The 68855-nt window shown below is 38.3% G+C and overlaps 1 protein-coding gene across 7 annotated transcripts; it reads left to right on the top strand.

Annotated features, from left to right (window-relative positions):
• Positions 1-26888: 26888 nt before the first annotated feature.
• AZIN1 (antizyme inhibitor 1) lies at positions 26889-58525 on the top strand. Of its 7 annotated transcripts, XM_037802545.1 has the most exons (14): positions 26890-27262; positions 31286-31423; positions 38589-38734; positions 39762-39872; positions 43627-43824; positions 46371-46544; positions 47062-47234; positions 48805-48939; positions 51026-51107; positions 51551-51625; positions 52298-52460; positions 54300-54415; positions 55760-55974; positions 56218-58525. In XM_037802545.1, the coding sequence occupies exons 5-14, from the start codon at positions 43723-43725 to the stop codon at positions 56327-56329; spliced, it is 1347 nt and encodes a 448-aa protein (XP_037658473.1). In that variant the 5' UTR covers positions 26890-27262; positions 31286-31423; positions 38589-38734; positions 39762-39872; positions 43627-43722; the 3' UTR covers positions 56330-58525. The 7 variants fall into 7 exon arrangements, with proteins under 7 accessions (XP_037658475.1, XP_037658473.1, XP_037658471.1 ...); XM_037802543.1 differs by lacking the exon at positions 39762-39872; XM_037802544.1 differs by lacking the exon at positions 39762-39872 and having other exon boundaries at positions 38589-38746.
• The last annotated feature ends 10330 nt before the right edge of the window (positions 58526-68855 follow it).

The following is a 68855-nucleotide window of genomic DNA, read 5'->3' as shown; positions in this document are numbered from 1 at the left end:
CTTTTCCATGAACAATTCAATGGGCTCTTTCTTCAGCTCAGCCATGCATCAGCGAGGTGTGACATGGGCTTGGCTCGCCAACCCCATCAGTGGGATGCTGGACTCCAATTCCCAGTGCGGGTAGATCCCCAGCTCCACTGAGGGCTGCTCTTTCTTGCTATTCTCTTGGCTGGTACAGTCACCCTGGTGACTTTTCCTGAGGGGCTTCTGTAACTGTTACTAATCACCACCCCTTCCACCCACTGTTGGGCAGTGCCTCCCTGAGCTTGGGGAAAGTAAGCCATATTGCTTAGGGGACACCCCACTGATCAGCCTTTCGGCCTAAGATCCTTATCCTTATAGGCATTCCTTCAGGTTATATTTAGCCTAAACCTGTGTTCCAGGTTGCCAGGACACACCTAATGTCTTAGTTTGTCAGGCTGCTGTGACAAATGTCACACAATGGGTTGGCTTAACAGGAATCTATTGTCTTCTGGTTTTGGAAGTTAGCATCCAATATCAAGACATCAGTAAGGTGATGCTTTCTCCCAGAAAGTTTGTGGCATTCTGGTTCCTGCTTGCTGCAATCTTTGGGGTACTTGGCGTGCACTGCTGCTTCCATCACATGGCAATGTCTCTGCTTTCCACCTTGGCCTTCTCTGACTTCTCTTTATAAGGCCTGCAGTAATATGGATTAAGGCCCACCCTGATTCTGTTGGGCCACACCTTAACTAAAAATAGCATCCTCAAAAGGTCCTATTTACAATGGGTCCACCTCTGCGGACTGAGAATTAAGATTAAGAACATGTCTTTTGAGGGGGTACATAAATCAATACAGCACACCTGGTTTATTTCTGTCGTCCTGACATACTTGTTAACAGGGCCCCTTTTACTCTCAAAAGTATCTTGATTTGTGCAAGAAACTATCGAGTTATCCCACTTTTATCCCACATTTTGCCTCTGGGAGACTCCTGTTAAGATGCACATGATCACATCCCAGAGTAATCTGGGCAGAGAATAAAAAGTATTTGCTAAGCCCCTTTGAGAGACTAGGGAAAAAATGTGGAAATAGTAAACTTCCCCACCTGGAGATTTCCTGATTTTCTCACAAGCACTGGGGACTACCAATTTAGTAGGCCAAGTCCTTGATCTTGGGGCATGCCCTTATGAAGCTTGTTACTGCAAAGGAGAGGCTAAGCCTCCTTATAATTGTGCCTAGGAGTCATCCACAGAGAACCTCTTTTGTTACTCAGATGTGGACTCTCTAAGACAACTTGGCAGGTGGACTTGCTGCCTTCCCCCCAACATGGGACATTGACTCCCAGGGGTGTAAATTTCCCTGGCAACGTGGGACATGACTCCTGGGGATGAGCCTGGACCTGGCCTTGTGGGTTTGAGAAAGTCTTGACCAAAAGGGGGAAGTGAAATGAAACAAGGTAAAGTTTCAGTGATGGAGAGATTTCAAATGGAGTTGAGAGGTCATTTTGGAGGTTATTCTTATGCATTGAATAGACATTCCTTTTTAGTTTTTAAGGTATTAGAATAGCTAGAAGGAAATGCCTGAAATTGTTGAAATGCAATCCAGTATCCTTGATTCTTGAAGATGATTGTATGACTATATAGCTTACATTGTGTGACTGTGTGATTGTGAAAAACTTGTGGCTCACACTCCCTTTATCCAGTGTATGGACAGATGAGGAGAAAAATGGGGACAAAAAGTAAATGAATAATAGAGGGGTAGAGGGATATGGGATGTTTTTGGTGTTCTTTTTGACTTTTATTTTTATTCTTATTTTTTGGAGTAATGAAGATGTTCAAAAATTGATTGTGGTGATGAATGCACAGGTATACGATGATACTGTGAACAACTGATTGTACACGTCAGATGACTGTATGGTATGTGAATGTATTTCAATAAAATTGAATTAAAAATAAAAGATGCATATGATCCATGGACATTTGTATTTGCTAGTTTTAAAAACCGGGAACAGAAAAGTACTTATGGGTACTTGAAGGAATTGCTTTGGGTTTACTCATCCAGCAGGAAGGTAGAGGATGAGGGGGTGGAGAGAGTAGAGACTTCAGGTCAACTGGAATTAAGAAAACACCTGAAGCTTCTAGCTTCACCTCCCTGCCAACCCCGGTCTGGCCTGAAGTCCATCTTCTGTGTTTTCTCACCTCTCTGGGTTAACTCAAGGATTGTAATTCTTGATCAGCTGGATTCCCCACAAGACCATGAATTTCCTAAGGGCAATTGTTGATTATATGTTATTCAGTGTTCTGTCCAAGTGTCTAATCTAGTGTTTGTACATAGTAAACACTCATTAAAATTTTTTTTCCTGAATGAATGAATAAATGAATCTAAGACTCTATTTCTTCATCTGTAAAAGGGAAAACCTAGCCTTTCAGAGTTGTGAGGCTTAGAGACAATTTATGTAAACTGCTTAGCACATGCTGGCAAAATTACAGACTTTCATTAAATAGTAATTTAGATGCTATTGTTATGAGGCTGTCGGACTGGAACTACCCTTTCCAGAGAATGTTGTGACTTATGTTTCCCTCTCTGCTGCCTCTGACGTTTGACATCAGTTGGGTTCACCTGCACTTACTTGTTGGTATGAGAGGAGAACACACAAGGTGATTTGTCCCACAACTTCCTTAGGATCATCCTTCTTAGAAAATAAAGCAAATAAACCAAATGGGTTTGGGGAAGCACTCGGTGTTTGGGAAGGGTCTGTAACATTGCTGGCTGCAGGAAGAGGGGATGGCAGTGGAGAGGGGCAGAGCAAATATGAAAAATGGGAAGAAAGTTCCAAGGGCAACTTACAGTACTGCCCAGGACCCAAATGACAGCTACATTCCCTATTTAATCCTAGAGAGTTCTATGACGTGGGGTATTATTACCCCATTTTCAGATGAGCACACTGGGATTAGGGAGGGATGGTCAGATAACTTACCTAGGATTCAACAGTTGTTGAGAAGCAGAACTGGATTCACTTCAGGTCTGCCTAAAGCCAGAGCTAATACATACTCTTCCTGCCATGCTGCCTCTCCCATAATGATCTTGGGACAGCGAAGGCAAGAAAGATCTGGGATGCAGTCACCTGATTTCCATTTACTGACCCAAGCTACAAGAGCTCTGGCCCATGACAGTCTCCTAGCAAACATCCAACAGAGTCAAAGAGAACTAAGTTCAGATAGATTCTGGCCAGACCATGGCAGCAGGGCACACAAATTTCCAAGCTAAAAGTATCATTTGTATCATCTGTAGATGTTCTTTATTTTGCTTCATCCACAGGATCATGAATCAGCAACCTAGAGAGAAATGTAATTTATATGTTTTGCTTGAGAACATTTAATTTTACTCATCTATTTTAAATAGAAGAGAGAAAGTCAGAATGTCAATTAGATGCATATAAAAATAAGGTTGGCCTGAATAAAGTATATATAATTTACAATTCATGTTTAATGACTTTCCTTTCATTCTAAGAAATTTTAAAATTAGAATTTATATTTATAGGTATAGTATTTTGGAGCTAGAAAGCATCTTTACATTTTTCTGATCAAATACCCCTCTTTGCAGATGAGAAAGTTGACACATGATAATATTATGTGCTTGCTGAAGGACGGGCACTAGGGAGTGGCAACTAAAAGCCCAGTGCACTCCCTCTAGGCTACCTGTGTTCAAATTGTGGAAAGTGAACCATTTATGGGTAGTAAAATTAATTTTGGCCAGTTTGGATATATTATGTCCTCCAAAAAGCCATATTCTTTAATGCAATCTTATGGGGGCTGACGTACTAGTCTTCATTAGGTTGGCACTTTTAACTAAGTGTTTCCATGGAGATGTGACTCAATCAACTGTGGGCAACAACTCTGATCCAATTATTTCCATGCATTTGTGGCCTCGCCCATTCTGGGTGGGTCTTAATTAGATCACTGGAGTCCTTTAAGAGACACTTGGGAGGACAGAGATGCTAATAGCTCACCCAGATGCATGCTGATGCTTAGAGATGCTTGGAGATGTGGACAGAAGGACATTTGGACATACTAAGCTAAGAGATGAACCCCAGAGTTTGCTCTGGTGAAGATAAGAGAGGATCCCAGATGCTTAGATGCACAGGAGCTGAAGAAGCTAACAGAGACAAGCTCAGAGACATTTTGGAGAAAGCCTTTTTGAAACACAACCCAGGAATAAAGGACCAGCAAACGCCAGCCCTTGCGCCTTCCCAGCTGATAGAGATGTTCCGGATGCCATTGACCTCCCTTCAGTGAAGGTATCATCTTGTTGATGCCTTAGCTTGGACACTTTTATGGCCTTAGGGCTGTGAATTTGTAACCAAATAAAACCCCTTTATAAAAGCCAATCCATTTCTGGTATTTTGCATGATGGCAGCATTAGCAAACTGGAACAGTAGGTTACACCCAACTTTTTAAAAATGCTATAGGATAGCATAACAACTATCTGAGCGCATCTCATATAATAAGGGCATTATATCATGAAACTTTTATTTCAGATGTATTTGCAAATATATGTGTATTTGGGGTAAAATATGTAAAATATATTTTTACTGGGTTGGAGTAAATAAAAGAAAAAGTCTGAGAAACACTGCTCTAAATTGTCTCTTGCTTAAAATTGTAAGGAGTAAATTCAGAAGCACAGATTGGAACATTTCATATATGAAACCAAACTGAGAAAAAACCTAACCAAGAGATGTTAAGAAAATAAACAAGCATACAAAAATTCTCTGAAGGGTGAGTACAAAGAGATCAGAAAGTTAACTGTTTTTCCCCAAATCAATTTTTATTTTAGCTTCTTAGTTAGGACTGCAAATCATTCAGATTAAAGGACTTCAAAGTTCTCAGAGTACCAGATATGGAAAACTGGGTGAGGGGAGGAACTATGCATTCATCCTTGCAAACTGAAATCTGCTGAAACATTCCAAAAATTTTACCTCTAGATGATAATCAGGAAAGAAAAATTTATTTTCTGGAGGATATTTTGAAGTTTCTTTGGCTCTATGGCTTAGTCCACTGAAGCTTTGCATTTCTTACTTCCTCATCAGAGACATCAAGGAACCTACAGGGAAGGTGTTGTATTTTATCTCAGGTAATGTCAAGTGTCTGAAGATTTCGAAAGGATTTGAGTTTATGCTTGAGTTAGATTCCTCTTTTTTTTTAACTCTTCCTTCCATGCATGGCAATGCTGCATCTGTCAGGAGAGATGTGGAATACAGATTCACTAGAGTTCTCAGAGACTTTCTGATTTCCCACATTGAATCTTATCGCCTAACCATATGGCAGTCTCCACTTTAGTACAGCAGAAAGCAGCCAGTAGGCAAGGATTTGAATCCCAGGTTCTACTACTGAGCACTGTGTAGCTTTGGAAAAGGATTCTTCATGTCCCTTTTCACAAATGTTATATGAAAATTCTGCATTAAACGGAACTAAGATTATATCAGAGGCTTCTTGTATGAGCAATGTACTGGGCTATGCACTTTGCATGTGTTTCTGTGTTTCTAATCCAATTAACAGCCCTACGGCATATAAATTATCATCCTCAGTTAACAGTTAAATAAATTTAGGCTCTGAAAGCTTAAGCATACCCAAGATCTCGCCACAAGATAGTGGCTAAGCTGGGATTGGAACCCAGGTCTGAAAGAGCACAGGCCTATTCTTCTGTGTGTCCCCAGGGCCTGACATGGTGCTTAGTAGATGCGCAATAAATGTTTCCTGAAGGAATGACTGACAAAGAGCAAGGACTTAGCAAAGGCTTTGTGACAGTTGTAAGGATAAAAAAGATAATAATTAAAAATATTTATTGTTCATTGAGAACTTACTTGTGCCAGGTATGATACATTATTTTACATATAAAACATTCATAAAGGATTTAACAACGTTTGGCATATAGCAAAGACTGCAGTGTTACTAACATGATCAATATATATCACTATAATGGCAGCTATCACCATCATAATAAAAGAGTTTTGTGTTATGACCTCTTGCAACCCACACACCACAAGACTTATTGAAGGGGTCTATGAGGGTCAGCCCTTCAGCAGTGAACCAGTCCCAACCTGGTTTCTTTTGTCACACAGGACAATTACAGCTTGCTGTGTTGCTTAATCCCTAAATAATATAAGGAGGGCACTCACTGGTATGACGGAGGAAGGCGGTAATGTTCTTGTGTTTGTACCTAGTTTGCATAAGTGAACATCTCTTTAGGGGTGAGTTGAGAAAGATGTGGTCTGGCAGACGCAAACCCTAGAGGAAGAGTAGTGATTCAGCAGAGCTCTGCAAGGAACAGTGCAGGGCAGTGCTGAGGAACAGCAAAGATCACCCTGCCCTACCCCAACCCTATACCTTCCCCCACTCCCATGCCATGAGGGAGCTCTATGCTCTGAGCAGAATCAGCCAGAGAGGCAGCCCTGGCTGGGAAAAAGGAGAGGAGGAAAGCTGCCTGCAGTGGGCCTGGTCAGGCTGTGAGTAGTCTTGGGAACATCAGGAAGAAGTTCTGGGGTACTGGACTGTGAGGTCCCAGCCTAGCACTGAACATTCTTTGTGACCTGAGCTAACATATCTTAAAATGGGGAAGTACCAGTTATTGCCTAAGAGTTTAGGTACAGTCTGGAGTCCAAAGCCATGAAACTAAACTTCCAGATGGTAACTGGAATCGTTCATGAAGCATATGCCTTAGGCAGGAGTGTGTTGCATATTTTAAAAGAAATACAGCACTTTCTCACAACCACAGATCTTCAGGCTACCAGTTATACCATCAAACTCGGTACCAAAATATTTTTGAAATGGGACTTCTGAGAAAATGTTGTGAAAAGAATGTTAAATTTACACCTATAAATATAATTGTGAAGTGAATTTTGGCTCAAGCTGTATTACGTGTATAACCTGGAAATAATGGGAATCAGTGGACAACAGTGACATGAAGTCTCCGTTACCGCTGAGGACTTGAAAATCTTTGATCAAAAAGTCTCAGGTAAGGGATCTTAGAGTTTATTCATTGTTTGTTTATCCATTCATTTATTCAATTAATATGCAAATTTTATCACTTTTTATTATCATTTATATTCTTGGAGGTAGAGTTGAGACTACCTGAGTAGAGAGAAGTCAGAGCATCAGTACTTGAGATCTAGTTTCACCAGTACTTCATTGTGCGATCTTGGGAAAGTTCCTTTGTTTCGTAAAATGTGGATAAAAATTCTTAGCCTGTATTCCAAGAAAATTTTTTTTTTTAATTCACAGGAGAAAATGTATGAAAAGTGCTTGGTAAATGGTACACCACCATATGAAATTATTGTGTTTTACCTACTAAAGAAGCCGAGACACAGAGTGAACAAAAGACTTTCCCAAAGTCATAATTAGCTAATAACCAAGGGTCAAAGACGAGATATAATTTCAGGTGACTGGATATGTTCCAGGCTGGAGGTGATTTAGCAAAACAATTTGAAGTATTGCAGCTAGGATACATTGATCATAAGACACAGTAGTCTGCTAGGTAAAAAGGGGAGCTTATTGGGAGTATACAGAGAGCTCACAGAATCCAAGGACAGAAAACAAAGTGGACCAGAGAGTAGGGGAAGCCCTCAGGAACAGCCCTCAGTGACAATCATCTATGCTCCTGAGCCAGCCTTGTCATCTCCTCCATTTTGCAGGCCTTCCTCTGCACATTCATCCTGTGTGAGGTAAAACATGACTGCTCACCCTACACCCACACTGTGACTACTAAGCTCCAGCACCCACCACCAAGGGGCAACACACTGAAATTCTTCAGGGAAGAACTGACTAGCCTGGCTTCCCTGAGAGGACCTAGGTTTCACAAGTCATTTCTGAGCAAGTGATCAGCTCTGCCTGGGTCAGGGGTCCATTCACTGTTGGTCGAAACAGCTATGAGCTTCCCCACCACCATCACCACTACCTGTGCCTAGAAGTCACATTATCTCACATTGTTCTGTATAGCTTTATTTTTCAGAGAGCTGTGGGTGGCAAGGGTGCTAAATTGCCAGGCCAAGTGTTATCACATAAAGAGAGGAACTATTTATAATGATATTGTGCTTAAGAATGATTTTATGATGTGTTTTCATTATGAAATTTAAGACTCAAAATTCCTGGTCAAAAAATAAATTCAATTTAATAGTGTGTTGGGCTGTTGACATATGTCCACAAATAACTGAAATATCAGACCATCTATGAAAAGTGTCTTAGAAATGGATAAACAAATTACATGGAAGAAGAAAAAGGTATTGAATCTATTGGGAAAATAAGAAAGGTTTCATGGGTTAAGCATAATTTGAGATATGCCTCGAAGAATTCATTTAATTTCAGTAGAGAGAGGTGGGAGATGGGAGGCACACACATCAAGCAGGGAGAAAGCATGAGGAAAAAATGGGAGGCATGAAATTGCCTGTGTAAACTCCAAGAGGACTAAAACGATAGTGCAGCTGAAGAGCAGGGTGCAGGAGGGAGAAAGAGAAACCAGTATTAATTGACTGGTCTCAACCATATGCTAGACATTTCCAAATGTCACTCCTTTTAGTCCTTTCAACAATCCTGGAGCAAGTGTGTGTTGTCCTTATTTTACAAAGATGCACAGAGGCTCAAGCCATTCCCTCCATTTCACCACTAAGGGAATGAGGTGGGGAGGATGGCAGAGAGCAAAAGGAGGGAGGTCCACCCACTGGGGAAGAAGCTGATGCTCGATCCTGAAGACACTGGGAAATCATTCAAGGTTTCTGGGCAAAGAACGGCATGATCAGATCTGTATTTTAGAAAAATGATGCTGGTGGTAATGTGGGAGATTAAATAGAGTATTCTTGCTCTCTCCTTCATTCATTTAATTTAAAAGATACATTGAAAACTTACTTTTGGCCAAGGCCTTGTATCAGGCACTGGGGAAAAAAATGCTATACACGCTAGACATGGCCCCTAACCTCATGAGCTTACAGTCTGTCTTTGTGTGTGTGCATACAATACAGAGCTTATATATGCCTCTCTCATATATAATTTATAAAATATACATATGCACAGAAACATACATATGTACACATGCATATATATAAACACTCATGTATATAGAGAATAAATTGTTATATTTTAATTTCTCTTAGCTCACAAAAATAGTATGATAATATTTTTGTTTTTAAAAATCTAAATGCTTAGAAAATACAAGGAAATTTTAACATTAAAACAATACACTCCTAAACAACCAGTGGGTCAAAGAAGAAATTGCTAGAGAAATTAGTAAATATCTAGTGACAAATGAAAATAAGAACACAATATATCAAAACCTGTGGGATGCCGCAAAGGTGGTGCTGAGAGGGAAATTTATACCTATAAATGCATATATCAAAAAGCAAGAAAAAGCTAAAACCAAAGACCTAACTAAACAACTGAAGAGGCTAGAGAATGATCAGAAAACTAACCCTAAAGCAAGTAGAAGAAAAGAAATAACAAAGATTAAAGCAGAAATAAATGAGCTGGAGAAAAAACAAACAAACAAACAAACAATAGAGAGAATAAATAAAACCAAAAGTTGGTTCTTTGAGAAGATCAACAAGATTGACAGACCCATAGCTAGACTGACAAAGACAAAAAGAGATAAGACCTAAATAAACAGAATCAGAAATGAGAAGGGGATAATTACTACGGATCCTGAAGAAATATAAAAAAAAAAATCATAGGAGGATACCATGGACAACTGTATGCCAACAAACTAGACAATTTAGAGGAAATGGACAATTTCCTAGAAACACATGAACAACCTAGACTAACCCAAGAAGAAATAGAAGACCTCAACAAACCAATCACAAGCAAAGAGATCCAATCAGTCATCAAAAATCCACCCACAAGTAAAAGCACACAGCCAGATGGCTTCACAGGGGAATTTTATCAAACTTTCCAAAAAGAATCGACACCATTCTTGCTCAAACTTTTTTAAAAAATTGAAGAAAAAGGACCACTACCTAACTCATTTTATGAAGCTAATATCACTCTGATACCAAAACCAGATAAAGACACTACAGAAAAGGAAAACTATACACCAATCTCCCTAATGAATATAGATGCAAAAATCCTAAACAAAATACTTGCAAATTGAATCCAAAGGCATATTAAAAGAATTATACACTACAACCAAGTGGGGTTCATTCCCAGCATGCAAGGTTGGTTCCCCATAAGAAAAACAATTAATGTACTCCAACACATCAACAAAACAAAAGGGAAAAATCAAATGATAATCTCAATAGATGCTGAAAAAGCATTTGACAAAATTCAACATCCCTTTTTGATAAAAACACTTCAAAAGGTTGGCATTGAAGGACACTTTCTCAGTATGATAAAGGGCATATATGAGAAACCCACCACCAGCATAATACTCAACAGTGTAAGGCTGAAAGCCTTCCCCCTAAGATTGGAAATGAAACAAAGATACCCACTGTTACCTGTATTATTCAACATTGTGCTACAAGTTCTAGCCAGAGCAATTCACCAAGATAAAGATATAAAAGGTGTCCAAATTGGAAAGGAAGAAGTAAAACTATCATTATTTGCAGATGATATGGTCTTATATTTGAAAAATCCTGAGATTTCGACCACAAAGCTACTTGAGCTAATAAACAAATTCAGCAGAGTGGCAGGATATAAGATTAATGCACAAATGTTAGTAATGTTTCTACATACTAGTAATGATCTAACAGAAGAGCCTGTCAAAAAAAAAAATTTTCCATTCACAATAGCAACTAAAAATATCAAGTACCTAGGAATAAACTTAACCAAAGATGTAAAAGACCTCTACACAGAAAATTGCAAAATTTTACTAAAAGAAATAAAAAAAGGACCTAAATAGGTGGGAAAATACTCCATGCTCATGGATAGGAAGACTAAATATTGTTAAAATGCCAATTCTACCCAAACTGATCTACAGATTCAACCCAATCCCAATCCAAATTCCAACAACCTACTTGGCAGACTTGGAAAAGCTAGTTATCAAATTTATTTGGAAGGGAAAGGGGCCTTGAATTGCCGAAAACATCTTTAAAAAGAAGAACAAAGTGGGAGGAATTACACTTCCAGACTTTGAAGGCTACTATAAAACTATAGTGGTCAAAAGAGCATGGTATTGGAATAAAGATAGACATATTCATCAATGGAATTCAATCAAGAGTTTGGAAATAGAGCCCCAGACATATGGTTGACTTATTTTTGATAAGTCCCCCAAATCCACTGAACTGGGACACAACAGTCTCTTCAACACATGGGGCTGAGAGATCTGGATAGCCATAACAAAAAGAATGAAAGAAGACCCCTATCTCACGCCCTGAATAGAAATTAACTCAAAGTGGATCGAAGATCTCAATATGAGAGACAATACCATAAAACTCCTAGAAGATAAAGTAGGAAAACTTCTTCAAGACCTAGTATTAGGAGGTAACTTCTTAGACCTTACACTCAAAGCACAAATAATGAAAGAAAAAATAAATAGGAACTCCTCAAAATCAAAAGCTTCTGTATCTCAAAGGTATTTGTCAAAAAAGGTGAAGAGGCAGCCAACTCAATGAGAGAAAATATTTGGAAATCTTGTATCTGATAAGAGACTAATATCTTGCATATATAAAGAAATCCTACAACTAAACAACAATACTACAAACAGTTCAATTATAAAATGGACAAAAGATATGAGAAGACATTTCTCAGAAGAGGAATTACAAATGGCTAAAAAGCACGCGAAAAAATGTTCATCTTCACTAGCTATTAGAGAGATGCAAATCAAGACCACAATGAGATATCATCTCACACAAATAAGAATGGCTGCCATCAAACAAACAGGAAACTACAAATACTGGAGAGGATGTGGAGAAATTGGAACTCTTATTCATTGCTGGTGGGACTGTATAATGGTAAAGCCACTCTGGAAGACGGTTTGGTGGTTTCTCAGAAAACTACATAATGAATTACCCTATGATCCATCAATTCCACTTCTTGGTATATACCCAGAAGATCTGAAAGCAGTGACATGAACAGACATTTGTACACAGATGTTCATAGCAGCATTGTTCACAATTGCCAAGAGATGGAAAGAATCTAAGTGTCCTTCAACAGATAAGCAGATAAACAAAATGTGGTATATTCATACGATGGAATACTATGCAGCAGTAAGAAGGAACCAGGTCTTGAAACACAAGGCTACACGTATGAACCTTGCAGATACAATGCTGAGTGAAATAAGTCAGACACACAAGGAGAGATATTGTATGTTACCACTCCTATGAACTTTTTGAACAATGTAAAATCAATGTCTTATAATGTAGAATATTGGGGACCTGATGATAGACAGAAGTTAGTGAGGGGGAATGATAATCTAATACGTTCAGATATATTAATGATGGTGTGCCGGTTTGAATGTATTATGTCCCCCAGAAAAAGCCATATTCTTTGACACAATCTTGTGGGGCAGACCTATTGGTAGGGATTAAGTTGGAATGTTTGGACTGGGTTGTTTGCATGGAGATGCGCCCCTCCCAACTGTGGGTGATGACTCTGATTGGATAATTTCCATGGAGGTGTTGGCCCGCTCATTCAGGGTGGGTCTGAATTAAATTACTGGAGCACTATGTAAGAGCTCAGACAGAAGGAGCAGTTTGCCACAGCCAAGAGGGACACCTTGAAGATGCACAGAAGCTGAGAGCGGGGAGCTGCAGATAAGAGATGGTTTGAAGACAGCCATTGAGAGCAGACTCTGGCTCCAGAGAAGCTAACAGAGGATGCCCCAAGAGCAACCGAGAGTGACATTTTGAAGAGGCACTGTGGCCTAAAGAGGAACATCCTGGGAGAAAGCCATCTTGAAAACAGAACTTGGAGCAGACACCAGCCACATGCCTTCCCAGCTAACAGAGGTCTTCCAGACACCATTGGCCATCCTCCAGTGAAGGTACCCAATTGTTGATGCGTTACCTTGGACACTTTATGGCCTTAAGACTGTAACTTTGTAACCAAATAAACCCCCTTTTATAAAAGCCAATCCATCTCCAGTGTTTTGCATTCTGGCAACGTTAGCAAACAAGAACAGATGGTGAATTCAAAGGTATGGGAATGGATACTGGTGATGTTTGTTTGTTAATGGGAGCATAAGTATCAGAGCTGTATTGAAGGTGAATAGGATTGAAAGGGGTCATTTAAAAAAAATGATTCCATGGCTAATAAGCACATTAAAAAGATGATCAAAGTCATTAGTCATTAGGGAAATGCAAATTAAAACCACTTAAGAATAACTAAAATTAAAAAGACCGACAAAACTTGGTGTTGGGAACGATGTGGAGCAACTGGAACTCTCTCATACACTGCAGGTGGTTCAACCAAGATAAATGAAAACATGTTCACATGAAGACTTGTGCACAAATATTCATAGCATCTTTATTCATAATAGCCCCAAACTAGAAACAACTCAATGTCCATTTACAGGTGAACTAACAAATTGTAGTATGTCCATACAATGAAATACTGCAATATTGCTGTAATACGACAATAAAAAGGAATGGATTACTGATACATACAATACCACAAATGAATCCCCAAAACATTATGCCAAGTGAAAGAAGCTAGACACAAATGAGTAGATACTGCATGATTGTATTTACATGAAATTATCTATATAGCATAGATAACAGATCCGTAGTCACCTGGGAGACGGAGGTAGAGGATGAATTGATTGCTGTGCTGGTTTGAAGCTGTTATGAACCCCAGAAGAGCCATGATCTTTTAATCCAATCTTGTGGGGTGGAACATTTTTATTAGATTACTTCCATGGAGATGTGACCCCTGTCCATTCTGGGTGGGTCTTATTTAGATCACTGGAGTCCTGAAGAGAGCTCATTGAGAGAAAAAGCTCAGAGAAACTGAGAGAGAGACATTTTGGAGAGAAGCTAAAATATGTTATCCAGAGTTTGCCTCTGGGAGAAGCTAAGAGCTGACACAGACCCAGACGCTTGAAGATGCAGACAGAAAGACATGTGGAGATGCAGACAGAAAGACATTTGGAGATGCTAAGAGATGAAGCCCAGAGTTTGCCCCGGAGAAGCTAAGAGATGCTTAGAGAGAAACACCCTGGGAGAATAAGCAAGGATGCACAGATGCTGAGAGAGAGAAGCTAAGAGAGACAGAAGCCCAGAGACATATTGGAGAAAGCCATTTTGAAACCAGAACCCAGAAGCAAAGGATCAGCGGATGCCAGCCACATGCCTTCCCAGCTGACAGAGGTGTTCTGGACACCATCGGCCATTCTTCAGTGAAGGTATCCTCTTGTTGATGCCTTAGTTTGGACACTTTTATAGCCTGAAAACTGTGAATTTATAACCTAACAAATCTCCTTTATAAAAGCCAATCCATTTCTGGTATTTTGCATACTAGCAGCTTTAGCAGACTGGAACAATTGCAAAGGAGCATGATGGTGGTGGGGATTTGGGAAGTGATGGCAGTGGTGGTTTCAAGGGTATATACACATATATCAAAACTCATCAAATTGTATACTTTAAATGGGTGGTATGTAAATTATACCTTATTAAAATTTATTTTTTAAAGGGTTAAAATATATATTTATAAATGATTCAATTTGGATGGCAAGATTATGGGTCATTTTTATCTTCTTTTTTGCTTATATTTACTTTCCAAAATGAATGTGTGATATATGCAATAAAAACACAATAAAAATTTTTAAGGGCTAGGAAAAGATATATCTACTTTTTCCTTTTTTTTTAAAGTAATAAATGTATTACTGATTAAGATTTAGAAGAAACCAGTATTAGAAATATTTAATACAAGTTGTCACATTGCCACGTGTAACTATCATAACTATGCTTATGATGATCATGAATTCCAACTCTGCCATTGGAGTTTTGCAGTTACATGTTTGGATCACTGAGCTCAGATTTTGGCTTTCCGGTTAAAGAAAGGTAAAGAGAGTAATAAAAAAAATGTTAAATGTTACGAAGATGAAATGAAAAAAAGTTCAGATGATTAAGATGATTTAATTGAAGAAGAAACTTAAAAAAAAATTAATAACTTGACAGGAGTATATGGTCGGGTTCCTCTCATTAAGACTGAAAAGACAGTCTTGTCTCTAGATCAGTATTTCCTAAACTGTGTACATAGACTAAGGCAGCGTTTCTCCACCTTGGCACTATGGGCATTTTGGTAAGGAAGAGTCTTTGTTGGTGGAGGGTGTGTGTGTGTGTGTGTGCCGTCCTGTGCATGGGAAGATATTTAGCAGCATTCCTGGCCCTACCCATTAGATGCCAGCAGCACCCCCTCAGCTGTAGACACCAAGTATGTCTCCAGACATTGCCAGTTGTCCACTAGGCAGGGGGAGGCAAAGTCACCTCTGGTAAAGAACTAGTAGGTGCTCCATGAAATAAGGGTTCCTTGATCAAATATGTTTGGGAAATTCTGTGTTCAACAAGTTTATACAGGTTTCTTTACTTCTCAGAGTCTTTAATGTGCTATTATGTAATATGAACCACTAAGAGGGGAGTTTTTAGTATGCAATTTCCAAATATTTATTCCACCATGGCAGAAAAACCCATTAAAAACTTAAAAATTAATGTTCCACAGAACATAGCTTGGGAAACACTGCTCTAGGCCATGGAAACCAATCTAGACTATTCTTAAGAAACATACATTATTTTTTCAAGTTCTGGAACTGGTGCAAAACTACTACGTCAACTACTCTCTTCTCATTACTTACACATACACACAGTGAGACAGAGAAACAGACTCATGTTCTGCCAAGAGTTGTCAGTTTCTTTTAGGAGATTTATGTATTTTCTGGGATTTGCTTAGACCGTGAAAGCAGAGATCCAAACCTTTGTCCTACTCTTAATTAAACAACAACCTCAACAACTAAAATCTGAGGGAAGTTGGCCTTTCTCTTCTCCTTCCTCCTCACTTAGAAATAACTAGATATACAGGCTACAGCAAACTGGCACCTTCTTGATGACTATTGGCCAGATACCCAGGATACTCTCTACCCAAGACATTAGGTAATCACCATTTCAGTGTAGTACAAAAAGAATAAGAGCTAACATTTGTTGGGAACTTACTATGTGCCAAGGCATTGTTCTCAGTGCTTTATGTGCATGAACTCATTTGTTCTTCCCAACAATTGCAAATGAAGTAGATGTCATTAGTCTCCAATATCCTTTTACAGATGAAGAACACAGAGAAGCTAAGTAACTCACCCAAGGTCCTGGAGCCAGTGAGTGGGAGCGAGCCAGAATCCAAACCCAGGCAAGCCTGCTCCAGAGTGCACATTCTAACCACTTGGTATACTGAAAACCCAGTGTTAGCAGTGGAGCAAAAACGGTTTATCACTACTGCTTCAAATTACAACTCTATGCTCTTGTCAAGCTGAACTGTGCATTGGAAGACTAGGAGAAAATGAGAAGTAAAAGATTGGGTGATCATGCCTCAAGAGCAGCTATGCGGGGAGTCGGGGGTGGGGGGGTGCATGAGGCAACAGGAGGCAAAAGGAGGCTGTGATCGGGGGGAAGAGGGTTAGGATTTTAGATCCCTAACATAGAAAAGCTCTGGGAGATGACAGAATCCTGGTTCTAACCCTGGATGTGTATATGTGACATTCAGGGAAAGTGGAGTACTCTGGAGTTGAGCAGAGAAAACAGCTGGGAAGCTAGGGTGCTCGAAAGGTAATCCACAAACACACTAAGCACACAGGAGACTCCGGCCCGCAGTTTAGAAGGAACATACACCAAGTTGGTGACCAGGGTCATCACAGGAGTGGGTGGGGATGGGATTATAGGGGATTTCATTATCTATAGCACAGGTATCCATAATGTTTAATATATGAGTGTGTATTGTAGTACTTTTTAGGAGAAAGAACATAGGAGAAAAATTATTGTTTTTAAAGCTGTAATTTAGGAACTTGGATTAGGAGAGAAAGACTATGAACAGGCACCTTTTTTTTTTTTTTTTTTAAATCATTGTGGGAGTGACAGGAAGGTGTTAGATGATACAGGCCTGGACGGATAGGGGGTAGGCATGCCAGCTGGCTTAATCTCTTATTTATTTATTTTCAGAGTAACGGTCTGGCCGAAGCATCCTGGAGCTGGGAGAAAGCCAATCCTGCCTCCCAAACCTACAGTCTCTCAGGCTTGGCAGAATAAACACCCCTTGACTCAAGACGGAGGCAGAGAAAGCTATGTTCTTGTAAAATAGCCAAGTTTCAGTTAAGGCAAGAAGTGGGAGTGAGGCTGAGGAGGTAGGATGGTTTGCTTACCATGGAGTGGGAGTTCCAGAGGGTACAACAGAAAGATGTGAGAAGGAAAGGAGTAGTGGGAGAATGGTGGAGGGAAGGCACAGGGTGGTCTGCAGGCCAGTGAACAGGATAAGATGGAGGCACTTATATTTTAGGTGCTTATATAGGATGGGAATGGGGGCTCAGTGGGGAATAGTGGCCTTAAGGGCCCAGAGAAACAAGGATGTCAAGTTCAGAAAGAGCGGAACAGGTCTCCAGGGATCTGATTAGGATATTGGACTTGGGCTGGGACATAATGGATGGTAGGATTTGGGTAAATCACCACCAACAGCACAGAATCCCAGAGGCAGACACAAGCATGGGTACCTCGGGCCCATGAGCAAGCCAGGCAGATGGAGGCTGAAGGTTTGTGTCAAGAAGTAGAAGGAAGGCTGGCTCCTGAGGATGGGGTTCTGGAGAGCTTATAAACCAGCAGAGGAGTCAAGACATGATTTGTCAGAAACAGGAGCTCATTACAGATTCTTAGCAGTGGAGGAACAAAATGAAAACAGCATTTCAGGAAGGTAAGTGTGAGAAATACTCACGCAAAGAAGATCAAGGCAGAAAAAAGTGGAATCTCTTGCTGATTTTCAATTATCCAAACATGATGTGGTGTAGGCTTGCACTAGGGAGGAGAAGAAAGATATCATTTCAAAATAAAAACAGAACTTGTCTACATATGGGCAAGGAGTGAAAAAGAGGGGTTTAAAAATTTTCAAACTTCTGAACCTGGTTTATTAGAGTTTATAAAAAAGACATGGTCACAGCAAACCTGAAAAAGAGGATCTATTTAGGGGGAAACAGTGGACAATGATGAATCTAGTTTGGAACCGAGATTTCTGGAATCTTACAGCTAAATGAGACTGCATCTGGCTGCATGGGGACAGCTCTCACATTTTATAGATGAAGAAATTTAGACTTTGAGATGACACAGGATATCCTAGTAGAGATATTCAGAGGCAAATGGCTGTTCACAGCTGCATTTTAATAACAGAAAACAAAACAAAACAAAACTAGTGATACTGATTTTGGAGCCACAGAAATAGTCAGTCAAATGAATCTATAAGAATGGATGAAGTAGAACCCAAGAATCTTGAAGACAATTGTATAAAAATGTAGCTTATGAGGGGTGACAATGTGATTGGGAAAGCCATATGGACCGCACTCCCCTTTGTCTAGTTGATGGATGGAAAAATGGAGGAAGGAAGAAACAAACAAACAAACAAACAAAGGCACCCAGTGTTCTTTTTTACTTTAGTTGCTCTTTTTTCACTTTAATTATTATCCTTGTTATTTTTGTGTGTGTGGTAATGAAGGTATCAGGGATTGATTTTGGTGATGAATGCACAACTATGTAATGGTACTGTGAACAACTGAATGTATGATTTGTTTTGTATGACTGCATGGTATGTGAATATATCTCAATAAAATGAATTAAAAAAAGAATGGATGAAGTATCTGAGAGAGAGAATATAGAGTAAGAAGAGATGAGCAAAGATTTGAGGAGATGGCAGAGAATTGAATCAAGAGGCAGCAGAGAAACAGGATTCTGGCTCTGCTATTTGCTAGCTATATGAGCTTGACAATATATTGACCCTCAGGCTGCAGTCATATCAAGGCTAAGCTCACTCACGTGGCCTCTGGTCCTTGCTAGTTGTTGGCTGGAGACATTGGTTCCCTCCCACTCAGAACTCTCCATAGGTCATTCACAACTTGGCAGGTGGCTTCTAGTAGAGCAAGAGAGGGAGTGCACCTAAGATGAAGCCCCAGGCTCTGTATAACAATCTCAGAAGTGACATCCTATCACATATGCCAAATATTATTTATTAGAAGTCAAAAAGTCCAGCCCACATTCAAGGGGAAGGGATTATACAAGGTTGTGATACCAGGAGGTGGGAACATTGGGGGCTGTTTTAGAGGCTGCTTACCACAACATCAAACGGTTATATTCTTAGACACTCATTTCTTTATTTTTGTGACTAGTTCACTTAAATAGGGCAATTCAATAAATAATGAATCCACTGAGCAGGGCACAGTAACAGTTGGGGCACAAGGAAGGCAAAAAACACAATTCTACTTAGAGGGAAGAGTCACAGAAATTTCCAGAGAGGGAAATTATGCTTTTGCTGATTCTTTTTTTTTTAATTCAATTTTATTGAGATATAGTCACATATCATGCAGTCATAAAAAGCATACACTCAGTTGTTCACAGTACCATTACATAGTTGTGTGTTCATCACCAAAATTAATTTTTGAACATTTTCATTACCATGCACACAAAAATAATAAGAATAAAAATTAAAGTGAAAAAGAACAATTAAAGTAAAAAAGAACACTGGGTGCCTTTTTTTTTGCCCCCATTTTGTACTCATCCATCCATACACTGGACATAGGGGAGTGTGGTCCATGTGGCTTTCCCAATCACATTGTCACCCCTCATAAGCTACATTTTTATACAATCGTCTTCAAGATTCATGGGTTCTGGGTTGTAGTTTGATACTTTCAAGTATTTACTGCTAGCTATTCCAATTCATTAGAACCTAAAAAGGGTTGTCTATATTGTGCTTAAGAGTGCCCACCAGAGTGACCTCTCGGCTCCTTTTGGAATCTCTCTGCCACTGAAGCTTATTTCATTTCCTTTCACATCCCCATTTTGGTCAAGAAGATGTTCTCCATCCCACAACTAGATTCCTTCCTGGGAGTCATATTCCACGTTGCCAGGGAGATTTACTCACCTGGGTGTCAGATCCCACGTAGCGGGGAGGGCAGTGATTTCACCTGCCAAGTTGGCTTAGCTGGAGAGAGGGGGCCACATCTAAGCAACAAAGAGGCATTCAGGAGGAGACTCTTAGGCACAATTATAGGCAGGCCTACCCTCTCCTTTGCAGCAACAGTCTTCCCAAGGGCAAGTCCCACGGTAGAGGGCTCAGCCCATCAAACCACCGGTCCCCGATGTCTGTGAGCACATCAGCAACCATCGAGGTGGGGAAGCCCAACACCCCTGCATTCTCCACCAGCTCCTCAGGGGGGCTCTGCATACTTTTTCCATCTTTTTTTTCAATTAACTTTTTTTTTAAGTTAACTATTAACTATATCAAAAAAAAATTGTAAAAAAACATACAATAAAAAGCATCTCAAACAAACCATAACAAGGGAGTAAGAAAAAGACAACTACCTAAAATAACTACCATTCTTCCAACATGTTCCTACTCTACCCCAAGAAAATAATCTAATATATCTTTTGCTGATTCTTAAAGAATAAACAGGAGTTATCAAGGGACAAGATGGGGAAGTTAAAAGTTTATCCAATGATTATAATTTGCATCATGGAGTTCTTAGGTACTGATTTTAAGGCTGAATGGAAATACAGCAGGCATGAAGAAAATATTTCATAATCTGCAAAATTTCCTGTTTAATATGTGAAGTATTGAGCCACTCATAGGATTTTGTCATTTGATTTCATATATATCTTTAGAAATCCTAGTAGTTTAACAGTATACCAGATCTTGAGAGCCATTTTACTAAAGTAGTACTCTTAAGTGTCAACTGTTTTCTGGAAATATTTTTTGAGCATGCTGATCAACTAAAAACTTGCATGAAATAGTTCCAAAATTGCTTTTAAGATTACAATTTAGAATGTACTTAGGAAGAATATAAAGGGTATTTTCCTATTTCCAAGGATATTATTATGAAGTTGAAATCCATTTTTGTTGTTGTTGATTTTACTAATTCTGTGAGCTTTGTAGGGCCCCATAGTCGTCCCACCTTTTTGTACTTTCCTGCCTTCTTTACCTATAGATTAAGTACTCTGGAGGCTTAGGATTATATGGCTGAATTCCAAATAAGCAGGTTTGGAAGTTTACCAAAGTGCCAAAAGTGACAAAACATTAGGTAGGCTTTCCAAGGGCTTCTCTTCTCATGCCTCGTGCCATTGCTGTAGAATAAATAAGCTGTCTCGTATCTGTCCTCTGCAAATCTGTCCTCCTCCCAGAGGCTGTTAGATTACCAGGCTTTGATCCAATCTAACCAGAGTCTCCAAGAGCTAAGCAACCAGAGGACAGGAAGGAGCCATGGGGAGGTCCTAAGCAATGTCAGCTCAACATATTTGGAAGAATATAGATTTTGCTACTCTGACCATTGTTCTCCAACAACTAAAGGGCTTGGCTCATCATTTTACTTCGTTATTAGCAACCAAATGCTAGATTCTCGTGCTCTACAGTCACGTAACTCTGTCTGCCGGTGGACTAAGGTGCCTGGGAAGCAGGAAGCAAGCTGCTTTATAGGCCATCTCTCATTAAATCACCTCCCACTCAAAGGCTGCTACCGTCAGCTGGAAATTTGATTTAGGAACCAATATACTGCTAAGCACCATTGTCTTTGTGTACAAAGAACAATGACTGACACCATTTTTTTATTTTAGCATTCTTGACGTTACACTCAACGGTGGCCCTGATTTTCTATCCATTCACTTTCTTTGAATGGCTAACACTACTTTCTTAATAATTAGGGACAAAAAATAAACTTGAAACACCCTAGTTTTTGTCTGGCTGTTCATTCCCACTTTCATAACTAAATTTTAAAATTTATGAAAAATAATACTATTCACTCCTCTGAAATCAGATGGAGTTTTTTTTTTTTTAAATCTACTGCAGGTGGCTGATTTCCTTATGGGGAAAATGAATAAATGGCCAATCACAGATAACACAATTTTTAATTTTAGGATAAATGAACAAAGTATTACAAAGAAATATAATTCTTTATATTAATATACAATCATCATATATAAAATTAAGCTAAATTCTGATCTTTAAATATATGATGAATAATAATATACATCATCTCTACATTGATGAGGAAGGAAAGTACTTCAGGGATCCCTCTGGTCTAACTCCCTCCATGTGGAAATTCCCTCTGTATCTCTAACAGATCCAGTGACAAGGTGGTGTTCTGCTCCATAATATATCCCATGGCATTAAAAAAATAAATAAAAAAATCACTGTCCTTGCTGTAAAGAAGCATAATATCTTGTTGCAAAGTTCAGGCAATAATTATAACATAAGAGATTAAAAGCACCATAAAGAGGCATAAATCAAACCTCGTGGAAGCTCAGAGGGAGGTAGGAAGAGAGAACATATGTGTGGCCAAGGGAGCCCACTGGTCCTAGCTCTGTCATCTGGACTAACACTGTTCGTTCTCTTGCCTACCTGTCAGAGCTTTACATATTCAATAGATGAAAGTTGTCCAAAGAGGCAACATAGCTGAGTGGCTAGAAGCTTGGCCTTTGGATTCGAATCTGGACTCTCTCTTTTTAGCTGGGTATCCTTGAGCAAGTTACTTTCTTTCACTGGACTTTTCTCATTTGTAAAATGGGTTAAGTAATAATGTAAAGTACTCTAAGCACAGTGTGTGACACTTGGGGATTTAAAAACTGGTAGCTTTTGTTTGTATTTTTATTCATTTTCCCTTCCCCTAGTCTTTTTTCTCCAATCTAATATTGCTAGCAATTTTTATTATTCCTAATATTACATTGTTTTTTAGACCTCTGCTCTTTTATGGCTATCCCCCTCCAAACTGTTTAGTTTTCAACCTCCTTTATAATGTGCTTTACAATCTAGAACTGTAAAACCATGAAACTTTCCCCAAAACCAGAAAACCAAATTGATACCTCCCTTCTGGCCTGAATTTTTATTAATGCAGTCCAAAAGTGCATTCAAGTGTTTATTTTAGCAATTCTAAGAAGCTCATGACAAACTTGTGATCAACTAACATCCCTAATCACTGTGACTGAATATCAGGCTTCTCCTGTCATGTGCTTGTGCAACAGACTTTTTAAAACTATATGAATGGAGTAAATGCCATATAAACCTATTGACCTGGTACTTAAAATTCTGTGAGGAAAAAGGATTGAACATAGCAATAAAAAGCCTCTAAATTAAGTGACTTCTGATCTGAAGTGAAAACCAACGCAGGGAAAAGAATTCCAAATCTAAGGGTTTTAACAACAGCTACTTAGAAAATGAAGGGAGGCAACACTTGTATCTATTAAGTTGAAAGAGAGAATGATATATAATCTTAAGTTTGTATTCTGAAACATTTTTACCCATTTATACTTGCTTCTTGATAAGCACGTCAGTGCTTTAGTAAGGTTATCAATGCACAAAAAAGATGTGACAGTCAAATGAAATAATGTTATAAAATATGAACGTTTTAACTATTCAGAACCTATATATTTTGTTTTTCTGTAGAATAAGTAGTAGTCTAGGGACTTTCCTTAGCAATAAAAAATACTTATTAAGCTCTCTTTAGTTAAACATTCCCATTAAACTGGGATTTTTACTCTCAATTAACATTGGGTTTATATTTATCACATTTATATTTGTAACCACATATTTCTCATATAGTCTGGTAGTTTTAGATTTACTTATTGTTTTTGAGTGACCTGCCTTTATTAACAACATGATTCACTCAATCTTTTGTATTTCTATTGGCACAAAAGAAACTGAGTGTGAATCAGCTCACCAAGATGATCTAAGTGTGAATGATATTATGTCACTTTATCTCAGGGATCTCTATTTAATATTACTTTCTTTGGCACTACCTGTTTATTTGAATATGAGTAACCTGACTTGGCAAAAAATCAAAACCCCAAGCCCCCAACACAATTAAATATGCTATTCTCATTAGGCAACTATTTTATCTTTCTGTTACAGTTACATGCTATGTCTATTCCAGTGCAGTACAGTTTTCAGGGTTCTATTGGATTTATCAACAGCTAGCATCATTGTTTAAATTTGAATATAAAAATTTTAATTTTGTGGGCAGATAATTTTAATAATAAAAGTTGCTGATAATAATAAAAGTTGAATTGTTTAATGATACAAAAGATAATGAATTAGTCTTTAGCACAGTGCCATCCAGTTGAACAAATGGTCAACAGTTACCAACTTCACTTCAGTTGCCTATCACTTGAACCTCTGCAAGCTAATCAGATTCTTCTGCTTCAATGAAATTGTTTTTAAAGGTCACTCTTCACATTCTCTGTGGATCACTGCAATGGCTTCCCAAGTATTCTCCCTACCGTATACACATAGTCCTTTTCCTCTCCACCCTTACTTTCTCTCCTTTTCTAAAACGCAAATCACTCCCATGATGAAAAGCTTTTGAGGACATTCCCTATGCCTTTAGGATAAAAACCCAAACCTCTTAACATAAGATTGGAGTCTGCCAATCATTTGTCATTTGCCAAAATCAGAAGCCCCTTTTCATCCTGTTTGAGAGGTAACAGCAACTCTGACCACTCGTTAGATTTGGAACAGTCTCCTTGAATTGTGTGACCCTGCACTATTGCGGTTCTCCTACTTCTGTGACTGCTCCTCTTTTCTTTGTTGGCATCTCTTCTCTCTGGCAGTTCTCAACGGCCCTGTGTTTATATCCCTTTTCCTGTAGACCTCCACAATGCCTTAATTATTGTATCTGTAGGAAAGGCCCTCACACACTCAAAAGGTCTCCTGATCTCCAGACATACATTTCTAGGGGCCTTTAGCCCATCTTTATACAGGTATTTTACTAATTCAAACTCTTTATGTTCAAAGCATACCTGTCTTCCCTCCAAACTGGGTCCTTCTGTTTTTACCTCTATTCATGTGTCCAGAATTCTCCCTGTCCATAAGCTTGATCTTCCCCAAATCATTTGGCACCTTCTCATCTCCCTCCATAGTCAGTATTGCTTTTACTCTTTTTATGTCTTTTCCCTCACATTCATTGCAAATCCTTTAGTACATTCCTAATTTCCTAACTGCTGTAAGAGCTCCCTCACTGCCTCCTTCTTCCAAACTTACTACTTGTTTTCAATCCCAGCCAATAATGCCAGAATAATCTTTTAATATCATACGTTGATTACATTACTTCCCTGCTTACGTGGTCCCAGAATAAAGTCCATGCTCAGATCACTTCTTGATCTCACTCTAACCTATCTTTTCTATCTTATTTACAACCATGCCCCCTATGTTGGAGCCAGGAAGCCCACTCAGTTCTCTGAACAGACCCATTTCTTTTCCATTTGTGTCTTTTCTCACCTCTTTACCTTGCTGGAATGTCTGCTCTAAAAGTTGCTCTCTACCTTTTCCCAGCAGCCTTTCTCTCCCTTCGACCAGGTTCCCTCAGCATTTATGTTTATCTGTCAATAATTTAGTGATTTTGTGTAACTGTCTTATTTCCTGCTATATTGTAAGCAAGATTTCAAGCGCTGGTATTCATCTCTAGCTTTCCTTCCTCCACCAAGGGTCTAATAAATTGAACACAATTTTTAATCAAAGAGAAAGCCAAGATAAGCAGAGAGAAATATGGAAAAAGGAAATCAGGAATAAAGTCCACAACTCCTGATTTCCACCTAACACTCTCTCATCCAAGAGCTCACTTTGCAGCATTTCAAAATATTCAGCCTTTCCACTCAGGAAGGCTCTCTATTCCTTTCCCTTTTGATGATTTATTAATCAACCACGATGCTTGTTACAAAGTAAACTGAGGGTGGGGAAGAATGAAAGGAAAAAAAAGTCAGGGTCTTAACCTCAAAGATTTTTAACTTGGTGGTGGGGGAAGGTAAATACATATTTCATTTGTGCTGTTGAGATTGAGTTGCAAGGCGTTAGTTAGCGTGGGAGGACTCAGGGTCTCCGGTCACTAGTGCCTAAGCATCTAAAAAAGAATAAATTAAAAGCTATGTAGGTCATCCTAGACCTGCTGGTAAAAAAGTTTGTTATGGAGTAGCAAAATTAAAATGATCGCGAAAACGAGGCGTGGGGGGCTAGAGTGATGTTCACTTGTAATATCAATAATCCCACTCGAACGCCGGTCCTCCATTAATAAGGACTGGGTCTGGCTGCACCAACCCTTTTTATATGAAGAGATAAAAGCCACACTCACTTTTTAAAAACTATTGCACCATATTGCAACGTACGGGCACTGGGGAGCATTTTCACGCAGCCACGAGCCTCTAACCACTCGAACACTGGGACGGAACCCTTCTTGGCCATTACAAACTCGGTTTCCATAACGCAGCGCCAGCACCCCTTGGAGGCTGGAGCCTCACAAGCCAAGTGCAATCTCCAGGCGTAACCTAGAGTTCTCACAAAGCGGGGTGATCTCGAGGCGGGAGGTTCCCGTGATGACCCCCACAGGTCTCCCCTACATCCACCTCTGGCAGCGCGGAGTTCCCGTAGAGGAGCAAAGCCGTCCCCAGTGCCGGGTCTGGCGGAGAGCCGGCCCTAGCTCACAAAGCGCTGGAGCCCAGAGGCGAGGGCGCGAGGCTATCTGTGCTACCTCCCCTCTCCCCGGCCCGCCCACGTCCGCGAGGCGGACCCTCTGCTAGCCCGGGAGCAGACCGGGGTGGGAGGGCGGGAAGCGACCCGGCGGTCCGCACCTGCACTAGCCGGGTCGCACCTCCCCCTCCCAGGTCACACCCTCCGCGCCGACCCCCTTCCTCTTCCGCCTCCTCCCTTCTCCGGGGACCGCAGCCCGGCCCCGCCCGGCTCGCGCGGCTGCCCGACCGGCTGTGACGCCACCAGACCCCGCCCCCTTGCTATAAATACTGGCTGCTGCGGCACCGCCTTCCCACACTCGCTGACTCTTCGTTCGGCATCTGGGTTTCCTTCTCTTTTTTACGCGTCGTCGCCTTTTCTGCCTCTTCTCTTCTTTTCTCGCTCTGCTGTTCTGCGGTGTGACGAGGCCGAATCTTCTCCCCACCCAGCCCTCGCCTTTCTTCTTTTAGTCGCAGTGTTCTATTTTTCTCCTTCGGCCGCCGCCGCCACTGCTGCACAGCTGGTGTCGGTGCCGCGCTTTTCCCCCCACGTCGTCCCTGCAGCCTATGGCCCAGGCCGCCTTGGGTATTTCTGCTCAAGGTAACCACATCCCTCTTTAAAAATTCCGCCGAAAAAGAGAAGACGCTTTACCCGACTCTTTGGGCCGTTATCTCACGTGAGTACCAAGCCGAGGGGCGTGGGGCGACGCGGGAGGGGCCGGGGCGCGGGGCTGGCCTCAGGGAGCGGCCGACGCTTTCCTGGCCGGGCCCCTGTGCCCGGCGGGCGTCCCCGCAGCGCCCCGCGACCGCTTGCTTCTAACATGGCGGACGGCGCTGTGTGTGGCCAGTGTCAGTGTCTCGGGCGACGCGGCGGGGCTGGGACGGCGCGCCGCACCTCAGACCCCTCAGGCGGCCCCTTGCGCTTAGAGCTCGAGCGCCGCGGTTGGGGCGAGGGGGCGTGTGCGTGTGGGGCGCGCGGAGAGGTCTCGCCTCCGGGGGTCGCCGTGGCCTCTCGGCGGCGTGCGGCCCCCACCTCTCTCCCGTGGTGCATTGCTGTTTCCGGGGAGGGGGCCGGGTCCGCAGCGGTGCGGGGTCGAAGTCCCGCAGTCCGGGGCCCTGAGCGGCGCTGCCGCTGTGGCCTCTTGGAGGTGGCGGGCTGGCGGCGCGATGGGCTGGAACGCCGGGCCCTCGGTTATGAATGGAGTGGGGCGGGCCCCGTGCCGGCCTCTGGTGACAGCTGCCGGGGACAGGGGTCGGATTCTTGGGGGATGCGAGGAGCGAGGTCCCCCTCTGGTGGAAGAAAGTTGACGCCACTTGGGGCCCGGTGGCGGGGAAGCCCCGGTGTCAGGTACCGAGCGGGAGGCCTTTGGCCCCTTCTGGAAGCCTCGGGGCTGCAGCTCCGCCCCCTGCGGCGCTCCTGATTGGGCCGAATCGCCTTCACTCACCCCAGTTACCTCCTGGAGCGTGAGGATTAGTCACCATGGCTTCATTTTCCTGTCCGCGCCACGATTCCCGGGCAATAAGAGGGAGAACGGTAGGCTTAGGTGACTTGTCGAATACTGTCCTGACTGCTATGAGTTAATGGTAGTGACGTGTTTTAACCACTGCACAATGTATATCCTGGACGTGTATTTCTTAGACTAAGCTGCAGGTTTAGAAACCTGGAACCACCAAGGGACACAGGTTCATAACCACATGATGTTTCAGCAGATTTAACTGAATTTTGTGGTGGCGTCTTGGATTCAGGTTGATGCTGCGGGTCTTGTCTTCCCACCGTGAGTCCCCAGCTTGCGTGGGAATCTTGAATATTATTAAGGGAGAGAAAAGGTTATCAGAAAAGGTTGATGTGGCAGAAATATGGTTAACCATGTGGCAAGGCCCTTGTAATCTTTTAATTTATTTTAAAAACATAGGGGAGTGCGGATGCTGGTCACGAAGATACATAAGCCCGGAGGAGTTAACATTTAGTAGGAAAGATAGACTTTTCCCAAATAAATGGCCATAAATGATAAGATAAATGCAATAATCAAGTGCCTTCCACCCAATGTTTTATTAGAAATTTTCACACATACAGAAAAGTTGAAAGAATTGTACCCCCACCTGAGTTACACAATTAACATTTTGCTATATTTGCCTTATCCCACTATCCATTCGTTAGTGTTATCATTTTCTATGCTTTTAGAAAAGAGACATTAGAACATTTCACCTCTCAAACTCGAGTGCTCATGTATCAAGTAGAGTTCAGTACATGTTTACTATCTTTTAATTTTAAAAATTAAAAAGTTAACTTATTAAAATTAATTTTCCTGGTTAAAATTCAGGTACAGTAAAAATACCATTCACTGAGTTGACAGAAATGCAACTGTGTAACTCAAACCTTTATCAAGATGTAGAATATTATTCATTACCCCAAAAAGTTTCTCCCTTGTGCCTTTAGTCAGCCTCTGCCTCTGCCTCGACATTGAGGCAATCACTATTCTGGTTTTATAACCATAGGTTTTTGCCTATTCTACAACTTCCATATGAATGGAATCACATAGTGGCATGTATTTTCTGTAAGGCTGCTTTTCATTCACATTGTTTTTGATATTCATGTTGTTGCATTTGTCAATAGGTCCTTTTTATTGTTGAAATAGTATTTCATTATATTAATAATTTTGACAGGTTTTTTTTTCCATGAATAAAATAAAGGGTTCCCATTACCCTACTATTAATACTTTGTGGTACATTTGTTACAATTGATGAAAGCACATTTTTATAATTGTACTATTAACAATAGTCCATTTACCTTAGGGTTCGCTATGTGGTAACACCATGTGTGCAAGTTTAAAAAACATTGCTGTGTGATTTTAAAAGAAATACTGGCAATTTGGGAACATGTATGTTTTTGAGTAGTTCCTGACAAAGTGATGGGAGAAGGTTTTTTTGTATCCTACTGACCTACTGCTGACTCAGACAAGTCTAGCTCTCCCTGTTCTGTTCCCTAAGGTGGTGTAGCCAGAGACATTCTCTTCAAATGATCATTAAGTAACTTTATTGCAATGTTGTCCTTGATCCAACTGTTTTGCACATATCATTCCGAAAGAGAATAATTTATATTACAGTTTCCTTCTCTGCATTTTCATTTAACCTCTTTTCTCATGGTTTACCTTTACTGTACAAATTCATATTCCATCTATCCTATATGTGAATGGTCTTCTTACTATGTATACATACCCCTTCTTTCTATTGAAAGTGGCTTTTAAATTTGGGGGCCTTCATTCCCTACTAGTATCTTTTTGTTAAATGGAAATGTTCTAGAGATCTCTGTAAAGAACATTCTTGAATGTCTGGAGTTTAATATCCTTAACGTTTCATTTCACTGCTCTTGGATTGTGTTAAAGTATCAAAGTAGCCATGCATACATAGAGATATGATGAGTGGTGTCTCAATGCCAGGATAAATGTCCTATTCCGTAGGATAACTGAGAATTAATTATGCCTCTGTCCCCAGGTGAGTCAGCTTTTTATTTAAATGATCTTAGTTGTAGGAAGAAGTGGAACCTTTTTTTTTTTAACTGACTACATTAGGTATTTGGGGTCTAATATAGGGTTATAATCACCATTGCATGTTGGTATAGATTCCTTCCTCATCCATAAGTGTCATTGAAAGTAGGTCAGTTAGATTGAACACTTTTACCTCCTTCTTTTGGTACCTCAATCCTGATGAGATGTGCCTTGGATGTGCCTTGGATGTGTGCCTTAGATGTGCCTGGAATGCTCCTGAAATCTCTTAGACTCTTGACCTTAATTTCTAGATTGATAAATTTTCTGGTTTTCTTTCTTGCCACCCATTTTCTGGTAAATACGTTAGTTTATGTTGCTTTAAAACAGTAAACTCGGAATTACAAATAGAAATAAGATAGGCATTTTAGCTTAGAGGTGATGAATCCATCTATCCAGTTGAACCATATAGGTGATGACCATTTCTACAACTTAATTAGCATTTTGTAGTTTGTCAAACTTTCAAATTCATTTGTTCTACTGATAATAGAATGAAGTAGATATAGATAGTGTAGGTATATGGAGATAAACTTTAAGTTTCTTTTCTAATATATAAGGCAGTTCTTAAAAATTATTTCAGATACTTAATGTATTAAGTCATAAAGTTGTTTTAAGTATTGGGTAGGACTTTACACTTTAAGAAAAAAAGCTTTGAATTAGAGGAGTAAAAGGGTGTTTGGATAATTCCAGACTATCCAAACATGTTAGAACATTACGCATAAAGTCTCGCACGCATACCTGGTTGGTGAGGGTACTTTGAAATTGTAAATTTTAGATTACTTACAAATTTGGTTTCAGAGGATAATGAAAAGCAAAAATGGATTTGGGTGGTTTTATGGTGTGTGAATATATCTCAATAAAATTGCATTAAAAAAAGCAAAAATGGAATTAGATGAATTATGACTAGGTAGATAATAAGATGACCATGACATTTAGTTCTGTGAATTTTGTAGTAAAGCAACTTGGAAGTGTTTAATACATGAAAAGGTGTTGGGTACTATGAAAAACCCTTTAAATGTGACTCTAATGAAACATTAAAAGTAAAACTTCGCTTTATTCCTACAGTTCATATTTAAATCTATTTATCTCTGCTTGAAGCATAACCTAGCATTTTTGTAACATGGGACTATCCACTAATTCTTTCATTTCCTTCTTTAGGGCGAACTTTCTGACCAAGTATACAACTACCCAGAGGGCCTAGGAGAAGTGCTGTATAGAGAGCAGTTCGACTTCAACGCTGAGCCACCTTGGGAACCTAGCTGATGATAGGGGGGTTCCATCTCCTGACTTGTCCATGTAAGTATTTTCACTTCTAAAATTGAAGTAAAGAAGGTGCTGTTTTGCTCTTCAAAACTTGAAATTATATTTACTACTTAAAATGCAGCAATCTTAAAGTTCTAAAATAGTTTACAGACTTGACAGAGAGGTATGCTTCAGTAATATTCATTGCTTACCAATGACTGGAACACTTAAAAAACCTTATCTTGAATATATAACTAATATTGCTGTAAGTACATATTGCAGGATAAGTTTCAGGAAATCTTAGTCCATGTTTTAATACAAGTTGGAAAGAGAGGGTTTTTTTTTGATGTGGGCAGTAGTTCATCTATTTAATTTAGTGGATTCCAATATTTGGGCTTCATCAGAAAGAAAGACATTTTTAAATGGAGTAAGGGATGTGCTGTCCATTTCATTCAATGAACCTATATCTCAGTGAGCCTGGAATACAAGGTTCTTGTTTTTCTAGTTATAAGCATCTTGCCAGGCTGAGTGTAGTTTTCTAGAGTTTATATTCTTTCTCTTAAAGTGACTATATAGTACTCAGCTGGTGGGAGAAACTTGTTTTTATGGGATTTATGTCACAGCATGCCACCTTCCTAACAGATTTTCAAAGATATATTTTGACTATGCTTGATTTGCTGCTTAAGGATTTGAATTTAGAATTGAACCCCTGTGCAAAGTATAATTCCACAGTAAACTTACTTGAATTTGAGCTGCTAGATTTGTGTGGTTCATTTTAAAAATTTAATTATAGTTTATAGACTTCTTGCTGTTGAAATTTGGTTTTTGGTTTTGAGATTTGGATGTTTTTAATTGGCCAGACTTGGAATAGCATTAGACATTTTACAGGAAAGCTGAGAATATCAATTTAGTATTTCTTTAGTCTTATCCTATTAGACAGGTTCCATCAAATAATAACCTTTGCTCTAAATGGATGTAGTTCTTGAACTAAATTTTTTAAAAACATTTGATGTTACCTCAAGTAAGAATTTTAGACTCAGGTTTTTAAGGCTAAAGAGAGGGAAAGTAAGTTTAAATATTAGGATTTCTTGAAAGGTCTTCTACTTGGAACCCTGAACTGGAGAGTTTCCAATAGTAGGCTTTCTCTCAGCTATGTGAATATGAGCAAGTTGCTTATTCTTTGGATCACAACTGTAAAACAAAGTTGGGCTAGAACGGTTCTTTTAGCACTAATTTGGCAGATGGTTTCTCTCTTTTGAGTGTTTTACCACCCTTGTGATGCCATGTCCTTGGACCAGCACCATTATCTAAGACAGAAAAATAAGACACCCAGCCCCACCCAAACCTGAATCAGACTGCATTTTAAACAGCTCTCCAGGTGACTTACATGTGTATTAAGAGAGAAGTATTCTTGACACCCACCATGCTAGTACAAAGTCACCCATCTCTTATTTTGTAGACTTTCTATCAGTGCATCTGTTCTCCTTCCAATGTATCTGATGTCGCCACTCCCCCCCCCCCCCCAAGCAGCTTGGAGATTTAAAACTCTAGTTGGCATATAAACAGATTGTAAAATAGGAATTTAAGAACAAACTTCATATTTTAAGGAGACAGTATTGAAGGATAAGCCTTCTTTTAGTTTCTTTCTTGCTTTAATGGAAACTTTTCATTGTAATTAAGTGATAATTCTAATCATGTTTCCTCTTAAAGGTATTTGAAAAACTTTTTGTCATTCATTTTTGTCTTTATTATCATGGAACTCAAAAGTCCATAGTTTCTCCCCCCTTTTTGTTTTTGGGGGAGTGGTAGTAGATAAAATGTGCTTAGAATGTTTATTATTTATTCTGTTGGTTCTGGCAGCCAGGCTGACTGACTCTTATTTATAGTGCCCAGGTACAATGTGTATTATGTTAAATGAAATTCTGGTGTTTGATACTGTGCTACAGGTTCACAGTCCTTTATCCATATAATTCTAAAATCCAAAAAGTTCTAAAAAAAATTTTTTTTGTTTCCTTGATGGTGATATCTGATGTGACCTAAACTCATTTGGGGAACAAAATTTTGACCTGAATCTTAGCAGAATTGAGGCTGTTTATATGTCCATTTAATACTGGTATTCCAAAGTTTTGCTACAGAAGTATTGTGGTTACAAGATGCTGACTCATATCCTCCTGGAGAATGTTACATAATACGATATATTTGTATTATATTTCCCTTCTAAAATCTGAGAAATTCTGAATTCCAAAAGATACCTGACTCCGAAGAGTTCTTGACTAGTATTAGGAACAATGTCAAAAGAAAATTTCAAATTTCAGAAATGTATTGTCCTTAGATATTAATAACAGTTTGCTCTCCTGGGTATTAAAATCCTGAGATTAATTTTCAGTGAATTTGGAAAACTGGAAATCACTAAGGATTTCAAACAGTTGGCCTTTATGGAAATTACTTGGCATATAGTATTGCAAAGCATGGAGCTATCTGAGCTCTTACTTGAACCATGTTTTACTCTAATTCCCCAATATGAATTCTGTGGAGGTGGTCAAAGTTACAGGATTCAGGTTTAGGTTTTTTAACCAAGTAATCATTTGAAGTTTGAGTTTGAATTTGAATAAGTATCCCAAAAGTTGGAAGTTTCTTACATAAAATTTTATTTGAAAACTTTTCTCTTTTAGAATATATGTACAATATAGTGTGTGAGCACTGTAGAAATATCTTGACAAATATTTTAACTCCAATAGTATCTCACCTTAATGAGACAGGCTTCTAATTGTGGAAAAGCTTTTGCATGCCTTTTTTTTTTTTTTTTTTTTTTTTTTAAATCATCATTTTATTGAGATATATTCACATACCACGCAGTCATACAAAACAAATTGTACTTTCGATTGTTTACAGTACCATTACATAGTTGTACATTCATCACCTAAATCAATCCCTGACACCTTCATTAGCACACACACAAAAATAACAAGAATAATAATTAGAGTGAAAAAGAGCAATTGAAGTAAAAAAGAACACTGGGTACCTTTGTCTGTTTGTTTCCTTCCCCTACTTTTCTACACATCCATCCATAAACTAGACAAAGTGGTGTTTGGTCCTTATGGCTTTCCCAATCCCATTGTCACCCCTCATAAGCTACATTTTTATACAACTGTCTTCAAGATTCATGGGTTCTGGGTTGTAGTTTGATAGTTTCAGGTATCCACCACCAGCTACCCCAATTCTTTAGAACCTAAAAAGGGTTGTCTAAAGTGTGCATAAGAGTGCCCACCAGAGTGACCTCTCGGCTCCTTTTGGAATCTCTCTGCCACTGAAGCTTATTTCATTTCCTTTCACATCCCCCTTTTGGTCAAGAAGATGTTCTCCATCCCACGGTGCCAGGTCTACATTCCTCCCTGGGAGTCATATTCCACGTTTGCATGCCTTTTAATTCCCTGTGGCTTTATGCTAGAGTAAAGTTTTTCGAGTGAGCTAGATTTTCAAGTTCTATTTATAACTCCAATTATAATTAATAAATTTGCCTAATGGAAAATATTTTAAGACTCCAGACCAGAAAACTAAATTTAAATTCTCTTCTAACCAATTGCTTGTATTAGTGGATTTGCTGATGAAATCAGATTGAGTAGCATATGCCTTTTAATGTTGCATTGTGTCTGCGTATGGAATTAGGGTTCAGTTTTTAAAATATGTGTAGCTCCTTGGAATGCATAGAATAGAATTTTAATATTGCCACACAGTTTGGGTGAAGTAGTAAAAAAACTTTCTGTATACAGACAACGGGTAACATTATATAAATAAGATTTGGGGGACATGGTCCTTTTTCTATAGGTGATTTAGAATCTTTTCTAGAAGTGCCAAAAAGATTTGGAGAGCAGTGTAGACTTTAAAGGGTATAAAATGATTCTCTACAGAGGAGTTGAGCCAAGAGAATTGACAGTGACTACCAATTTGTGTGTCCCATCACAGCCTCTTCACCCCATTTTGTTTTAGAGTTTTTCAGTTTGGGGAACATATACCCATACCCCACTCCCCTGCCAAAGGGTGTTTGGGGAGTAAATGAGGTTACTGTAACATAACAGAAAGGCTTGTAAACTATAAAACCTAGGTAAAATGGAAGGCTTCTGTTCTAGATTCGCAATGGTTCAGGCAAACCAAAGCAGGCTGCTCTAAGTAAAGTACTTACTTATTGGTAAGACCCAGGAAACTTATTTTTGTCCTTTTCCATTTCAGGGTCACCCGTGCCCATTTAATCAGAAGCAATTTGTCACTAGCCAAATGAAGCAAAGATTTGGCCATCCTTTTCTCTCATCTAGTGTTCTTCACATTATAGCATGAACAGAAAATATTAGTATGCAAGCTCAGTAACAAGAATTGGGCCATACCTAGCCGTACCCAGCTACCATGATGACTAAGGGAATCAATTCTAAAAATGTCTGTAACTAACTTGACTTACAGCGGGAGCCAAAGCAGACCTTTTTGGGAAGCTCTTTTCTAATCTTTTTGCCTTTTTTTCCTTATCTTTTGTAAGCACACATTTCAAGTCTATTGAGGATTCATTTGCTCTGGGGTTTTGTTACCTTCATTCCTTTACTATCCCGGTTTGCAAGTTTGTGAACTGGTCTTTATTACCTTGATGAGCAAAGTAATTTGGGGGCCATGATTCTTTCTTCTGTGATGTGTATGGACTTGATCCCTAGAAATTTCTAATGAAAATAGCATCCTTTAGAACTGCTCTGCTCAGTACAGTAGCTATTTAAATTTAATTGATTAAATCTAAATAAAGCTAAAAATCGAGTTCCCTCAGTTGCATGATCCACATTTCAAGTGCTCAGAATCTCTCAGTGGCTTAGTGGCTATTGTTTTGGACAGTGCGGGTAAAGAACATTTCTGTCTTTTCAGAAAATTCTTTTGGACAACCCTACTCGTGAGTAATTACAATTGTGAATTTGAGTGAGATTAGCCTTAAAGTCTTAAAACATCTATTAATAAAAATCATACAAATTACGCATTCTCTTTGTTCCTTCCCTTTATATTTGTCTAATAAAAAATTTGTCCTTAACTGTAAGGGCTTCTTCATTTTATATTGTTGAATTCTTTAGTTGCCTAGCATGTTCTTAGTATACACCTCCCTATTAAGGTTTTATGTGCTAATGCAGACTGAAATTAATAGTAGCTTCTTGAGTATGTAACTTTAAAACCATGGCCTTCTAGATATTTAACCCTGACCTACTTCTTGCTCTTTGTTGCAGTAATCCTTTGTGAGGCCCAGTTTGCAAAGAGCCCACAACCTAAATACGTATAATATTATATCATCATCTAGATTCAGAGTGATCATTATACTTTATTATAAAGCATGACCAAAAGTAGGGTGGGGTATCCTAGTATGTTCAATATGGACACTATAGCAAAACAAGCTTCAAATATATAAGCCTCAAAATAAGAAATGTTTGCTATTCAGAATTCACTGAAAGCTCCTACAAATCAATAAGAAAAAGCACAATAGAAAAATGAGCAAAAGACTTGAAAACCATTTGGCATTAACAAATGATCTAGCAGTGCCCCTCCCAAGTATGTACCCTAGACTAGTGCCACGCTGCTTAAATTGCCAGTCAGCAAGATAAGGTCTCTTGTGCCAGAATGTGAAGTAGCGCACTGCTTGCTTCATTGAAGGAGTCTTGAAAGTCTTGCTCTTAAGAAAAGCACATAAACTTCTTAACCTGTGGACAAGCTAGTTTGCAGACCACACTAAAGCCAAACAATGTATTATTTAGGGGCACCTAGAAGAATAAAACTATTATAAATCATATTATAAATAACAAGAGCATGATGATTAGAAAAGTCTGAATGTGCTAGGAAATTTGCATACCAGTATATGTATAGAGTGTATAGAGTGTTCTAAGGTACTGAATCTATTTTTTAATCTGGGTGGTAATTTCACCGGTGTTGGCTACAATAATTACATTGCACATATGTTTTATAGATAATAAAAGTGAGTTTTGTAATAAACCTGTTGGGGGGTGGGGGTTGAGATCTACTCTAAAGGGGAGTGGGAAGAATCTAACCAAAATTGTAATTAAATGTATTTGCTTAAAAGAGTTACTCACTAGGTTGCATTGAAACCAGGAAAGCTGGAAAACTTGAAATTAATATGGCTGTATACTTCCTGTTGCATTATGATAATTATCATTAATGTTACCACATCTTAATTTCCAAAAGAAATTCATTTATATGCAAGTACACACTTCAGAAAAAAAATTGGCTTCCCTTCTAATGGTCAAAACACATTTTTTGAGGGCGCCTTCTCATGTCGCTTCCACTCGCTGTGAAAATCATGTGTTTCCTTTTCTTAAGGTATATTTTAGTATTTATCATTAGGCATTTTACTGGACAGCCTTTACACAGGCACGTCAAACTTTGATGGACTGATTTCTTTTAGGGTTTTTCCCTTAAGTATCACTCATTTTTGTTTTTGTGTTCATTTTTAAATAGTTCTTCAGCAGAGTCACATTCAGTCTTTTCTAGGACTTAGAAATGGAGGGGTTGCTCAGTTTTTTCCATTCTCAGCACCTGAAAAATAAGTACATTACTGAGGCTTATTGCTATTACTGGCTTTCCTCTTACTGTCAGTTGAAGCAAGCCTAGTCCTGGGTATCCTAAGTACTACATGGTATGTATTGATACCATCCAATACTTAGTTTTGATTCAGTATGCTCAAAAGTTTATGGTCTTACGACTGCCACCCAATCTGTTGGTAGGTTCGTATCTACTAGTTTCAATATGGAGCTTTCTGAGACGACTATTTTTAGTGGTCTCAAACTATTCCATGCCTCATATCTATAATGCCCAAATCATCTTAGAAGCCTCTTCTAGTGCTCTTCTGGTGAGTTGTTTTTAGAGGGCACTCTGTATGGTAAGTAACATTTTTGTAGGAAGTAGAATGCAGTGGTCGCTTTGTCAGCATTGTGTTTTTTAAAGCTCAGTGCAATGCTAAGTCATCAAATGCATATGTAAAATAAAATCAGTCATGTGATAAAGGTAGAAATGCCCTTAGATATTCAGAGTAATAGTAGTATTGTAAATTTCAAAATATCTTTTAAGTTCTCATTTTTAATGAGTAAAAGTCAGCTTAGAAAAGTGATTGATGTATTAAGGTTGGGTTTCCTGCTTAGGTGTCTCTGAAACAATACCCTCAACCTTTCAGCTCTCCCTGTTCTACTTCCAGGGAGGTCTTCACTTCAGAAATCCAAGACTCATATTCATCCAGCTTGGTGTCAAGTGGGCTGTTGCTGCCAGAATTATCTTGTGATTATTTGAGAGATGTATCAGTTTCTTCTGAAGTACAATCAACTGTAGAAGCCTTTGTAGCAGGTGTGTAACAAGGCAAGTGCTCAGCTGCTACAACCACTACTCTTGGAGCTACCCTCTCCATGAACATGAGGACTCAGCAGCCTCATGAAAGGCTCCAGGGAGCAGTGCATGGTTCTTTGGAGACTTTTTCTTTGGCAGCTCTTCATGAAAAATGTATTACCAAAAAACACTGATAGGAAGGTATAAATAAGGAATGTCATACCTATTTTTTCTTCCCAGCTGTGAAGTACAAGAGAAAATCATGAAATTGATGTGATTACAGCAACTGAATTAGTGTAAAAGCTGAGCTTTCTCTGTTTCCATTCATCAATAAGGTGTTTGGTTGTGAAAATAGATTAAAGGATCTTGTGAACAGAGAACACTTCCTAGTGTCTATTGATACAAATTATTTACTCTTAAGTAGTAAAGCATTTTGATGAAGAGAATCTAAGATTTGCATAGGGTAGATTTTCTAAAGTCAATGACCAACAGCACCAGGTCATAGTGTATAGTGGTCCTTAATGTGTTGGAGCCAGTAAATTTGTGATTTGTGAGGCATAAAAAATGATGCAGTGATTGTTGGGGGGAAGTATTGCTGCTACCTAGGGTAAGAACATTGTGGAGGAGGTTTAAGTCTGCGTTCTTAGTTGGAGAGGGTGGAGAGGTCCCGGGAAAGAGTGCCTATGGTGTTTAAAATTGAGATGGGTTAATTTGGCATGTGTACTCCACATGTCTGGTATAGTAAAAGTCTGCTCACCTTCATCCCCAACACACTTGTTTTCATGCTGGCTTCCTAGTATGTGCTATAAGTGTTTTTTAGGTCTTTGGTATAACATATTATCACTAAGTAACTTTAATGCCTCTTAAAAACATTTTAGCAAAATAGTTCTTATTCTAAGTAATTAAGCCAGAGGTTAAGTAAGGCAGAAGTATCAGAACAGAAAGCTTCCTCTTAGTGGCAGTAAAGATGTGAAGAATTTTTGTTAACATGTTAAGAAAACTGCAAGCAAAGAGTCCATGAGGTAATCATTTTTGAACTTTTTTTTAGGGCTCCTTCAGTGAGGCTGGAGTACAGTACTGGGAGTGGGAAGGACTCAAGATTGCCATTGCCTACCTATTTATCATCCCTTTTCAGTAATTGGAAATATTAGGCTTTCAGGTGACATTTTATTTGAACAAAGTGTTTCTTGGCTCAAGATGTATTAGAAAACCTGTCTCTTAGAGGTATTTGTTTGGCAGTTTCTCTTAAGGCATAAGTTTTTCCTGAGCAAATGGGTAACTGATAGTTGACCTTTGCATTTACATGGGAGTCACTTGCATATCAAGATTCCTTTTAAACTGGGCCTTCTTTTTCAAAATACTTTAAAGGAGTTCATTACCTCACCCACCCCATCCCAGTTTAAGAATTTCCCGTTGTAAAGTCCTTTCTTTGTCCGTCTGTTTCTGGAAAAGAAATTATAGGAGTACTAAGAAGAAAAACTGAAACTAAAACTCACTTTGCAAGAATATATTTAAAAATTTTTGTCGACTTAGTAAATTTATCTCAACACGCATCATCTTTTATGCTTAGGCTTTTAATTGTTTCAAATGAGTTAGTTCCTTAATCCTTTTTGTCAAATACTGTCAGTATAGCAAATGAATTTTCTTTCGGAGTCCTTTTGTCATTCAGAGATTGGTTAACAACCTTGTGCTTACTCTGAATTGAGAGTTCTGTTTCAAAGATGAATAGCAACCCCACAAGCATTACATATTTAGAGCAGAGCATGCTATTGAATATTTTTCATATTGGTAATATTTGTCAGCTGTTTTAATTTGGCCTTCAGTTGATACTTAAAATCATTTCGCTTCATGGAAGTCTGGCAGCAGAAAGCAGGTCATTAAGTGAATGGGATGTTGGGAGGAGATTTACTGTGAAAGGTGGGTAAGAGGGAACTTGGGAGGGTGATAAAAAAGTTCTATATTTTTAGGGTAGTGGTGGCTAAATAGGTGTATACGTCTGTCAGAGTGGGTGCTCGTTATTGCATGTAAATTGTCAGATTGGAAAAAGAAAATAATTATTTAAACATTTGGGGTCTGCACATCTGAGACTAAGGTAAAATATACAGAGGAACAGCAAGATTAATTTAGTTAAAATATAGAAAAGAGTCAAAAGAAGAAAGATAAAAAGGTTGTGAGGAGGCATAATAGGGTGTTTCTGTACCATATGTACACAGACAATTTATGGGCATTTATGTCTGATTGTTAGTTGATTATGGGGATGTGAGGAAGCTTTATTAAAGAGACTGAGAGACAAGACAATATTCTATAAAGTACTTAGAACAGTGCCTGACATACTGCTACAAAAATGTTTGCCATTAGATTTAAGCTAGTTTAACAGACAGAGTTAAATCTGCTAGATTATGTAACTTGAAAATAGTTTGGAAAATCTATCCCTGTGACCTGAGGATCCTGAATGTTAGAGGAAAATTATTCTTTCTTTAAGCTTACTAGAGCTTATAGAAATTGAGATTCATCTTGTCCTGACTTTTTGCATTGTGACAGCAATTGCCTGTGGGTGTCCTTAATTGATAATTCACAGCTCCCAAGTAAACACTATATATAGTAGATTGTAGTGGCTTAGGAGACTCCTGAATTGAAATGTTAGGCTAAAATTCTTGTTTGAATATTTTTTCCCATCATCTTTGTCATTAAAACTGTTCTACCAAAAAAGATAAAGGATGCTAAATTTAATAAGTTCTTACCTTACTCTTACATTTGCCTTTGCATGTATCTTTTTGAATGAGTGACCTTTGATCTTTTCTCTTACTCTTAGTGCCTATGAATAGCCTTCTGAAACTGATGTTCTAGCTAAAGTTATTGCTTAAGATAAACATGTATCTTCAAGCCTAAATGTCTACTTTCTGGGCATGTATTTACAACATCCTGATGTAACCATCTTTAGAGAATGTCCAAACTGTGATTTGACTTTCCTGTATAAGTATTAGATCGCATGCAGATATGCCTAAATCATCTCCTTTGATAAAATAAAAATATCCTCAACTCTTCAGTTTCTACTATAATATGAGTTTTGATGAGATGAGCTGAATGTAGTTGGCTCCTTGGAAATGAAGCTGTATTCATGTTTTAAAATAAAACTTAAGTGGTGTTTGGTGTGACCAAAAGTTGACACTTTGGGAACCACTGAAATGGACTGTACTTTTAGAGTTAAGGTCATCACCTGAGGTGAACTGTAGCATGGAGCAGTGGCGGTAAATGCAGGCTTATCAAGGCTGTGCAGGTTTTTAAATAGGCTGCCAAGACAGCTGCTCAATGCCTGTTATTAATGTGGCAACCAGAGCTTTCTGAAATCATCAGTGAGTAATGTCTTTGTGAAAGAAGAGGTCCAAGAGTAAGACATTAGACAAGAGCAATGTGTGAAACTTTCCTGACAGTATTAAGGTAAAATAGGGATATATTAAAAAAAAATTTTTTTTTTGATCTTTTAAGAATGAATTACATACTAAGTACTGCTAATAAGGTCTGTATAGAATTAGTTCTTTAGTAGTTTGCTTTAGAGTACCCATATCTTGTTTTGCTTTGGAAATAATTACCTAAAGTAATTCTATGTACCAGTGAAATTCAGCAGAGAAGATAAGTCTTTGCCAATAATTATGCCTAAGGATTTCTTTATAGAAATTTATATTATAAATCATTTTTTGGAAAAGTTATTCTGAGTTTTAAATTATGTGTAAAGGTGTGGTGTTCGATAGCCTTGTTATTATTATTGCTTTAATTAGAGATATTGTAGGCTTACAGAAAAAATAATGCAGAAAATCCAGTTTCCATACCCTGCCCCCCATTATTAACACCTTGAGTTACTGTGGTACCTTTGTTAGAATTGATGAAAGAATATTACTATAATTTTCCTATTAATTATGGTCCTTGGTTTGTTATATTATTATATATTTTTAAAAATTAGTTCTTAGTAACTGATTCAGGACATAATAGCTAACTTCTATCTAGTTTCCAATTACGGTGACATTTTTGTGTTTTTGGCAGTTGCCAACTTAATTTTAGCTCTGTTATGAGCTTACACTTAAGTGGCTGTTTATAATGTACACAGAAGTACTCATGTTAAATCTTTTTTTTTTTTTTTTTTTTAACATCCTCTGAAAAGTAGTTAAGATAGTTAACTGAGGTTTAGAGAAATCAACTGTTTTAAGGACTTTTATGGTAGCACAGCTACTAAATGACTCAGCCAGGACCAGGTCTTGTGACTCTAGTCCAGTAACATTTTCACCAAATCAAATCATCTCATAAGAGACCTACATTGCTTACTTACTTAAGGTAGCTGGTATCATTTTAGTTTGAAATGAGACCTGGGTAGTCTGCATCAAAGCTATATAGATTGTCCCCTAAAATCACCCTTTATCTCCACCAATTTCAGTTACTTAGCTTTTACCTGCTCTGTCTTGGAGACAATACAACAGAATTATATTTGGAAGACATCTGCTGCAATTGCCTTACAGTGCTAGTCCTATGTTGTGGTGCTGGCAGTGTATTGAAGTTCAGACCACTATTTCATTTCTTGTATGAAGATACTCTAGCTTTCTTTCCTTAAAATGAATAAAATTGTGTGTCACAGAAGGGAAAAAAAAGAAGAAACAAATTATACAGACTGGGTGACCATATAGGGTTGCAATATGTGGTACGCAAGTGTGGGTTACTGTCTCAAAAAATTACGTTTTATTGAGCTTATTTTTTCAGAATGTGTGTTTAATCACTTTCTAAAATGAGTATAAAAGGATGTTATGACTCAGTTTCCAAAAGTGTTACGTGATCACACATTCCTCAGTATATTAGGCAACTTAGTACACTTTCATTGACAGCTCATACATTAACTAGTAAAATAAGGCTTTCTTTTATTTTGACAGTTTGTTGCATATTCTAAAGGACCCAGACATAGGCTTCGTGGCCCATCTCTTGTTTTTCCTGGTTTATGACTTTCGGCTTTGTGGAATACGGCTGAGATGAAAGGATTTATTGACGATGCAAACTACTCCGTTGGCCTGTTGGGTGAAGGAACAAACCTTGGAAATGTTATTGATAACTATGTTTATGAACATACCCTGGTAAGTGTGCTATCTCAAATTTCTCAAATAATGTTTATAATTTTCTAAATTCTAAGGCATTGATGCTGTGTTAGCTTCTCTAGGTTCTGACAAAGACTACCACACCCACACTCCCCCATCCCTAGTCCCCCAGAGTGGTGATTTATTTCTAGCTGATATTTAAGAAATGATATGCCCACAGCTCTCACCTGGCTCTTGTATATTCTATTTGGGTTTTTTAAATATGTTACCAGCTACCCTTTTAATCGCTGCATGACTTCTTAATCATTATTCTCAGTTGAATTCTTCATTGGATTTTAATTTACTTTCACATCATCTTGATTGTCCGTGTTGACTTGAGAATTTGTACTGAACGCTTAGTATTAACAGTAAAACTGCCCCAGATACCAACTTCTTTAGAATCATAATCATTGCTACTTTAAGGACATTTATATTTTAAACTTGTAGAATAATTTTCATTTATTGACTTACTAATAGAACTTTCTTATTGGTATTAATTTGCTATTTCCCCAATTTTGTTATTTTTTTTTCATGTTACTAGTATTGAGCAATAAGATACCAAAAAATCTCTCCTTGATCTTCAGTCTGTAAATGTGCTCAAGTCTCCCTCACTCCAGCAAAATTACTTGTATTTCTCTTTTCCTCTGCTATCAAACTTCTTGAATACATAGAGACACTTTGTTGTCCCACTGCTCAACCTACTCCTGCCAAACCATTCTTCAATTCTCCCATGTCACTAGGAACCTCCTGTTCAAAGAATGGTGACGTTTCTCTTAGTCATTTATTTTTCTTCTTCTGACTTGTACAGTACTTTTCTCCTGGGTAAGATACAGTCTTTGAAATATTACCTTTATCCTCTTTCTTGTCTCCACATCCTAATGTTTTCTGATGTTTAATAACATTTGGTGAGGGTTAATCCTCAACTCTTTTCTTTCCTCTAGTAATCTCATCTAATTGTATGTCTCAAGGATGGTTACTTCCGTTTATTCTGAGTCACTTAGTCCACCTTTGATTGTCTTCCCTTATCCAAATGCCATTGGTCTTTCGTTCATCCTTGTATTCATACCCTCTTCAGTTTCCATTATCGCAGTCTACTTTTGCACATGACATGACAGTGACGTCCTACTTACCCCCTTTCCATTTTCTGTTCTTTTTCTTAAACCTGCTTTAATCTTGTTGAATATTCATTTTAAAAAAAGCCTTTCTGCTCCCCAAATTCACTGGTTTTCCATTATCTGCTGAGAATTTTCAGTCTTACATCATGCATAAGATAAAAAGGGACACTGAATAGCTTGTCTTTTTATTCCAGTTCTTTTGCTGTTACCCTTATTTGCCATAATTATTTTTTTCCTATTAAAATAAAAAATATTCCCCAGGCATTAGAGATGGCATGGGTAGCTTCAGTATAACTGTCCCAGATCTCCCACATATGCCCATAATTTCCAGTCCTGTCTATCTGCTGGGCAGTGTGTTAAAATAATGTACCTTTTTCAATTAATCTGCAAGGAAGACCAGAAAACAGTAAAATTGTCTAAATAGCTTTTCAAATGATATTTGAATGTTGTACATGCTGATAAAATTATTCTACTTGCTATCTAACATTTGAGTAATGTATGCTCTTGTTGACACAAACACGATCATCTCTCTAGTCCTAGAATAGCCACAACTTAATTACTTTTGAGGCAAGAGTATCCTTATTCAAGTTCATCTGATATTTGTTATACTTCTGTTTTGTTTGTTTTTTTTTTAATTTAATTTTACCATCTCTATGCACATAAATAGCAATTTTGTCTCATTAAGAATTGATTCCCTCTAATATGAACTAGGACTGTAGTTAACAGTATATTTATAAAAGTATTGTTTCATTAATTGTACCACACTAATGCAAAATGTTAACAATAGAGGGAAGACTGCATATTTGAGGGGTGTATGTGGGAAAACTTTTCTGCATGATGTTTCTGTAAACCTATGACTTCTCATAAAGAAAAAAAAAATATTAAAAGAAGGGTCCCCAGTGAAGTTGTTCTTCCTAGTTTTGCTAACTTAGGTGCAGTTTATAATGGAGCACTATAGTTTGTTTTATCATTTATAATGGAGATCTACAGTTTGTTTTATCATTCCTGTTTCTGCTTTTACTGTGTTAGGAAATTATATCCTGAACTGGCAAAAGTTAGGTATATTTTTAAAAGGATAAGGGGGAAGCAGCATGGCAACAAATATGTCTCCCCTATCAATTTCCAAAAAGTAAAATTGAGGCAATTAGTTCTGAAATAGAAAGCCATGATAATTGATTTCTATTTAAAACAAAACAGAAAACTTAATGGAGAGACTATTTTGTATGCTGACATAACACAACAATAAATGTGTTTAGAGTCTTGTTTAATTTTACTAGATCTAGCTTAATTATTCTTAAGCGTTAAATATAATAGTGTACGTAATGTATATCTTGACTCATTCGGGGAAGAAAAAGAGGGTTATTTTCTATTTACGGTGTACTCTATTTTCAATAGTCCTTTAATCATTTTTTTTCCCCATAACTATAAAAGACAGGAAAAAATGCATTTTTTGTGGGAGATCTTGGAAAGATTGTGAAGAAACACAGTCAGTGGCAGAATGTAGTGGCTCAGATAAAGCCATTTTACACAGTAAAGTGCAACTCCACTCCAGCTGTACTTGAGATTTTGGCAGCTCTTGGAACTGGATTTGCTTGCTCCAGTAAAGTAAGTGTTTTGCATTATTCATTTTGTCAGTAAATTGCAACACTACTTTATTCATGTTTATCAGTTACCCATAGGAGTAGAATAGTTGTAAGGACATTTGACTTTTTGGTTGGGGATTTTAAGTAATTGTTTAATTCATCATCTAATATTGCAAATTTGCAAACTTCTCAAGTGTACTAATGAAAGTTACAGTGGGATGAGACTTTGAAAGATTTGTTTATCTCTAAACAGAACCTTTAGTTGTTCCTGAGATTCTTACCTAGAGCTAGTGAGATCAGCAAAATAATTTAAACTATGCGATTTCTCCAGTGGTACTCCTGTCTTTAAAGTTCTCATGAAGTTTTTACCACAGAGCAGGAAACATTAGCAGAATCAGAACTGTGACATGTAATCTTAATTTAACCTCATGTAGTTTAAGTTTAATAAAAAATAGCATAGTGTAAGATGGTAATCAATGAATGGAAAGTAATAGAATTTTTTTCTGTTAGATGACACCTTTAAAAATATATTTTCACAGAATGAAATGGCTTTAGTGCAAGAATTGGGTGTATCTCCAGAAAACATTATTTATATAAGTCCATGCAAGCAAGTATCTCAGATAAAGTACGCAGCAAAAATTGGAGTGAATATCATGACATGTGACAATGAAATTGAATTGAAGAAAATTTCACGTAATCACCCAAATGCCAAGTAAGTGTAAACCTAAGCACATAGAATGTTATCACTTCCATGGAGTTGGGTTTGTCTTTAGCCTGCGAAAAAGGGACATTTATATTAGAGCAGTGGTGTATATTGTAATTATTGTAGCTATCTTATTTATATTAATTAACCCTTCCATTATTTGGCACGTTGGAAACAAGTTGGTTAGTTTTTTTTTTTTTTTCCTGGTTAGCTGAGGGTTTAATCCATCTTTGGTTATAATTCCTTGAATGGTCCTTAGTGACAGTACCTTAGGAGCCTAATATTGGAGAGTTTCTTGATATATAAGGTCTGCCCATTTTTCTAAGAGCAGGAAGTTTAACAAGTTATTTTTTTCACTCAAATGAAAATGAAGAATTTTTTATTGTACCTACACGGATCTCAAGATAAGTTGTTTAAAAACAGAAAGTTTTAAGGCAAAGGCAATGAATGATGTCATGAACTAGTATGTCAAGAGGACATTTGAACATACTAAAAGTATATGGTATTAGTACAAAATTAGTTACTTCAGTGAGTTCTTGTGTATGTTAAATGTTCCCGAAAATCTTTTATATCCATAGTCTTATATATCTATAATTTTATTATTGACTTTAGTGGGGTTCTTAGAAAGGTATCCTGACAGAATTTGATTATCCATAATACCTTTGTTTGGAAAGGGCCTTTGTTGGAAAATTGTGGAGAAGCACTTACCCAAGAAATCTTCCTGTTCTGTGCTTTTCTGAAGACAAGCTCTGATTTTGGTTGCTTTCTGTGTTAGGTTGTAATCTGAATGATAAATCCTTGATAGAGCTGATTCTACCCCAGTTTGAATAATTCTGCTTTTGACAGACTTGCCATCTGATCCTCGTTCATCAGGACTTCCTTGAGAAAACAGTTTGAAAAATCAGCATTTGTTTATTTTCAGTTTTAGTGGATTGAAATTATTCAGTCCCCCAGTAATTAAGAAATTTAGTCATTTTTGGTCATTTTGTCTTCGTTGTCATAGTTGGTAAGGAAATGCCAAATGGATTTGAATCCATAGTCTAGAAAACTGCTATTTAGTCATATAAAATAATTCTAAGCTTTCCCAATTTTTTTCAATTCGAAACCTACTAGGAGGTAAGAAATTAATAGAAAGAATGTTCAGAATAAGGACAGGAGGATGGCTCACTAGAACAACTCGGGAAACTTGTAGACATTTAAAACCTGATATTTTTATTGAAAGACGATGGTGGCATTGCTATTCAATTTAGTCTTTCTAGGTGGATTTATGAACTGATAGACTTCATTTGAAAGTAATGTCGTCTTTCATTACAGAGCCCTACTGACTCTTGCTGCTACAACAGAGTCTTAACTTGCTGCATTTTCCAAATTCCCATCCTTGTAAGCGTCATGCGTTAGGCCCTAATTGCTAGTTTTTTCTCTATACAGGATTGTTTTTCGTTAGGTTCACTTGATTCATCCGTCGCTGGATTGGGAGCGCTGGCAACATAATCAACACACTTCCTACAATCTTCAGGCTTCACATGTGCTGATGATGATGTAAACCAACTCTGCCCCAATCATCTTCCCCTTCTCTTAGGGTCTTACTACATATTGCAACAGAAGATAATAGTGGAGGTGAAGAGAGTAGCATGAAGTTTGGCACTACACTGAAGAATTGTAGGCATCTCTTGGAATGTGCTAAGGAACTTGATGTCCAAATAATTGGGGTTAAGTGAGTATTTTAAATTTTATTTTATCTTGCTGGTTATTGATTTAAGATTATTTACATGGGCTCTAATAGATTAAACTCTTTGTTTTTAAATATATTTTTTTCTTTGTATCTTAGTTTATGGTAAACAACTAAATATTCTGTATCCTTCTTCCTACTGTTTTGCACTTGTATTTCCCCCTTCCTCCAGTAAAGGGACAAAATAGTAAATCATATTTTGCCTAGATTAGTGCTGAGAAATTTAAATTACCTTTTAAATTGAAAAGAGGGAATTTTCCTCTTCTCCTTCTTGATCTCAGGTTCACTTCATTGAATGAGTGGACTCTATTACCTTCTTGATTTTATGTGAGGAAATCAAGGCCTATTATTTGATCATAGTTACAGAACTGATTAAGTACAGGATAGGACAGAGCCTCAGATTTTTAGATGCCAGGTTATTCCTGTCTCACAGCACTGCAAGATTTTGCTTTTTAAAATGTTCTCTAAGGTATATGAAGAGTTACCATGACTAATAGTTTGTTGTGTATCTTTTTTTTTTTTAACAAGTAGTTAGCAAATTTCAAAGAATGTCATGGGTCACAGTTCCACAACTTCAGCTATTTCCATTATTGTAAAATATACCTACAGAAAGATGTTAACTTTCAAGGTATGGCTCAACAAGCAGTTATGTAGGTAATTTCAAAAATTGTTATGGGTTACAGTTCCACAGTTTCAGTTCTTTCTTTATTATGCAATATAAGGTATATACAGAAAGGTGAAGACTTTCAAAGCACAATTCAATGAGGAGTTATAGAGCAAATTTCAAAGGATGTTATAGATTACAGGTCTACCATGTCGTTTACCTCCTTCCAGCTATTCCAACACCCCAGCATCTAAAAAAATACATATATATATGAAGTTTCAGTATTCATAGACTTTTGTTAAATGTTATCTTGTTTGTTGCTACCCCTTCCTCTCACTTAATCTTTCTCCATCTTCAGAGACGTCTAGTGAGCAACCTAACTTGTTCGTATTGAAAGGGGGTGTTGACAGAATGGGGAAAGGGGCTGCATCTGATTGTTGATCATAAAGAGGCTGTTGCCTCTGGGTTTTAGGACTTGTCTGGCTTAGGAACATTCTGGTGGTTTAAGTTTCTGAAAGGTAACACTTAGTGAGTGCATCTTTTGTAGAATCTCAGGTAGGAACTTAGCTATTTGAGGTCTACTATTGGTAAGGGCATAGCATACTGTGGCCATTTGGGCTGTCTAGCTGGAGCTTGCATAAGAGAAACCTGCAGGATAGCCTCTCGACTATTTGGAATGTCTCTGCCACTGTGACCTCAGCTTGTTGCCTTTCTTTTTTTCCCTTTTTGTTCAAGTAGGCATTTTCAGTCCCTTGCTGCCAGGGCCAGGCTCATTCCAGGGAGTCATGTCCCTTGTTTGGAGGAGATAAATGAATTTATTTACCAAATTGGGCTTAGTGTTGTGTATCTTTCTATACATTTGTAGACAATCACATGTGATAGTTTTTTAAATGAAAGACTGGCTCTTCCTGTACCCTACACGATAGATAACATTCAGCCTTCAGCTGTAGAAAATTAAAATTTTTTCTGCCTTAAGTGACATTGTTGACACTTGAGTTTTGCTCATTATAGCTAAATTTTACTTTTTTTTTTTTTTTTTTTTGAATCTTAAAATACAGTAAAATTGATACTGGGAGTACATTTCTAGGAATTTCAATACATGTAACCATGGCTTGTATCAGAATACAGAACTGTGTTTCAGTTAAATTTAAACTATTTGAATTTTTGATAAGTACCTGTGCTTTGAGTAAGAATATCACTAATATCAACTGAATCAGTGTCTGAATTAATTTAGTTCACAATAGACAAGTTTTTGTATTTTGTAAGAATATACTACATGTTCAGAAAAGAATTTTGTGGACCAATTTTATTGGAAATGCATGCTTTTACTTTGAAGTACATGGTACCATAAGGTACCATGTCTCATAACCATGAAGCATAGCTGGGGACTCATTAAACCTTTTGGTTATTTAGAATTATAAGGAGGGTCTCTTGCTGCTGCTTTAAATTTATTGCTGTTTCTTTCAGATTTCACGTTTCAAGTGCTTGCAAAATATCTCAAGTATATGTACATGCTCTATCTGATGCACGATGTGTGTTTGACATGGCTGTAAGTTTTTTTTTCTTTGATATTTAAGATTCAGTGTTAAGATTTAAGATTCTTACGTTTGTTACCTAAGATATTTGCCTCTGTGAATTGCTTTCATTATCCTTAATAGACACACACCTTATTTTCTGTAATATTAAGCAAAGTTCCATGCAGTCATATTTTTTAAGTGGGTGAGGGGTAAAGTAATAATTAACTTGGCCTATGTCTAGAAGACAGTACAGATAAGAACAGGGAGACAATAAGCCTAACTTGATTCAAAAGTAATGTAGATAATAGGTAACACTAAATTGGCCTGTTTCTTTTGATAAAAACCCAAAGACTTACTAACATGTCAGTAAGATTAGTAAGATTATTTACGTCCCTGGGAGAGGAGGGATTTGAAATGTTCCTATATCCATTACAGTTTGGAAAAACAAAACAAAATATTTTTTTTTTCCCTCTAGGGAGAATTTGGTTTCAAGATGAACATTTTAGACATTGGTGGAGGCTTCACAGGAACTGAATATCAGTTGGAAGAGGTAAATTTTGTTCAGTGGATGGACATACTAGAAGAATGCCTCTGCTACTTTGTGGTGGATATGTAGACTAGGGTTTTCTCCATGGGAATAGACATGAACAGAAATTAAAGCTAATTTCCATTTAAAATTTCATTCTAAAAAAATAAACAAGCAATGAAGATACCTAGCAGACTTTGAAAAGTTTAATAAAATTCTTTGAACTATAACTTTATCATGAAAAAATTTCGGATTCAGTTGTTGTGTTTCTGTTCTTTTATGGAGTACTTGATGGCACAAATGAATTCATAGCTTGGACAACTTACACTCCAGATGTATGTCATTCTACATTGTCCTATTCTGCCCTCCTTTTACTCTGTAATAATTAGAAACTTTAATCTATATTTAATTTTGCTCCTTGGTTGCTGGCAAGATCAAGTATAGAAAAATGACTTAAAAATAATCATCAGTGGAGTTTTGTATTTTTAAAAATTAATGCCATTCTAATAGTTACAAAATAAACTGATGACTTATAAGTCTGCTTAATTGCTTGAAGATAACTGCTAAATAGCTAAGCTTTGTGGTAATTGGAATAACTTAATTCTGGAAAACTTATTTAATAGCTGTCAATATCGTAATAATTGTGAATTATCTAATCCAATATTAAAACCATAATTTGGGATTTAAAATCCATAGGTTAATCATGTTATCAGCCCTTTATTGGATATCTACTTTCCTGAAGGATCTGGCATTAAGATAATTTCAGAACCTGGAAGCTACTATGTGTCTTCTGCATTTACACTTGCAGTTAATATCATTGCAAAGAAAGTTGTTCAAAATGATAAATTTTCCTCTGGAGGTAAGTTACAAAGTTTATAGTTTTTCTATTAGGAGATAATTCCAATTAGTCTGCATATTTATTTATCAGATACAACTCAGGTGTAAGTAAACTGTAAGACATTTTATGGGTGATACTGTTGTTGGTGGTCTTCAGCCAGGTCCCACTCCATAAGACTTCCTAAATCCATCTTTCTTGGGGCTGATATTTACATAGGCATGTTTTAGATATACTTCCCCAGGTGATTGATTAAACTTCCCCAGGTGATTGATTCTCATCCCTTAGTAAGTACCCCTGTTCTATAGTTATATCATGTTACTCTTACTCAGATGGATCACAGAGAGAATCTACCCCATACTTTCTAATATAAGAAGGGCCAAAACTATCCCCACCCCACTTGTCACCCTTTTTACCCATCTCTAGTTAAACCAACTTGTCGAGCAGTGTCTCTTTAAAACAAAATGTAGGAAATACTGTTACAACTGAGACTGCTTCTTCCTGTAGTTTTTTTACGTTGATGAGTGAAAGTAACTGATCTTTTTTTCTTCTGAACTTTATAATTTTTTATGCAAGGAACTTTCATATACCTCTTACCCAGATTCTGTTTTCATTTTGTCCCCATTTGCTTTATCCTCTATACATTTGAACCACTTGAGAGTAGGTTGGAAATATTGTACTCTTTTAGTTAAAAATCAGGTAACTTTAATACAATACCCTTATTTAGTCTACAGTCTATTGGAAAATTGTCCATTTTCCCAATATTATCCTTTATCGCTTTTCATTTTTCCCTTATTTAGTATCCAGTCCAGGACCACACATTGCATTTAATTGTCATGTCTCCTTTAATTTGGAAAATGTTACTCAGCTTGGCTTTGTATTTCCTTATTTTGATATTTTTGGGCAGTAGAAGTTTTGTAGAATGTCCCTTAGTTTGGGTTTGTTTGGTATTTCCTCAGGTTTTGCATTTTTGGCAGGCAGTTGACGAGAGTGGCATTCTGCCCTTCTTATTGCATCGTATCAGAAAGCCCCATGATGCCTCTCTATTCCAATATTAGTGATGCTAGTTTTGATCACTTTATGTCAGCCAGGCTTCTTCATTATGAAGGGGGAAGATACGTTGAGACTATGTAAATTTACCTTTCTTATCCGGGTTTTACCCCCATTCATTTTCAGTAGTAGATATTCAGTGGATTATAATCTATTATGCTCATTATTTGTATTTTAATGCTCATACTGTTTTGGAGTTAGGTAATTGGAAGGTCTTTTTAACTCTGGGTCCTTTTGATATGCCCCCCATTATTCTTTTGAGCACTTCTTTATTTTCTGACACATCAAGGTTGTTCCAGGCTCATCTTACACTTTCCTTGCTTCAGTCCTGAAATCAGCCATTTCTCCAAGGATCCTTGGTTCATTTTGGTTTTTTAAAAACCAAGAGCCAAATACAGGATATACTAACTCACATTCACAAGTGCCATTGCAGAACTAGGAATACATGTGTGTGTATATATGTGAATATACACATGCATGTTTATCTGTATATTAAAAACCATAGGTATACTGATAATTCCAAATCCAGTGTATAATTTGATGAGTTGTTTCCAGTTGTTGGCTGTTAATGAACATTCTTGTACATGTCTTGTCAACTTTTTTTTTTCCATTTCTCTTGTGTAAATAATTAAGGAGAATTGCTTGGTCAGAGAGTTAGGTCTATGTTTAATAATATAAAAGATTACCAAACCTTTTTTCAAAGTTTTTAACTTTTACCCTCCCACTGGTATGAGTGTTTTTTTCTATAACATCTTTTTCTATAAGATGAATTTTTACTATAAATTCATCTTAATCTTTCCTGTTTTATTTCAGTAGGAAAAAATGGAAGTGATGAACCAGCCTTTATGTATTACGTGAATGATGGTGTCTATGGTTCTTTTGCAAGTAAACTGTCAGAGGACTTAAATACCATTCCAGAGGTTCACAAGGTAAGTTTTATTACAAAATAATATCAAAATCCATTTGGCAGTTTATAAACTGAGCTGTTAATTTTTTTAATGCAATTTTATTGAGATTTGTTCACACACCATATAATCTATCTAAAGTATACAATCAGTGGCTTACAGTATCATCACCTAGTTGTGCATTCATCACCACAATCAATTTTAAAACATTTTCATTACTTGAAAAAAAGAAAAAAAGAAAACCCAAAACATCCCATACCCCTTATTTTTTCCAGCAGTTTTATTCATACACCATGCAATCCATCCTAAGTGTACAATCAGTGGCTCTTGTTAAATCACATAGTTATGCATTGACCGTTACAGTTAATATAAGAACATTCTCATTTCTTACAAAGAAAAAAATCCCATACCACTTATACCCCTCTATTATATTTAGCTTTGGTATTGTGCCTTTGTTACAAGGTGAACTGGTGTGTACATACGATGGAATATTGTGCAGCTGCAGAAAGGAATGAAGTCATGAGGCACGCAGCTAGGTGAATGAACCTTGTGTGAAATAAGCTAGAAACAAAAGGACATACACAAGTGTTTGGTCTTACTAATATGAACTAACTATAATGAGCAAACTCTGAGAGTTAAAGTTAAAAGCATAGGTTATCAGGAGATAGAGGGCAGAGATTGGGCAATCGATGCCTAAGGAGTATAGAATATTGAATAAGGTTGATTATAAAGGTTTGGAAATGGATAGCACAGTACTGTGTAGCACAGTACTGTGTGAAGGTAGCATAATATACTGTAAGTGTAATTAATAAACCTGAGTATGATTATGATTGAAATAGGAAGGCTAGAGTCATGTATGTCACCAGAAAGAAAGGATAAAGACTGGGACTGCATAACTAAGCAAAACCTGGAGTGGACAATGATGGTGGTTAATTGTATAAATATAAGAAAGTTCTTACATGAACTAGTAGAAACAAATGTCACTTTTACAAGGTGTTAATAATGTGGTATATGGGAAATAATACAATTAATATAAACTAAGGTCTATAGTTAACAGTAACAATAAATATTCTTAAGCTGTTATTTTGCGATACATTCCAATTTTCAGAAAATGTTTTAGGATGGGGAAAAATTCCTTTTTACGAGGATTTACATTCCTCTGGCTGAGTCCCTTTAGTCTGCTGCCTTCGGATGGCATTAACATTACCACTGAGGCTTGAGGAGGCCCAGGAGCACCATTGCTACTGGCTTTTGGCCTTTCATCCATAACATGGGCATGTTGGATCAGAGATAGTGAAAAACACTTGTTACTCACCTGCAAATCCATTTCCTACATGTGAATGAGTAAAAACTTTTCCTTTTCTACAGAAATACAAGGAAGATGAGCCTTTGTTTACAAGCAGCCTTTGGGGTCCATCCTGTGATGAGCTTGATCAGATTGTGGAAAGCTGTCTTCTTCCTGAGCTGAATGTGGGAGATTGGCTTATCTTTGATAATATGGGAGCAGATTCTTTCCATGAGCCATCTGCTTTTAATGATTTTCAGAGACCAGCTATTTATTACATGATGTCATTTAGTGATTGGTAAGGTGGTGTTGATTTTTTTTTAAAGCAGATGGGATATTTGAGATGGCAGCTTAGATTTGCTAATAACTTTGCTTCTGTAATGAATGCATAACTTATGACTAATAAATTATAACCTAAGGGTTATTATAACCTAAGGGTTATTGGAAGACTAGGAGGTATTTTTTAGTTCCATTTCGTTGTCCTTTTGTTTTGTGGTCTTTGTGCTAAAATACAGAATTTTGCTTATTTCCTTTTACATAGGTATGAGATGCAAGATGCTGGAATTACTTCAGACACAGTGATGAAGAACTTCTTCTTTGTGCCTTCTTGCATTCAACTGAGCCAAGAAGACAGCTTTCCCACTGACGCTTAAACAGGCATTAACGCTTCTTTAGATCTGAAGTTGCAGGTTAAACTTGTCTGGTCAACATTCCAGTGTGGAAAGTTTTGAACAGTCTTATTCTGTTAATTTTCTTGGAAACAAAAACTATTAGTAATAGCTGTTTGGGACCAGACAAAATCAGCTTTCAACTATAATTCATTGGGGGTGATGGGAGATTAGATAATGTATCCAGATTTAAATTTACCAGTTTGCCCTACCCCTAAGCGTTTAAAATAAAATATGCAACAAAATGGATGACTTAGTGGAGATGGAAGCCCATTAATTGGGTTCCCCATTAAATCGTTTACATACAAGTACACAGTTTTTATACTAAGGATTCGTGTTAAAAAGTCTTGTAAAGTTAATGTCTTTCACCCAGATATATCAGATGTCAGTGGAAGACCAGTATGACTTCATTAGATACGTTTAGTGTGTTTAGAATATGTAAATTTGTGCTTTGAACTGTAGTTTAATGTACAATTGCATCATAGTATTTGTTGTATTTGACCTAATGTAACCCTTGTATGATTGCAATAAAATTTTTGTGTAGATTTTAACTTTTCTTCAGGCTAAAATTTTGGGAAAGGGGCTAGCTAGCAAAGGTAGTTTTGAAATAGATGTGTATATGGACTGTTTTGAAGGTTATTTTTTTTTATAGCCCATTTAAGTTTAGTTTGCGCAGTACATTATTCAATTATTTAATTAGTAATTTAAGTAAAATGTTTGGTAAATCATTGTGAAGTTCAGATTCATTATGGAGAGTTGATGTGCAGTAAGCATGATGTTTAACAATTTTAACACCAAAAATGTTAATCCTGCATAAACCAATTGTAATAATTAATAGGTGTTTCTGTATAGATAGAATGCATAGAGTACTTTAGTAAATCTTTGAATTACAAATCTTTTGGCTGAAATGGAAGATTCTATTAAATACTTTCAGTAAGTCTAGGAGAGGGAAGTAAAATTGCAGCAAACTTGCAGAGCACTAAAACTTAAAGAAGGGCTACATCTATATTCAGAAACTTGATGCTCTTTTGCATGGAATATTTAAATTGAGAGTGGGGGGTGGGGATAAAACAGTTAAATTTTCTTCAGTTTCTCAATTGCAATGATTTCAAACTTTTTTTATTGTTGGAGCTATATATACCCTTAGTTATCTCCAATTTGTTCAGCTTAGTGATTACTTTTAATTCTTTTGATACTAAAATTGTATGGTGGTCATGAAAGGAGGAGTAGCATCATTAACCTGACAGTTGTTGCCAGGAGTTTGCATTGTTCACTGCTAGTGTAGTAGTAATCCTAGGTCTCAGAATCACTATAGTAATAAAATAAACAACCGGGGTCATTTTTCCTAACTTATTCTATGTTCAGATGTGGAATTTCTGTCTTCCAAGAGGAAATGTGTCTTCACTTTGGTGCCAATTGGCAGAAAATTCTACCTGTGCTACATAGGAAAAGTTTGGAATGCACTTAATAGCTGGTTTTTACGCCTTGATTTCAAGGTGGAAAGAAATTGATCATGAATCTCTAATAAAATTCAACCTTTTAAACCAGTAGGTGCTTAATATTTTTTTGATTTGATTAATGCCCATTTGAATTTCATGGGTTCTATTAATAAAAAAATCTAGGACCCCAATCCATTGTCATCTGATTCCCCTTGGGTTTTTCCAAGGGTAATGTGGGGTTTTATGCAAAATTCCAAACTACCATGCAACTTCTTTTAACTAATTAGGAGGAGGAATTGTCCCCCACCTTCTTTAAATGTTGTGCTTTATTGTGGTCCAGAAATGCCAAACCTTCTTAAAGATGGTGCAACTTTGAGGCCTTGGCTTGGCTATCCAACTTTGAACTTCATGGCATGTCAGTTTTGCCATATCCGTAGGAGAGCTGTTCTGCATGAACCAGCCCAGAGTTGCAAATATTACACGTGAATGAAATGGTGACTTTAAGAGATGTCTGTGTTGTATTTGAAGATTGTTTGCCATAAATCTGAAGTTTGAACCTATGTATTTCAATTTGGTATGCTAAAATAGTACTGAATTAATGTAACAATTTTTTTTTTACAATATTGTAATCTCAGTTCAGAATTTAACTGAAAATATAAAACCCAAATGATTTCTATATAGTAAATTGAACTGTAAATGTAACTTGTGTGTGATTCTGAATATACAGATAAAATGTTTTTAATTACTCGTCATAATTTACTCTGGTGGCTTCTATCATGAAATAGAGTTGAAATTTTATGTGTCAGCTTTAGATATCTAACTTGTAAGCATTCATAAAGTAGCAAATTGAATCTGGTAAAATAATGTTGGGAATTACATACGGAACAGTGACAGTAATCTCCCTGCTTTCTCCCTTGTAGAGGAATTATCTGCTATTTCCTCACAATAGTGGTTAGTCACTTGACTAGCACAAATGACCAATGTTGTAGTAAAGAATGCTTGCTTAGTTTGCTTCCACTGTACTGTCAATATGTGGATTGCTGTGCTGGTTATAAAGCCTGTGACGGTATGATGCCATCTAAGTAGGTTTTTGTTTTTCTTTTTTTTTTTTTTTACATTAACGTATTCAGGGACTACTCCTTTGGCTTTGGAAATTTTCTGGTTTCTTTGTAGGAAATTTTGAAAATTAGATGGGTCCTTTTGCTTTTATCAAATGGATTTTTGGAGCACATTTTAGTCACTAAGCTGTCTTGGTAATCTTCTGAACTCTGCTGAAATGAAAATTAACATCTCTTTCTCTTTGCTTTCAATTTTCCAGATTCTTTAGGCAAGGCAGTAGTATAGGGTGGTAGTTAAAAGGTTTTTACTCCAGTCTGCCTAGATTCAAATCCTATCTCTGCCACTTACCACCTCTGTGAACATAGGCTAGTCATCTAATCTTTCTGTACTTCCATTTTCCCGGATATAAAATAGAGGTAAGAAAACTACCAACTTTGTAAGTCTAGAAAGGATGTAACAGTTGTAAGGTGCTTAGAACAGTGCCTGACACGAGTTCAGTAAATATCAAATCTATATCACAAATTAGACTATCCTTTAAGGCAGGTTGCTCTGGGCCTCAGTTTCCTTATTTATAAAATGGGAATGACAGGACCTAATTTTAATCTTTCGTAGGTCATTGTGAAAATTAGAAAAGATAATGCTAAGAAAATGGCATATATATGACCTCATCAATTCTACTTTGGTCTTGCAAATTGGACTTAGGGTTGATTTGCTTTTAGTTAAAATCCTGCACTATAGTCTGAAAGCACAAATTAATTTTTTGTGAACACATTTGCATTGCCTGGTAGGAAACAAATGAAAGCAAAAAGAAAAAAAAGAATAGTCTTCTACATTCAAGTTGCCAATAAATCCTTCTCCAAACACCTCCAATTCCTCTTGTCTCCTTTGAAGGCAACATAGAAGTATGGCACAGTGTTTACATACACAGGCTTTCATAAATAGGGATGAACCTGGCCTAGGAATAAGAAATGAAAAATAGTCTTTCGTTTTTGGTCTTGAGGTGGCATTTGCCGGAGGCTGAAAAGCTGCAGGCTTTTAGGGTAGTTGTATTTTGATAGCAAAAGTAAATTACATCTGATTTCTGGAGTTTTTTCTCCTTGGTACTGGAGTCAAATTTGAGTTAAGGATCGTATTGCTTATTTGGGATGTATGGTAATAGTAGGGAAGTGTTTTGTTTTAAAAGTTTGAAGGCATTGTGGTAACATGTAAGTTAAACTACCCTAAAAAGATTTCTGACCGAGAAGTTGCAGTTCCTACTCTGTTGTTTTTATACAGATTGTAGGCGCTACATATCTTAATCATAGTGCATATCTTTACCCAGAATGGACTATAGATACATAAACTCTGAAACCACCCCAGGCTCAAAAGGCACTCTGACATCAGTCTTGGACAGTTCAGGGATTTGTGTTTTGTCTATTGGAAATGGACTGGGGCCAGGTTTGGTTTTGTTTTGTCTTTTAACAACGATTAGGGGTCTTAATCTACTCAACATGCTTGTTTGTGTTGTCTCGGCATATGAAATGGAGCATGTAAGAACCATCCTCCTTATTCCTGAATTCCTTGACCTGTACTGACTTGAACTTGGAAGACAATTCCATGGCTTAAATGATCTTTCAAACCCCAATTCTACCATAATATTGCTTATGCCTGTCACAACCATTTGTAGTTGACTATTTGCTGATGGCCTGGTAAGAAGATTAGCACTGGATCAGTTACAGGAAATTGAAAAATTAAACCACAATTGACTAAAAGAAGTAGTGATCGTGTATTGACAGTAAAGAGGGGTGGTATAAGAATGAAAAAGATCTCACAGTAGACTCAAGAGTAGGATCTCATTCCAGTTAAATTTAGTGATAAGACTTTTTGTTACTCTAGGGTGCACGTTATCTAAAAGCGATGTCCCTAGGCCTTTATTCTTGCAAGAGAGTAATTGGTGGGCCTTTGTGCACTAGCCTCAAGCTAAGAAATGGGAGGGCCATCTTTTAAATCCTGGATATCTTTTAAATGTTGGGTGTTTGATGAGATCCTTTAGGAAAAGCAGTCCAGGAGCAGTCCAGGAGCTTCTTTGTAGGGGTGAGAAAGAATTGGACAATGTCAAACCTTTTATGTCTTGGCAGGCCTTATCTATAGGACCCAAATCCTTAGCTAAGCTATTTCAACATTCAATCTTAATCTGCCTTTATGTTCTTTGCCATTTATGGCCATAGGCCCATGATGGGTGATAAGAAGACTGATGATGACCTCTTTAAAAGGCTGAGGCCTCTTTATTTCCTGAACTGTTAGGGAAGCCCTGTGCTGTGCTTTAGCACTAATTGTATGACTTACTATCACTGTCATTGAAATAGCAGCAAGCAGGCCCAGTTGCATAGCTTGGAGGGCTGTAGATGTCAGCTGAGTCGTGCAGCCATGGGAACACTTTGCTCCCAGCATCGTTAGAATGACTTTTAGTCTTCCAGATGAACTCTCAATCTTCAGAGTCACTTTGTGAGATAGAGACTCTTGGCCCCATTTTATCTATGGGGTTGCTGAAGCACAGAGTATCTAGTAGTAAATGGCAGAGTTAGTTGAAACCCCAGGGACGCTAAGGGTGCTAGAACCGCCAACCAAATTTAGAATTTTTTTACAGGGTGTTCTATTCAGCTGTAGAAAATTCAGGCACAGGAAACTTTGATGATCCTTATCTTTAGTATTTTTAAAAATTTCATTCACTTATTTCAAAGTTTAAAACTGCACAAACCTGAAAAGAGTGATAAACTTATGAATCATTCATCAGTTCTGTAGTATTGTGGTTTAACTGCTGAAGTTAGGTCATGTTCACCAGTTCTACAACTACAATTGTCACCAATTAAGGTTTATATTTACTGTCCATAATTTGAATGACCTTTGTGTCTTAAAGTATTTATTTTCTCATAAATACCAAGATTGGAGATAACACACTGAAGAAAGGGAATTGCCATCTGACACTTCACATCAGTGAAGCCAAGACTGAGACCCCCTTACTGCTGCTCCCCTCCTGTCAAAATGCAGGTTTTTAGTAACCAGTTGTAGACTTGATATTATTATATAAGCCTCTAGGGATTAACAGTTGTTTTTAAAAGGCCCTGAATGAATCTAAAATGTGTATAGTAATGCTACTTAACCAGCAGTGTCACTAATCAACAACACAGCAGAGACGTCAACAAATCAGACGTCTGACCTGCTGAAACACACCGTGAGGCTCCTGTACTCATCCATTTTGTTCTGAGGCAAAAGAGTCACTGAGGCCTTCGCTGAAATTAAACAATAATAACTAGTCTGATACTGTTTTCTCAAGCCTATTATAAGCAGAATATATAAAGGGGAAGGGAGTTAAATGACAGCAATTTGATAGCAATTCAGCAAAAAAAGCAACCCATAGGAAGCAGAAGCTGGAACGCAAAGCTCAGCCTTAAGCCATTCAAAGGCCAACACATGGTAACCTGGTTATACTGCTGTATTATAATATGGCTGAGAGGTAATAGAAATGAATTGTGTCTTGGATTTTCAAATCTACCTTGTTTTACATTTGAGGAAATGAAGGCCCAGATAGGTTAAAGGCCTTGCTCCAAATTCAGCTAATAAATGTCAAAACCTAAGACCTAATGATAAACCTGAATCATCATTTCCTGGACATAGTCTCTGAGGCAGGGAGTTGGAGTCACGAGATTTTTTGGAAGTGCTCTGGGGTCCTGATGCAACACACGAGTGGAAGAGGGAAAACATGATCCACAGTGCAGTTCCAAATGGGGCCTCAAGCCAATCCCACCAGGAGTTCTGGCACTGGGAAGACCTTTCCGTGTCAGACCAAATTGAGAAATGAGGACTGGAACTTGGTATCCCGCTATCAGCCCGTCATTGGCTGTACCTGGGGAGGAGGTGAAACCTTGGAAAGCAATACCCTGTGGCAGAGGGAAATTCTCAGTGAGGGCAAAGTGGTGAGGCAGTTCCCAGTAAAGAACGTGACCGTGAGCTGCAGTTGTGGGCCTGTAGCAGCTGATACTTGCAGCAGCTGGGGCACGGCTGTGCCAGCCCTGGAGAGGGGATCTTAGGAGAGCACCACGGTAGCCACTATCAGTCTCTGCTAAGATATGTGTATTTGTGGCCATTTGGAACAGGGCCAGTATCTTGACTCATGGCCCCTCTGTCCTGGTGATCCGTACCTGCCCACTCCCCCTCATGATGGCTGCACTTTTCTTCTGCCCCCCTCCCTTTCTCTCCTTACCACGTTTTAAAGCTCCCCCTGCTTTCCTGCTTTTTTTTCCTGTAAAAATTAAGAGATCTTTGTTTTTTCCTATTATAAAATTATTGTAAAACTCAAATAATACAAACAAAAGTATAAAGAAGATGAGTTTTAAAAATCACCCGAAGGCTTTCCACCAGTAACAGCTTCCTTTAATCTGGGACACTGCCTTCTAGACACCTATGTTTTCTTCCCCCATTACAACTCCCTTGCTCCTCTCTTCCAAAACCAGGAAAAGTCTGGCTTGAACACTTAACACTGACCGCCCAGTATTTCATTTCTGCCTTCAGTCATTTTAAACCTTTTATCTCTAGTAGTACAGTGAATGGCCTTAAGGTATTTCATATGTCCTGTGACGGGGGTGGAGAAAATCTGTAGAGACAAGGTGAGCTTTCTCTGAAGCCAGTTGGTCCATCCGGGTACTCCCTCAGGTAGACCTTCCCTAGTGATTTGGGAGGCCTGGAAATTGTAGGTTCCAACTGTACCTTTGCAGTCTTGCAGATGCCTCTCTTCTAGGGGAAGGTGGACCCAGGACTTGTCCGGAGGGCAAATGAAGGTGTGAAAGCATGACCAAGAACTAGTTGCTTCAATCTGAGTGGGCCCCACCACCTCCTTTTAAATTGGGATTTTATTGAATCTATACATCAGTTTGGGGAAAACTGACATCTCTACAATATTAGTCAGGGGATGACAAACATTTTCTTAGGAGGACCAGATAATAAACATTTTAGGCTTTGTGGGCTAAGAGGCAAAATTGAGGATGTTACATAGGTACTTACATAACAGTTCAAAAATGTGAAAACCATGAAAAACAATGTTAGGATGCAGAGAAATTGGAGCTCTAGTGCATTGTTGATGGGAATATAAAATAATGTAGCCGCTGTGGAAAGCAATATAGCAATTACTCAAAAAGTTAAATATGGAATTACCATATGACCTGGGAATTCCACTTCTAGGTAAATATCCAAAGAGTGAAAACAGGGTCTCAAACAGATACTTGAACACCAGTGTTCATAGCCTTATTCACATTAGCCAAAAGGTGGAAACAACCTAAGTCCACCAACGAGTGACTGGATAAACACAATGTGGTACATACACACAATGGAGTATTATTCAGACATAAGGAAGAATGAAGTTCTAGGACATGCTGCTATATGGAAGAATCTTGGAGACATGTTCAGTGAAATAAGGCACAAAGGACAAATATTGTATGATGTCACTTATAAGAAATATCTAGAAATAGCAAATTTGCAGAGACAAAAAGTAGATTAGAGGTTACCGGGAGATAGGGGGACAGGCATTAGGGGGATTGTGTTTGTGGTGGATATGGCATATTTGTAAATAAAATTAATTTTAAAAAATTTCACTCTTAGGTAATTAGATGGTCAGTGATTTTATCCACGTCCCAAGACTTCCCAATATCTAAACATGCCAGCATTTTCATTTTCATTATCAGCTATCCAGTAAGTTTGAATTTGGAGTTTCAATTCTTTTAAGGATGCCTTCATTTTTAATTATAATCCCACATCTGAATGTTTTCCAGTATACTTCTTTGGAGAGAAACTTTTATGATAACAAGGGAAAAAAAGTATTTTTTTCAAGATTTGGAACATGAACAGAAGGTGCTTTTCAGTGTCTTTTTAAAAATCCTCTCTTTCATAGCAAAACCTAAACTATAAATTTAACATTGTATAAATGAAAATATATGGAAAGTGACTGAATAGTTTATAGAGGTTGCACTGAGTCTTCTCCCTCACTAGAGATTTATTCTCTTCAATTTAGCAGCATTCTTAGGATCATTTGACATTGGAATGTGAGAATCTGAGTTTCAGTACCACTTAGACAGAAACTTGCCTAAAAATGAAACTAAAGATTTTTTAAAAATTTAATTTCATGTAACCGGTACTTTAAAATAAATATTCCAAAAAATAAAAATTAAAAATTAAACACCATTCTTAAATACCATGGCCTGTAGTTTGCAGACTTATGAACTTGTTTGTTTGTTTTTAATTTCTCAGTAATATAATATTTTGTGTTGCAGTCTCACACATTTATTGTTAGATTTATTCCTAGCTACTAGTTTTGTAGTTCTGTCTTCAGCTATGTGTAATCTGTGGTTAAAACCTCCCACTGAATTCTTAATCTTGATTACTGGATTTTTTCTCTTTAGTTTTTTTTTTTTCCTTTTTAATTATTTTGAAATAATCTAAAAACTTACAGGAAAGCTGCAAAAATAATACAGAAACAATAAATACCCCCACCTGGATACCCAGATTTATCAACAATTAGCATTTTGCCAAGTGGGCCCTTTTTTCCACACAGATGTAACTTGCTAAGAGGTCCCAGCCCTGTGCAAGGCAAAGGCACATCTCTAACGTTGACCTCAATGTTACTCTCCAAGGTCTTAGCTGGTTGTTAGACAGTTTAATTGCTTACCTTTGTTGTAAGCCACCTCATGTATGTGAGTGGTCCCTTTTCTTAGTCCCAACATATTAATCTCTCTCTTTCCATAACACAGTCCCCAGACTCAGATACCAGCAACTCAGAAGCCCACCAGGAGGCTGGGCTGGGCAGGAATCAACTGCATAACTCCAAACACCTGTGTTACACACCTACACACATGCCGACACCACAGCCCTCTCTGCAACACTGAACCCAGGCCCAGCTCCTCGATCCCCTACCCTGACCTCAGTTGATGCCTGACCTAGTGGCTCAGCCTAGGGGTTAAGAATATGGGCTGGGGGGCATCCTAATCCTACTTCTGCTACTAGCTGTGTGACCTTGGGTGAGTTATTTGACCACTCTGAGCCTCAGATACTGATTCCATAAAGGGTAGGTATTATCTATTGCAGCTTAACAAACTATCCCCCAAAATGAAGAGGTTTATAACAACAATAAGCACGTCACACAATGCCCCTGCTAAAAGGCAGCAAAAGGCAGCCGGTTTGGCTTCTGAGGTTCCTAGGGGCCAGGGTTAAATTCAACGTCCACAGATTACCTAGTGAGGCTTTCTTTCTATAGTGCAGAGCACAGTGCCTGGGCAAATAAGCTTGAAATACTTTCTCCAACAAGGATCCCAGATGTGAGATGATACGTCTGGCCGCTGTGTTGGTGCACAGACCGTAGACATTCTGCACTGCAAGCTGCGGCTAAGAAAGCTCAGGGGGTGTGAGGGAAAGAGGCCAGGGGGCCCTTTCTCAAAAAGCCTCATAGTGAAACCACCTGGATCTGACGTGACGGTAGATCTTCCCACTAGATGGCGCTCGCGGATTACCTTTGTTTGTGGTGCCTCTGAAGTTGCTTGCTGATTTCACAGTGTATTAAATCCTTACGTTCCTTCGTATTTCGGAATGTCACCAACGCCTCGCCTCCCGTCCTTCGCATTGCAACAGTGTGTTTTGAAATGGGGAGGACCCAAGAGGAAGAGGGGATTCCTGCCTCACTTCTCCTCCTTCCCCCACCCACTCTCCCCTGAGAGCAACACCCTTCATTGCCCATCTCAAACCAACTACAGGTTTCCAGTTGCCATGACAACTGCCCGAACTCTGAGCACAGTGTGAACGGGCAGCGGGAATTTGGGAGGGTGTTCCTGGTTGCAAAACAGTGTAACCAAAGGCTAGAAGACCGGGAAGCTCAAGGGATGTTGTTAAACTTTTGGTGCTAGGCCTGCCTTTTTCCAAAGTGAACAATTTCAAGTCTGAGATGTGACCAAGAACAAGCCTGTGGTTACCCAAAGCCAAGTTTATTTAGCTTGATGTGCAAAGGTGTCCACGTAGTAGGGAAACTTTGGGAGCCTCTCTATCTGAGAGAGTTAGGAAGGACTTTTCTCAGGTCAGCTTGCCAAGCAGGGAATGGTAAAATTGGCTGCGTGGGAGAAACGGAGCCTTTGCCAATTGCAACGTTCATGCTCCAAGCAGGAAACTTTTTATCTTGGGGGGGGGAAGTTCCCCGTGTGCCTATGGGAAACGTTTCTTTGTGGCTAGTTTACAGGTCCGTTATTGTGTCTGAGAAATTAAGATCTTGAAGATGGTCAATCAAGTGGGTTCTCAGAGAAAGTGTCGTTGTATCCCTCAGTGTGACCAGCTTGGTGTTTTGCAAGCATATTTTGGGTGTTTAGTTGTTTTTTTTTCTTTCCCAAGCAGCTTTCTGATTTATACCTGAGATACCGATTCACCCAGGTGAGACACAGCATCTCTGACCCCTACCTCTCCAAGAGGTCTTGCTCTCTTTTGCTCTTTTGGAGATTCAGAGTGGGCCCCAGTACATTTGCCCCTCACATCCTCAGGCAAATTTTCCCATTGAGTATCACCTCTTGGCAGGCACCATCCTTCATTTTGAGAGGCTGGATGAGGTAGGGCTTCCTTTTCTTTGTCCTAAACTCACGTGACCTGAGCACTGACAGAATATTTTGCAATTTGTCATCACCTAATTTGTGACCCCCTCCCTTCCATATGCTTCTGAATCCTTTCTGTCAGCGTCAACCCTGTCCAGTCCAAGCCTGTAGTCAGTGTTTTTGATTTAGATGACTTCTCTTCATATTCTTCCAGGCCACTGTGTCCTCAGTCTTTGTACCGGATAGATTCTGGCTGCTTCTCCCACCCATTTTCTACCTTTCCCCACTTTGCTTTGCAACCAGGAGGTGACCTTTGTGGTCTGCCTCAATGGGTGCCTCTGCCCTCAGACTTTCAGTTCAAGCAAAATGGATGGGAAAGCATGAGGTCCAGACAGTTGTTCTGGGCTTGCTGTCTGCCCAGTTGCCCTTGGCTCCAGCAAAGGCCTGAGCTCCTGAGGGTCTCCTCCACCCAGCCCTCTCTCTTTCTCTGGGTCTGGTTAGCCACTATCTACTTGCCTTTTCCCCTTACTCCCCGAGGGTGCTGGAACATTGGTCGCCTGACACCTTGCCCACACCCTTGTAAATAGTCCTTTTATGAAAACCTGAAATTACCCAAATTCAGTGTGCCACCTGTTTCCTGCTCAGACCCTGATTGGTAGATCCTTGTGGTCTACCATCTTTCCATGGTTCTTGAGGACAGAGGTCGCATCAGTTTCATATCCCCAGACTGGCACAGAGGCTGGTGCATAACAGACAGCTCTCTCTGCTGGATGGATGAACTGCATCCCCCTCCCCCACGATTCTGGTTATCTTTCTGACTCAAGATGTGATGACCAGAGCTCCCACATCACTCCAGGAGCAAGCAAATTCATCATTCGTTTATTCATTCATCCACTCATCGCTGGGCCAGGGGCTGGGAGAGTCACGGCTGGCAAACCAGACCTGGTCCCTGCCTGCTGGAGCTGGCAGTCTCCTGGGAGATAAAGACATGGGTCGAATCAACAAATGCATGTCAGATGACAAAAGAGCCACAGCTTGAGTACGGTACACATGGTATGTCCTATCTGACCGAGGAGTAACCTCGCCGCTGCCCTCCTCCTCAGACGTCCCTTCCCGTAACACCCTGGAAGCTCGCCGAGCTGCAGCTGCTCTAACCTCGAGCGCAGCCTACCCGGCGCACAGCAAAATAAGGCCCCTTTTCCCACAGAGTTCACAATATTGTGGTTTTAGTCTATAAAGACTGCAGCACACATAACTATGCACAGATAAAGCACTGGAAGGGCAGACACCACAATTTTAAGTGTGGTTCTTTCTAGACACAGGCATTGTGAGTGGTTTTTTTCTTTTTCTCCACGTTCAAAATTTCCTGCAATGAGCATGTCTCGCTCTTTAATTAATATTACTTTTAAGAGAATAGGGATC

This window comes from Choloepus didactylus, chromosome 14 (assembly GCF_015220235.1).
Source record: "Choloepus didactylus isolate mChoDid1 chromosome 14, mChoDid1.pri, whole genome shotgun sequence".
NCBI lineage: Eukaryota > Metazoa > Chordata > Mammalia > Pilosa > Megalonychidae > Choloepus > Choloepus didactylus.
The sequence above is the reverse complement of the archived record's forward strand: the minus strand, read 5'-3'. Positions and strand labels throughout refer to the sequence as shown.

What these genes read in the sequence shown, in the direction of transcription:
- AZIN1 (XM_037802542.1), top strand. Translation starts at nt 43,723, where the DNA reads ATGAAAGGATTTATTGACGATGCAAACTACTCCGTTGGCCTGTTGGGT. An exon ending in ATGTTTATGAACATACCCTG is followed by an intron (nt 43,825 to 46,370) that starts GTAAGTGTGCTA and finishes TAACTATAAAAG; the next exon opens with ACAGGAAAAAATGCATTTTT. An exon ending in ATGATGTCATTTAGTGATTG is followed by an intron (nt 55,975 to 56,217) that starts GTAAGGTGGTGT and finishes CCTTTTACATAG; the next exon opens with GTATGAGATGCAAGATGCTG.